Source organism: Silurus aristotelis, assembly GCF_946808225.1.
Source record: "Silurus aristotelis genome assembly, chromosome: 13".
Lineage (NCBI taxonomy): Eukaryota > Metazoa > Chordata > Actinopteri > Siluriformes > Siluridae > Silurus > Silurus aristotelis.
The window spans coordinates 9,783,960-9,856,048 of NC_139586.1; the positions used below are offsets into that span (position 1 = coordinate 9,783,960).

The 72,089-nt window shown below is 40.0% G+C and overlaps 2 protein-coding genes and 1 pseudogene across 3 annotated transcripts; all 3 read left to right on the plus strand.

The window, feature by feature from the left end:
- Positions 1-1,389: 1,389 nt before the first annotated feature.
- On the plus strand, positions 1,390-20,484 carry LOC310736182 (vitellogenin-like; the record flags this gene model as incomplete). Its single annotated transcript, XM_083559556.1, has 28 exons — positions 1,390-1,429; positions 1,540-1,560; positions 1,648-1,799; positions 1,899-2,150; positions 2,244-2,405; positions 2,502-2,650; positions 2,754-2,904; positions 3,609-3,766; positions 3,842-4,007; positions 4,094-4,219; positions 4,417-4,635; positions 4,728-4,945; positions 5,032-5,129; positions 5,223-5,347; positions 5,458-5,559; positions 5,648-5,779; positions 5,984-6,170; positions 6,267-6,369; positions 6,463-6,651; positions 6,747-7,003; positions 7,077-7,441; positions 7,755-7,778; positions 7,893-7,958; positions 8,065-8,268; positions 8,370-8,521; positions 8,606-8,744; positions 19,251-19,703; positions 19,798-20,484. The coding sequence occupies 28 exons, from the start codon at positions 1,390-1,392 to the stop codon at positions 20,482-20,484; spliced, it is 5,097 nt and encodes a 1,698-aa protein (XP_083415682.1).
- A 13,543-nt stretch (positions 20,485-34,027) lies between these two features.
- On the plus strand, positions 34,028-42,120 carry LOC310736183 (vitellogenin-like; the record flags this gene model as incomplete). Its single annotated transcript, XM_083559557.1, has 27 exons — positions 34,028-34,067; positions 34,171-34,191; positions 34,279-34,430; positions 34,901-35,152; positions 35,246-35,407; positions 35,504-35,652; positions 35,754-35,904; positions 36,611-36,768; positions 36,844-37,009; positions 37,096-37,221; positions 37,419-37,637; positions 37,775-37,992; positions 38,080-38,177; positions 38,270-38,394; positions 38,511-38,612; positions 38,701-38,832; positions 39,037-39,223; positions 39,320-39,422; positions 39,516-39,704; positions 39,802-40,058; positions 40,132-40,529; positions 40,819-40,863; positions 40,976-41,041; positions 41,149-41,352; positions 41,455-41,606; positions 41,697-41,835; positions 41,925-42,120. 27 exons carry the CDS (start codon positions 34,028-34,030, stop codon positions 42,066-42,068), a joined length of 4,155 nt encoding a protein of 1,384 aa, XP_083415683.1. The 3' UTR covers positions 42,069-42,120.
- A 17,073-nt stretch (positions 42,121-59,193) lies between these two features.
- On the plus strand, positions 59,194-67,023 carry LOC310736184 (vitellogenin-like; annotated as a pseudogene). Its single transcript, XR_014538190.1, has 27 exons — positions 59,194-59,233; positions 59,338-59,358; positions 59,446-59,597; positions 59,697-59,948; positions 60,042-60,203; positions 60,296-60,444; positions 60,552-60,702; positions 61,610-61,767; positions 61,843-62,008; positions 62,095-62,220; positions 62,419-62,637; positions 62,725-62,942; positions 63,025-63,126; positions 63,223-63,347; positions 63,464-63,565; positions 63,654-63,785; positions 64,016-64,202; positions 64,300-64,402; positions 64,496-64,684; positions 64,783-65,039; positions 65,116-65,483; positions 65,805-65,828; positions 65,928-65,993; positions 66,101-66,304; positions 66,407-66,558; positions 66,661-66,799; positions 66,880-67,023. The product of XR_014538190.1 is annotated as a vitellogenin-like (transcript).
- Positions 67,024-72,089: the final 5,066 nt, after the last annotated feature.

A 72,089-nucleotide genomic window follows, 5' to 3' on the forward strand; every position in this document is an offset into this window, starting at 1 on the left:
TAGTAGATCGTTCCTTCTGCCAATGAACTTGATTAGGCAACCATATAAACTAAACAGAGCAGTTGTAAAGGTCAGGTCACATTATACCAGTTGTGAGATTCAGGTAACATTGATGCACAATTACTTTTCCAGATTATCATGACATTTATCTGTGCAATCAGAACATATAAAACCACTGATATATCTAAAAATCTAAATAGTTTAATTATGGTATAGAAATGATGTGTATACTGCAAATTCTGTAATTACCAAAATAGTAGTTCCAAATATCAGTAAAACTAAATAAGGTGATTATAGATGAGATGATTAAAGATGTGTTAAAGCCAAATATATTAATTTAATATAATTCGTGTGTGTGTGTGTGTGTATATATATATATATATATATATATATATATATATATATATATATGTGTGTGTGTGTGTGTGTGTGTGTGTGTGTGTGTGTGTGTGTGTGTGTGTGTGTGTGTGTAAAAAGCATGTAATTATTTTAAATAATTTAGTATTAGATTATTTGAATTTAAAATGTAGTGAAATTGAGTAAAATTCTCTTGAAACGGAAATACTTGCTTTCTTAACCTGCAACCCTCTTAACCTTAACCTGTCTTTTGGGTAATTTCAATTACTTTTACTGTGCTTTACACCTATGCAGGTGACAAATAAACTTTGAATGATGAATCTTAGTTTTTATAGAAAATAACAGGAATATTCCCGATTGCATTTTTGTGAACCACATTTTTTGGTGTTTGCACTTCTTTTATTATTTCTATATTAACTTTGTTTTCATTTTCAGAAGATAGTGGAAGCAGGTGATGGATATAAATCAATTACTTTCATCAGCTTGGAGAACATGGGATATAATAAACAAAATTACAGATAGAGCCAATCGTATTTAAAACTGTCAGCCAGAAATTTTATAAAGATATGTTTCTTACATATATATATATATATATATATATATATATATATATATATATATATATATATATATATATATATATATATATATATTCATTTATTTTTTACATATATATATATATATATATATATATATATATATATATATATATATATATATATATATATATATATATATAATGTGTGTGTGTAAAAAGCATGTAATTATTTTAAAGAATTTAGTATTTAAATATTATTTAACAAAAATAGAAAATACATATAAATTGGTGACTTGTGGACAATGCTTGGGTATACATGATGGAAGGGTAAGGTAACCTGACCTGGAATGATTATTTTGTATCAACTGTGAAATCATATCTAGTCTGCGGTACAGCACAACTAGTTAATCATCTACATAGGGCAACCATTAATCAGCAAATTTTCTACAATATAAAGACATGCTTTTTGGTGAATTCATTACAAACTTCCAGCCATGAGAGCTGTTGTGCTTGCCTTGACTGTGGCCCTTGTGGGTAAGTCATAATTTGAATTTAGATATTAGGTTTTATTATTCATTTTATTCACTAACCAGTAAAACTTAGTATCTTATAATACGATTGTACCATTTTTCATTTATGTTTAGCGAGTCATCAGGTTAACCTTGGTAAGTAAAAGAAATGTTTATAAATAATTATGATAGATCACATTGTAACATTTATATTAGAAAAGTATTTATAAAATAATGAATCAGTTCCAGAGTTTGCTGCGGGTAAAACCTATGTATACAAGTATGAAGGCTTGCTCTTGGGTGGTCTGCCTCAAGTGGGTCTGGCCAAGGCTGGTGTAAAAGTCAGTAGCAAGGTTCTCATCAGTGCTGTGGCCCAGAACTCCTTCCTTCTGAAGGTAAACTTACGCATGAATGATGTTGATATGACAGGTAGATACAATAACATGAACTAAGTTGGTAAATTTAATACATATTTTTCAAAATCTTACTCATAGCTTCAAGATCCTCAGCTCTTTGAGTACACTGGAATCTGGCCCCAGGATTCTTTCGTTCCTGCTGCAAAGCTCACCTCAGCATTAAATTCTCAGCTTGTGATTCCTATTAAATTTGAGTATTCTAATGGTGTGGTCGGTAGGATATTTGCCCCTGCTGGAGTCTCTGCTACTGTTTTGAATCTGCACAGAGGCATCCTCAACATCCTTCAGCTCAACCTCAAGAACACACAGAATGTGTATGAGCTGCATGAGGTAAAAGCCTAAATATGAGTAATATTTACTACCAGTGAGATTGAAATTCTATTCTGAACTGATATCTTAACTAAAGCTATTTCGTTCTCAAAGGCTGGACCTCAGGGAATTTGCAAGACCCACTACATGATCACAGAAGATGTACAGACCCATCAGATTGCTGTAAGAAAGTCGAAAGATCTGAACAACTGCCATGATAGAGTCAGAAAGGACATTGGACTAGCTTACACTGAAACCTGTGAAGAGTGCCAGCAGGTAAATTTAGAAACTCTCAGTAATGTCTTTTTTTTGCATTTGAATTCTTTAAAACAAATTATTGAAAAAAAAAATTGAATTATGTTTTTACCACAGAGGCTTAAGAGTCTGACCGGGACTGCAACATTCAGCTACATCATGAAGCCCACAGATACTGGTGCACTTGTTTCTGAGGCTACAGTTGAAGAGGTCCATCAGTTTTCACTCTTTAATACAGCAACTGGAGCAGCTCAAATGAAAGCCAAGTATGATCTCTAATATTTAGAAAAACTTCAAAATTGACAGAATATGTTTCTGAATATCATTTTCATTTAGACATTTCAATAATATTCCAATTTTTTTTTTCAGGCAAATTTTGAACTTACAGGAGGTGAAGAATTCCCCAATTGCTCCCCATGCTGGTAAATACTCAGTTCGTGGATCACTGCAGTATGAATTTGCAACTGAGATTCATCAAACCCCAATTCAGCTTCTGAAGATCAGTAATGCACAGGCCCAGGTACCTTTTTCGGGTTATAATTAAGCAATATTGCAAGATTTCTATAGAATAAAATTATTAAATATTCAATAATTGGGGGAATTAAAGGCCATAAATTGTCTGCTTTTGGGTATAGGACCCAACAGGACACAATATAGACAAATATTTACTTTATTTTGAATAATGAATAAAGTACACAGGAATCCATGTGAAGAGAGCAAGGTGGTGTGATTGCTGCTAGGTTGCCCGTTAGAGATTTGTACATTATCTTTAAAATGCATCTGTTGATATTAAATTAGAGGGATTATGTTCATTGGTTTATCTTTATGTGACTAGCATATATATTTGAAATAAAAAATTATATTTTATTTTTTTATTTTTTTATTTTTTTAAATCCCATGTCTATTTGATGATGTTGTGAATATAGTAATGTTCCCAGTATACAATCCATTGGAACAATTGGTATTTTTGACACATTTTTCAAACACAGATAAGTAGTGGGACAGAAAAAGTGAAAAGTAGTAGTGATGTTATATTAAATATCATAAAATGTAGAACCCTGCTTTGCTATACAGATTAAATGAATGAAATAATCTTCTTCAAAATACATTCTTTCATTTTCCTGTATTCAGTGGAAAACATCCAACCTTATCAACTCTGATAGTGTTTTGACTGACAAATTTTTTTTTTATTTATTATAAAATATTTTTTTAATTCACTTACAGATTGCAGAGGTCTTGCAGCATCTTGTTGCAAATAATGCGGCTATGGTTCATGAAGATGCTCCTCTGAAGTTCATCCAGCTTGTCCAGCTCATGCGTGTTGCTACAATGGAGAATATTCAAGCCATCTGGGCTCAGTACAAGAACAAACCTGTTCACAGGTAAAGTTATATTTAATATTACCATAAAATTAGGATTTAAGATTATTTGCTTTTTTAAAATCTGTATTTTGACAGACGTTGGCTTTTGGATGCACTTCCTGTTGTGGGTACACACGTAGCCCTGAATTTCATCAAGGAGAAGTTTCTTGCTGATGAGCTTGCTGTCCATGAACTTACTCAAGCCCTTATAGTTGCTTTGCACATGGTCCATGCTAATCCAGATACCATCCAGCTTACTGCTGTAAGTGCAAAACTTTGTATGTCTCACTTAAGACAGCAGAACCTTGTATAAGTATTATAAAATATTTGAACCTCTTTCACCATCAGAATCTGGCTTCAAACCCCAAAGTCAAGAATATTCCATTGCTGCGTGAGGTGATCATGCTTGGTCAAGGTTCCATGGTTGCCAGATACTGTGCTGAAGTTCATTCATGCCAAGCTGATCTTCTTAAGGTTAAGCTTTTTGTTTTCACTAATGCACATATGTTTAAACAATTTAGCAATGTTAAATTTTTGTTCTGATAAAAAAAGTAGTAAATGTAGTTTTCTACCCTCTCTTGCTGACCACACAATTTGTGGAAGTTATGGAAGAATTTGCACTTGTGCTGTGATACAAGAGTAAAAATGTGTTTCTTGATTTTGATTACCAGCATATCCACGAGAATGCTGCTGAGGCTATTTCTAAGGCTGATATTCCTGAAATCAGACTGACTCTTAAGGCTCTGGGCAATGCTGGCCACCCTGCCAGCCTTAAAACCATCATGAAACTCCTGCCTGGATTTGGAAGTGCTGCTGCTTCCATTCCCATGAGGGTCCAGATTGATGCCCTCTTGGCTCTTAGAAACATTGCTAAAAAGGAGCCAAAGTTGGTTAGTATGGAGTGATTTATAAACAAAGTATCTGTTGTAAATGGTGGCTTAAGATTCTAATTTAGGTTATGTTATTTATTTATTTATTTCAGGTTCAGCCAGTGGCACTGCAACTTTTCATGGACAGGGCACTACATCCTGAACTACGCATGGTTGCCTGCATTGTGCTCTTTGAGACAAAGCCATCAGTTGCTCTCATGGCCACTCTTGGTGGTGCTTTGAACAAAGAGACCAATATGCATGTTGTCAGTTTTGCTTATTCCCACATCAAGTCTCTGTCCAGAAGCATGACACCTGATAATATGCATGTGTAAGAATGCTGTTAATTTTAGTACTACAATTAATTCATAGGTGTAAACCCAATCTAATGAAAATATTTTTTTTCTGTAATTGCAGGGCTGCTGCAGCAAATGTTGCCATCAGGATGTTGAGCCCAAAACTGGACAGACTGAGTGAACATTTTAGCAGAGCCAACCATTTGGATCTTTATATCTGTATGTTTGAATATGTTTTATGATTGTATTTGTATGTTTAAGACAACATTTTTTTTTTATTGTAACTACAAAAGTTTTTTTTCCTGTTTAAAGCTCCTTTCATGGTTGGTGCTGCTGGTACTGCTTACTTGATAAATGATGCGGCCACCCCTTTGCCCAGAGCTGTCATTGCTAAAGCACGAGCTTACCTGGCTGGAGCTGCTGCTGATGTTGTTGAGGTAGAAATAGCATGTCTTCAAAAGTGTTGCTGAATTTGTTAAGATTTTGGAATCATGGTTTTTTCTAGCACTGGTATTGGCACTGCTATTGATTAATTTATTTCAAACAGGTTGGTCTGAGAACTGAAGGACTCCAGGATGTTCTGCAGAAGACTAATGCTGCAGATGATAAAGCTGATCGCATCACTAAAATCACACGTACCCTTAAGACCGTAAGTTCCTTTTAGCAGTGTATAAATTGTTTGTTTTGGCTGTTTAGCAAATTTATCATGTATACATTTTCTTTGTTTGTGCTTCAAGCTGATGGACTGGAAGTCTTTGCCATCAGATCAACAGCTGGCATCTATCTATGTCAAAGTTCTTGGACAGGAAATTGCTTTTGCCAGCATTGACAAAAACTACATTGACAGAATCATTGAACAAGCAGCACAGGTAATTTTATTCAATCCTTTCTTTTAATTTCTTTCTTTAAGTAAACTTTTTGAGAGGATTTTAATGTAACAGAGTGCAAATGTTTTATTCAAATAAATATATTTATTAAGTTTAACTTGATGTATCGGTTATACACCCGGTTCTAATTTGAACAACCTTAAATTAAATGATTGTAATAAAAATTAATTCTAATGTAATGCACAGATTACCACTGGATTACATTCTCGTGAACTAATGAAGGAGGCTTTTAAGGCAATGCAGAAAGGAATTGCCTTCCAGTATGCCAAGCCCCTGCTGGCAGCTGAGGTGCGTCGCATTCTACCTACTTGCCTTGGTGTACCAATGGAGCTTGGTTACTACACTGCTGCTGTTGCTGCTGCAGAACTCAATGGTATGTCTTTTTTACTCTTATGCTAGTGTAAAGCATGTAAATATATGAATCATGTTGACCAAATGATTTCCAATTAAAAGTAATTTCTTTTAATAGTTCAGGCAACAGTTAACCCTACTTTACCTGAGCATCCAGAGACTCTCACCCTTGATCAGGTGATGAAGAGCAATCTCCAGCTGCAAGCTGAAGCCAGACCAAGGTACACTTTTAGAAAGACACATGACAGACAAAATGTTGAAGGTTCTATGAAGCTAGTGAAATTCATCTCCTTATCTATTTATTTTGCTTTCAGTGTTGCCCTTCAGACATTTGCTGTAATTGGAGTGAACACTGCCCTAATTCAAGCTGCTGTTATGGCCAGAGGAAAGGTACTCATTGCTTTGCCAGGGAAACTGGTTGTAAAGGCAGACCTTCCAAAGGGCAATGTAAAGCTGGAGGTTCTACCTGCTGCTGCTGTTCCTGATCATATTGCTACTGTCAGGTAGGAAAAAGGCAACTGATTATTTTTGATCACTTTCAAAAATATTTTCATTTAAAAAAAGAAACAACTTAAAAAAAAATGACTGGCTTCCTCAGCTTTGAGACTGTTGCAGTGGCTAGAAATATTGAGGACCTTCCCAATGAGAGAGTCATATCTCTGGCACCTCCAGTGCCATCTGATGCTGCACAGAGGTTGATACCCGCTTCAATTCAGAAGTCTGTGTGTACTGTTATTCCTCATATTCAAATCAAAGGATGCATTGAAGTTGCCTCCCAGAATGCTGGCTTTATGGAGGCAAATCCTCTGTGTGCTTTAATCGGGCGACACTCAGCTCGAATTTCAGTGGCAAGAGGTAATTTGCAAATATTTGATTGCAATTAAGTTCATTTACAGTTTAAAAAAAACAATTACTGTTTGTGTTTCAGCTGATGGTCCTGCCCTTGAAAGACTGGAGTTTGAGATACAACTTGGCTCTAAGGCAGCTGAGAAGCTTGTGAAAGATGTCAACCATGGTAATAATGAAAATACAGAAGAAAGTACCATCTTGTTGAAACTTAGGGAGATTCTGGAGTCTGGAAGAAGCAGTGATAACTCCAGTTCAAGCAGCTCCTCGTCCTCTGTAAACAATAGCAAGGGTGTGAGAGGAAGTCAGAGAGTGAGCAGCAGCAAGAGTGGCAGCAGCAGCAGCAGCAAGAGTGGCAGCAGAAGTCAGAGTGGCAGCAGCAGCAAGAGTGGCAGCAGCAGCAGCAGAAGCAGCTCTATGAAGTCTTCCAATATTCGCCTGAACAAGGTTAAAAAAAACCTGTATAATGCACAATATTTAGCCAATGAAAAAATATACAAGTGTCTACATTCTTATATTTAAAATACAATTACAATTGTATTACACCACCACCAACAACAACAACAACAACAACCACAACATTATTAATAATAATGGTTTTCATCCAATTGGTATTCCCAGTGACCCAACAACTGGTTGTCTGTTAAGTTCTAATTATAAATATATTGGACGTGTCTTTTACATGTCAGTTAACAATGTTTTTTATTGGTAAGAAAAATTGTTTTTTTGTTTTTTTTAGGATAAAAATTCATATCGTCAGTTCCGGAAATTCCATAAGAACCAGGTATCTCAAATCCTCATTAACTTTTTTTTTCTTTTATTAATATGTGTCATTTGTTTTTTTTTTATGAATTTATTTAAAAAATAAATATGTTTACTAAAAATCTTCCTTTTTTAGTATATGACATCACAAGAAACATCAAAGGCCAGCAGCTCTTCTAGCATTGAGGCAGTGCAGAGAAAGGTACAATAACATAGTTTTCATGAATTAAAAAAAAAATCTTATTAGACATCCTAACAAAATTGGCATTTTCTGTATGAATTCTCAAAGTCCATGTTTATAATTTTAGGCTAAATTACTTGGAGATGCTGCTCCACCAGCTTTTGCTATCATTGCCCGTGCCATTAGATCTGACCGCAACCTTGGATACCAGATTGCTGCTTACTCGGACAAGTCCACTTCAAGAGTACAATTTGTGTTTGCCTCTATTGCTCAGAATGACAAATGGAAGATATGTGCTGATGCTATATTCCCAAGCAAGCATAAAGTTGCAGTAAGTTGCTATGGAATCCCTTAAGAGAAGTGTTTTTAATTTATTTTTTCATTTATTATTTAATGTTGAATTGTTACACTGACCAAACACTCTTCCATTAGGCCAGAGTTGCTATTGGTGAGCAGTGCCAGGAATATTCTTTAACTGTCAAGGCTGAAACTGGTCTGCATGAGGCACATGCTGCTGCTCGTTTGCAAGTTTACTGGAACAGAGTACCAAGAATTGCAGATAATGCTATTCCCTATTTCAAGAGGTATTCTGTCAACAAGATCAGAAGGGCAGATGTATTGTAGTGTATAAAATTTTACTTTAATATTTTTACTTCTTCTACCAACAGGGCAAGGGAGTACATCTATATAGTAGCTCCCCTGGCTGGATTTGATGCTGATAGAGCTAATAATAATGAGAGACAGATCAGTGTGATTTTTGCCTTACCCACTGAAAAGTCTATGAATGTTATTATTAGAACTCCAAAGGTGAGAAGCACTGTTTATCAAGTTTTTGCATAGTTTATAACTTGAATATTTAAAAATTAATATTTAACATTTTATGCTTCCTATTTCAGATGACACTGTCAAAGCAACATGTATCTCTTCCCATTGACTTGCCTATTGAACAAGATGGAACCATTCCAGCTCTCAAGAATTTGGACATTTGGGCCATTATTGAGGAATATCTAAATTATATCAAAAACAGATGGCATATGTGATTTCAAATATGTTCATTAAGTGAATAAAGTAAAGAGCATCCAAAAGACAAAATGTTTTGTGTGTGTACCTTTTTTTATATTTAAATATCTTTGTTAACCACTTTCTAGGTTGCAATTTTTCAAATCTATGATAAAACTTCCAGCTCAAAGCAATATCAGAGCGCTCACTCATATCCAGTACTTTTTAAATAGCAAATGAGTCTTCTTCTTATTTTTTCGGCTGCTCCCATTAGGGGTCGCCACAGCGGATCATCCATCTCCATATTACTATGTCTTCTACATCTGCCTCTTCCAAACAAACTTGTTTTTTGAAATGTCTTCCCCTTACCATATCCATAAACCTCCTCCTTGGTCTTCCTCTTTTCCTCCTTCCTGGTGGCTCCATCCTCAGCATTCTCCTACCAATGTACCCCAGTCCCTCCTCTGCACATGTCTAAACCATCTCAATCAGGCTTTTCTTAGTTTGTCCTCAAAACGTCCTACATGCGCTGTGCCTCTAATAAACTCATTTCTAAAATATTAACATCTTCAGCTCTGCTACCTCCAGCTCCACCTCCTGTCTTTTAGTCAATGCCACTGTCTCTAACCATACAACATAGCAGGTCTCACCACAGTCCTATAAACCTTTCCTTTCACTCTTGCAGACACACTTCTATCACAAATCACTACTGCCACTCTTCTCCACCCTGCCCTGCTTTTCTTCACTTCTCTAACACACTCTCCATTACTTTGCACTGTTAAACCCAGGTACCTAAACTCATCCACCTTCTTCACCTCTTCTCCCTGCAACTGCACCACTCCACTGCCCTCCCTCTCATTCACACACATGTACTCTGTCTTACTCCTACTGACTTTCAATCTCCTTTTCTCCAGCATGTACCTCCACCTCTGCAGGCTCTTCTCCATCTGCTCCCTACTCTCAACACAAATCACAATATAATCCACAAACATCATAATCCATGGAGACGCCTGTCTGACCTCGTCCGTCAACCTGTCCATCACCACTGCAATCAAGAAATGGCTCAGAGCCGATTCTTGATGCAGTCCAACCTCCACCTTTAACCAGTCTGTCCTTCCTACTGCACACTTCACTGCTGTCACACTGTCCTCATACATGTCCTGCACCACCCTCACATACTTCTCTGACACACCTGACTTCCACACACAATACCACAACTCCTCTCTCGGCACTCTGTCGTATGCTTTCTCTAGATCCACAAACACAACTCACAACAAATGCAAATCTTTCTGACCTTCTCTATTATTCTCCATCAACATTCTTAAAGCAACTAATGCATTTGTAGTCCTCTTCTTGGCATGAAACCATACTGTTGCTCACAGATGGTCACCTCTTCTCTCAGCCTGGCTTCCACAACTCTTTTCCATAACTTCATGGTGTGACCTAATTCCTCTGTAGTTACAGCAGATTAAAAGGTGCAGGCTATTTGTTGATACCTCGAACAGTGAAGACTTCATCAAGGAACAGAGCTTTCTCTTACAAATCACGACACTTATGGAAGAGCCTTTCAATTATTGTTTAAACCCAGACATAATCACCTTGTTTTTTTATATATATATTTGTTTAGACAAACCTTTTGTAAATAGGTTTTACTTAGGTAAAAGAGCAGATCTGGAAGGATGGTGGTTATAGACAGATTGATTTATAAACAGTCTGCTACAATGGCTTATGACTAAAATCATCCTGAGTACTTACACTCGAGTTTTATACTCAAGTCCTATATGAAACTGAAATATGAAATGAATGTGGTCTGTGTTCACCCAGATGAGGAGGGTTCCATTTTAAGTCTGGTTCCACTTAAGGTTTCTTGCTTATACCATCTCAGGGAGCTATTTCTTGTTTATTAGGGATTTATAAATTTGTAATTTATACTTGTAATTTACTTATTTCCTTATTCACCGGTATAAGCATGGAGATGTTTAGGAGAGATGGCAGTGGAGTTTTTAAACCAGATTGTTTAACATGATTCTGGAAGGTGAGAGGATGCCTAAGATAAGATAAGATATACCTTTATTTGTCCCACAATGGGAAAATTTCTTTTTTACAGCAGCAAGAAAAAAAAAAAAAAAAAATACAAATATATATAAAAAAATAGACGAATAGACATACTATTCGAGCTGCTCAATGATGAAACGGTTTCATACAGGGGGTGAAAGGCATTCTTCAGTAATGATGATAGTTTTGCTACCATTCTCCTTTCTCCCACCTCCTGTACCCCTTCCACACACCGCTGACTTTTTTCTGCTGCAACTGATCCTCCATACTCCTCCTGTAGCATGCTTTTCCTTCCCTGATCTTCTTTTTCAGTTCTCTCTGAACAGTTTTCAGTTCTTCCTTGTTTCCCGATTTAAAAACCCTTTTCTTCTCTTTAAGGAGAGTCTTTATATCAGGGTTGATCCATGGTTTGTTGTTGGGAAAACACTGTACAGTCCTGGTGGGTACAGTATTCTCCACACAGAAGTTAATGTAGTCAATGATACAGTCTGTTAGATTGTCAATATCCTCCCTATGTGGATTGCACAATTCCTCCCACATAGTTGTTTTAAAACAGTCTTTCAGAGCCTCACTGGTCTCATCAGACCATGTCGTCACTGTGCGGGAGACAGCTGGTTGCCTGCATACAAGGGGTTTGTACACAGGTAGGAGATGAACCAGGTTGTGATCCGATCTTCCCAAGGGGGGGAGGGGTGCTGATGTATAAGCCTCCTTTGTGTTTGCATAGAATAAATCCAGTGTTTTATTTTCTCTGGTGTGGCATGAAACATACTGGGTGAACAGCTCAACGTCCTTACAGCAGATCTGCTCTTTAATAGTGATGTGACCAGGTTTACACCATCTATTATTCACAAACACTGCCAGTCCTCCTCCCTTTCTCTTACCACTCTCCATCGTTCTGTCCGCGTGCAGTAATTGAAATCCATCCAGAGCCACGGTCGTATCCGGTGTTAGCTTGGTTAGCCATGACTCCGTAAACAGCATAATGCTACATTCCCGGAATTCCCTCTGATGCCGGGTAAGAGCCGCTAGCGCGTCCATCTTGTTGGGTTAAGATCTTACATTTCCCATAACAATGGACGGGAGAGTTGGTCTGTAACGTCTCTTTTTAGTCCGACACATAGCTCCAGCACGGTTTCCACGTCATCTCCTTCTTAGCTCACGGGGAATATCCGGTCTTTCTTGTAGTAGCATCGGCGTGTTGCGGAATGCTAACAGCTGATCCCTGGTGTAAATAATAGGACCGCAGCTTTGAACAGAGTTTCCAGATGCGACTGTAAACAAAGTCCAGAAAAGCAGGAAAAGTAGCGCAAACTCTGTGACTTTGTTAATGTCCATTGTGCAGTTTCCAAATTTACACGCATACACTTAAAAAGAAAAAAAACACAAAGTGCCGGAACACTATAAAATAAATAAAAACGTACTAACTTAAAGGGAGCTGCTGCAACAGGCTGCCACTTGGGCGGTGCCTCAGAGCTGAGGAATGCTGGTACCGATCTTTAAGAAAGGGAGATGTGCAGACCTGCAGTAAATACTGGGGAATTAAGTTGATCAGTCACACCATGAAGTTATGGGAAAGAGTAGTGGAAGCCAGGCTGAGAGAAGAGGTGACCATCTGTGAGCAACAGTATGGTTTTATGCCGAGAAAGAGCACCACAGATGCCTTATTTGCTTTGAGAATGTTGATGGACAAGTATTGAGAATGTCAGAAGGAGTTGAATTGTGTATTTGTGGATTTAGAGAAAGCGTACGACAGAGTGCCAAGAGAGGAGTTGTGGTATTGTATGAGGAAGTCAGGTGTGTCAGAGAAGTGTGTGAGGGTGGTGCAGGATATGTATGAGGACAGTGCGACAGCAGTAAAGTGTGCAGTTGGAATGACAGACTGGTTCAAGGTGAAGGTTGGACTGCATCAATGATCGGCTCTAAACCCTTTCCTGTTTGCAGTGGTGATGGACAGGTTGACAGACGAGGTCAGACAGGAGTCTCCATAGACTATGATGTTTGTAGCGAATTTAGCTCGCAAAGAAAGGTAAATATTTATAGTAATTATATATATTTAAGTTAAGTTGAATTGACGGTAATGGAATTAACATTACACTTATTTGTCTGTTCGTCCTCCAAACAGACAGTATAATTTTATATTAATTCTATAAAAGAGGTATCTCCCTGGCCAAGAAAGACGTAACCCCCTTTTACTTTATACCGTAAATTAAATTAAAAGAGCATGAAGTTCAGACCGGATGTAGCAGGAACTTTGCATTTGCGAAGGTACTCAGAGACAATCACTTGTGAAAAATATGCTGTTTCATAAATGAGACAAACACACATAGAACTAGCTACATGAACAAACAAAGAAATAAAGAAAACAAAAATAAAATAAACAAAGGTTACAACTAGGAAAGGAGGAAGAGAAAGGAAAAAGAAGAAAGAGAGAACGGAAAGAGGAGGGATGGAAATACTTAAGCTTCAAAATTGAGCACACCCTAACTGGGAAATCGTCACGGGAATCTAAATTCACCTTAAGATTCACTGAGACTTAAAATACGCATCTAAATTCGTTGGTAAAGGAAACGGTTACTTGAATTGGCTTGTTGCACAAGAGTCCGGATGCGACAAAGAAATCTTTGGAGAGCTAGTTAGGGTGGGGTCAGATGTTCTTCCAGGTTCTCCTGAAGATCAGAGCAGTGGTTGTTCTTGGAAGTGAAGCTTGCCGGAAGATCTTGAAGGAAGAGGGAGTCGCTTCCAAGCTGTTTCGTACGTCTGACCAACGATTGGTGGTGTTTGTGACATTTTAAAGGTCTCGAACTCCACCCATCTTTGGGGGAACGGCCAATACTAAGGGTTGAGATTTTGGAGGGAAAAACTCCCCTTTGTTTCATGTGTTTGTGGGCATGGGTTGGACTATAGAACTTTAAAGTTTTATCTGAAGTGTATTAAGACGGTATGGTGACTTTCGTGATCCAATAAAATGTACCATTGTTTGAAAAGTAAGTTACAGATACTTTTGTGGTCATTTGGATACTAAACACGAGAGGATTGACGGCATAACGGCAGCGGTACATTACATACATAGATCAGTAGTCAAAGTGTAACTAATGTTACTACGACATTATGTTCGGATAAAAAAAATGGAAACACAAAACAAAATGCACTTTCATTAGGAAAGTGAAGAGCAGATAATTTGTATAAATTCTGACATCAGGCCTTAAAAGGACATACAGCATTAGAACAGGTATACATTAACGTGCTGGGACCAGTAATTAACGTATAACGGATGTTAGTACAATGTCGTATTCTGATCAAATGAAATGCACCCTTGTCAGGAAAGTAAAGAACAGATAATTTTAAGTCAATTAAGCCTTAATAGAAGAGACACATTAATAGAGTTACATTAATAGGATCTTTAGCGTACAACTATAAACAATAAAGGAGATACATACAAGTATAGGTTAATGTCGTGGGATGTGGAGCATCTTATTCATTTTGTTTAATTAGAAAAAGGAATGCTTTATTGTATCAGTGTGTGTGTGTGTGTGTGTGTGTGTGTGTATGTGTGGGTGTTTTATGGTCGAGGTCTCTATGCGGTCAAACAGAGAACCTGCATGGGGTTATCTCGTCTTGTGGTAGGATCCAGACCTTCTGGAGCCAGTTGTGTGTGGGTGTGTGTTTTAGGATTAGAGGATTCGTGTCTTTGAAAGGGGGAGTGGGACACTTCACGGATATATCACCCCCAATAAAAGTTTCAACTTTTGATTGAGGTAAAGATGTCATAGGTTAAAAGGAATGCCTGGGACATGAAAGCTAAATGATCTGTGCCAGACTCTACATGTTTGCAGATGATATTGTGATTTGTGGTGAAAGTAGGAAGCAGGTTGAGAAGAGCCTGGAGAGGTGGAGGTACATGCTGGAGAGAATGGGAATGAAAGTTAGTAGGAGTAAGACAGAATACATATGTGTGAATGAGAGGGATGACAGTGGAGGGGTGTGGTTGCAGGGAGAAGAGGTGGAGAGGGTGGAGGAGTTCAGTTACCTGGGGTCAACAGTGCAAAGTAATGGAGAGTGTGTTAGAGAAGTGAAGAAAAGAGTGCAGGCAAGGTGGAGTGGGTGGAGAAGAGTGACAGGAGTGATTTGTGTTAAAAAAGGTATCTGCAAGAGTGAAAGGGAAAGTTTATAGGACTGTGGTGAGACCTGCGATGTATTGATTAGACCCATTGGCATTGAGTAAAACAGGAGGTGGAGCTGGAGGTATAAGAGCTGAAGATGTTAAGGTTTTCGTTGGGAGTGACAAGGATGGACATAATTAGAAATTAGTTTATTAGAGGGACAGCACATGTAGGACGTTTTGGAGACAGGGTGAGGGAGATTGAGATAGTTTGGACATGTGCAGAGGAGGGACATGGGTTATATCGGTAGGAGAATGCTGAGGATAGAGTCACCAGGAAGGAGGAAAAGAAGAAGGCAAAGGGGGAGGTTCATGGATGTGGTGAGGGAAACATGCAGGTAGTTGGTGTGAAGGAGTCAGATGTAGAGAACAGGAGAGTATGGAGATGGATGATCCGCTCTGGTGACCCCTAATGGGAAAAGCCGAAAGAAAAAGAAGAATTTACTCATTTCCATAACATTGTTTCGGTAGAATGTCTATTGTTAAAAGTAATATACAAAATAAATTGAATTGAATTGAGTTGAGTTGAGTTGAACTTAACTGAATTAAAATGTACTGTTTTGGTAAACTGGTATGTTTGGATGCTGTCATGAAATGATATCTTTTATACATTATGTCTGTGGCAAGTGCCCTTTATAGTGCTGTGGTCTGCTGGGGAAGCAGCATCAGTGCCAGGGATGCAGGCATGCTAAATAAAATCATCTGCAAGGCCGAATACATAATTTGACACAAACTGGACAGATTCGAGACAGTAAGGAACAGGAGGTCATTGAGCGAAATCCTGTCAATCATGGAAAATCTATCCCACCCATTACATGATCCCATACACAGGCAGATAAGTTAATTCTCCAACAGACTGATTCAGCTTCACTGTCACTAAGAATGGTCAGGAAATCATTCCTACCGTATGCCATTGCACTGTACATGACTCGCCGCTATTATTCACTGTCACTTTACACACTTACCCATTCACTGACTATTAGCACATTTCACTCTTTTCTTTCTTTCTTTTTGGATTGCCTGTTGCACTCTGTTTTTTTGTAGCATCATCTGTCAATATCATATTTATTTATTTAGGTTAAAATTATTTACTTACATTATGCCTTAACCCACTATCTAATTGTAACACTTGTGTGATACAACAATACTATTAAGGTAAGTAACAGATAGTAATGTTTGACTTCACCAATTCACAGAGCCTTCAGAAGAATAAAGTGTCACAGGAGGCAGGAAAACATACACACCGATTTAGAAAAATGTGAATTTATTCAATTGTGTGGCAGAAGAATCAAATAGAATTTTCTATGAACTGGGGGAAAGAAAAAAATGAAATAAAATAGACATAAATTTCAATGTCAGTACCAATCAAGAATTATGAAACTCAATTATTACACAGATAATATGCCAAGAATTTGTAATAACTTGTTTCCCTGAATTTGTTTTATCATTTTCCCTTTTTTTTGGAGCACAGTTTGCATCAAAATCCCTGATACTTAACCCTTTCACCACGCAAAAATAACTCAAGTAAATATCATACATAAAACAAAGGTTCAATCAGTTAAATCAATCCAAATAATTAAATCCAAAACACAATTAACTGAACAATAATTACAACTGTAGATGTCCATACCCCATCAACAAAATCTCAGTCCCGGTGGAACCGAAAGGATCCGTAATCATTTCCTAAAGTCAAGTCAAGTCAAGTTAAGAGTCAAGTCAAGAGGTTTTTATTGTCAATTCTACTATACACAGTGGTATACAGTACACAGTAAAAATGAGACAACGATCCTCCGGAACCCTGGTGCTACAGTAAACAACAACATAGAGCTACAACAAAATACAAGCTACATAAAGTGCATCGAGTGCAACCTAGTGCAAACAGTGCAGACGAAAAACAGTACAGACAGACAGACAGTGCAGACAGACAACACAAGACAGGACACAAAACCCAAGATAGCGCCGACCAGTAAACCTACTGTATACTTTGATTATACAGTACTGTGCGAGGAGAACTGTAAAAACTATACCCGGAAGTGAATATAAACAGACACAATGTAGTGCAAAAAACAGCAGCAGCCAAGAGGTGCAAAAGATAGCATGTAAACAGTATAATAGTCAAAGGTTCAAAAGACAGCATGTAAACAGTATAATACAATGAAAGGTGCAAAAAACGTAGTGAACTGTCTCAAACCGAGTCTGAAACAATGCAGAAAAAGGTCAAATCTCCAAATGTGGAAAAGAAAAATGTTCTCAAAATATTATTCCTGTACAAACACCAAATCTAGCTAAGTACAGTTAAATTAACAAATTTTAATCTAGATTCTAAATCTTAATTTGATCAAATTTTCTTTCCTTATTTTTGGCTTTCTCAGAATTCTTTTTTCTTTCTCCTTTATGTTTTCTCTCAAGTTCACCCCAACTCACACTCCCCCTACTTTTTTTTACCATCACCTCTAAAATGTAGCTAATTGGTTGATCCACCTCAGCAGAGAAATGCTGTCATTTAATTGGGTAAGTTTGACTAATTATATTCAAATCAGTATAAATGTAATATTATTGTATGTCAGAAATAAGACCTATTATTTCACCAATTAAGAAAGTATATTTGGTTAACTTCCTGAAATCATGGGTGTTTTAAATACGGTAAGCCTTAATTTGGATCTGGGTTACATAATGCTTCAATACATATGTAGTATACATTGCAAAAATAGATGTTGCACATGCAGCTTACAGTCACAAAAATAAATCCTGTAATGGCAGCAAATCAGCGGAATACTTCCTGGAGACTGACTCAGCGACAAAGATGATTTGGATGAAAAGATCTGAAGTTTTTACAAGGTAAGCTATTTTCTATATTTAATAAATGATTTACACTTAAACATCAACTATTTATGATTAAATCAGTCTTGATTTAATAAATACCTTAATTTTGCTGTGACTGCAGTTATGGGCCAATTTACTATTTCCTGCCTTCTATAAAAAATAAATAAATATATAGAGTAATTTTGATCATTATATGTACAGTGGGGCAAAAAAGTATTTAGTCAGCCACCAATTGTGCAAGTTCTCCCACTCCATAATTTGCAAATAAATTCTTTAAAAATCAGACAATGTGATTTTCAGTATTTTTTTTTTCAATTTGTCTCTCATAGTTGAAGTGTACCTATGATGAGAAATACAGGCCTCTCTCATCTTTTTAAGTGGGAGAACTTGCACAATTGGTGGCTGACTAAATACTTTTTTGCCCCACTGTACTGTCAACTCGCTCTGTGCATCCTGCTTTACAGATTACAGGTTTGTCTTTTTTGAACAGCTTTGTCATCTCGATGTTAATTTTCTTTACTAGAAATATCCTTTGCAAAAATGCCAAAATGTTGGACAAACCCAATAAATCACTGTATCTAAAAGTTATCTACATTTAAAGGTTTGATTTCATGCTAAAACAAATACATGTATTTGTTTAATTATAAAAACAAAAACAAAATCTATTATCTATTTTAACTATTGTAACTATTGTAGAGACCTCATCTGTGTTACATCATTTCACATTTTTGTATTTTTAATTGTTTGGGACAATTACTAAATTACAGTTTTTTTTTTTTTTTACTTAACTTAACTTAACTTAACTTAACTTAACTGAACTTAACTTAACTTAACTTAACTCTTTTCATTTTCTTTGTAAAAAGGTTAATGTCTTTTGTTTTCTTTCTCTTTTTTTGACTTTTATACATGTGAGGTTTTGGGAGTGACATTATTCCAACATTTTTGACTCAGGAAAAAGTGCAAATTGATCACTATACCATTTGAAAATGTACAGATAATATTTAACATTGCAATGTGTCAGGGATCACCCTGCTTCTTCTCCCGTGCACACCCCGCCCGTACGGAGCACTTCACCATCATACTGATTCCACACACCTGTTCCTCATCACCCTCGCAGCATACTTAAGTGCCTCACTCGCCCCACTCCGATATCCATTATTGTTTATGTTTGGACTCTGTGTGTGTGTGTTTTCCTGGTTTCGGCTTCTCTATTTCGTGCATTAAAGACTGTTTGCTGTGCCTCGGTTTCCGCCTCGCTCACTTACGCCTGACAGAATAACGGACCGAAAGAAAAGGAAGAAGGAAACCAACGAATAGTCTGCCCCGCGCTCACCTCGCGATGGAGGATCAGGCAGTCGCCGAGCCCACGGCGATACAGGATCTCATCGCTGCGCTCGCGGTCGAAAGTGGCGTTTTTCATCTCCCTCCTCTCCGGGAGAGCGCTGGCTTGGGCACAATCACTGTGGGAAGCGGCCGGCCCGGTGACGCACTCATATGCCCGGGTCACCGAGCATTTCCTGGAAGTCTTCTGCGCCGCCTCCGGGACTCTTACCACAGCCGACCAGCTGCTCAGGTTACGTCAGGGGAACGAAAGCATCTCCGATTACAGCCTCCGTTTCCGCACTCTGGCGGCATCTAGTGGCTGGAACGAGTCAGCGCTGCTGGGTGTGTATCGGATGGGGTTAAATTCAGAGATACGGCAGGCGATGGCTATTCATGAGGATTCAGTGGGGTTAGAGAGCTTCATCCAAAAGTCGATTGGGCTCTCTCAGCGCCTAGAGGTGGACAATCCTACTCATCACCCATTCGAACGCTCTGCAGGGCACATCAGCTGCCCCAGAAGACGAGCCGATGCAGCTGGGATCGCAGAGGCTGTCTAGAAGAGAGAGGAACCGCCGTCTCGCTGCCGGCGGGTGTCTGTACTGCGGAACCCAGGGGCATTCCGTCTCACAGTGCCCCACACGCCCTGCTCGTGCTGCGGTAAGTACGGTAGAATTACCAACTGACATCTCTCCTCTATCTAAGCTCGATGTGTCTCTAATAACCCCCACTCTCTCCATCTCTGTGCGTGCCCTAGTCGATTCCGGCTCGGCGGGGAACTTCATCTCCCAGGCCTGCCTCGACCGACTACGCCTCCGCCGAGAGCGGGGCTCCCAGGACCTAGCGATCCAAACCATCCAGGGACGTCCGCTGGGTGAGGGGTGGGTGAAGTACTGCACGCCGGATATAACGCTACAAGTGGGGCTATTTCATCGAGAGGTGATCCGGTTCCTGGTCCTCGAGAAATCCACAGTCAGTGTGATCCTGGGGAGGCCCTGGCTTCAGAAACACACGCCTAGATGCTCCTGGGACCCCTGTGACATCCTGGAGTGGAGTCCCCGCTGTAAGGCACACTGCCTCTCACATCTCCCCACGCGAACCCCAGGAGCCGTGATTGGAGCCACCCAGGTGGAGGAGGCCACAACCACGACCCCTGTGGAGATCCCGAAGGAGTACAGGTCGTTTTAGAGATGTATTCAGCGCACAGGCCGCCACCCGTCTCCCCCCTCACCGACCTTGGGACTGCTGTATGGACCTGCTTCCCGGGGCAAAGCTACTTAAGGGCCGTGTATATCCCTTGTCCGTTCCTGAGCGTCAAGCCATGGAGGAGTACGTGCAACAGGCGCTTCGTCAGGGGTTCATCACGCACTCTTCACGCAGCGTCAAGCTTTTTCTTCGTGGGAAAGAAGGATGGAGGTCTGCGTCCCTGCATAGACTACCATCAGCTAAACGCGCAGATCGCACCTCTTCCATACCCCCTCCCACTCGTGCCCGCAGTGCTGGAGGACCTGAGGGAGGCGCAGGTGTTCTCCAAGCTTGACCTCCGGAGCGCCCACAACCTGGTGCGCATCAGGAAGGGGGAGTGGAAAACGGCCTTCATCACACCCTCGGGGCACTATGAGTACCGGGTCATGCCGTACGGCCTCTCCATCTCTCCCGCCGTCTTCCAGGGGTTTATGAACGAAGTACTCCGGCCTTTCCTCCAGAGGTTCGTTATGGTCTACATCGACAACTTACTAATCTATTCTCGGGATCTGGAGGAACACCGACGACACGTGCGAGCGGTGCTGAAGGTGCTTCGTTCACAACGTCTCTATCTGAACCTCTCGAAGTGCGAGTTCCACCGCCATACCATCCACTTCTTGGGCTACATCATCAGTGCGGAGGGTATCTAAATGGAGAGGAGGAAAGTAAGGGCGGTGAGGGAGTGGCCGGTCCCGGAGTCAGTCAGGGAGCTCCAACGCTTTCTGGGTTTCGCAAACTTTTATCGCCGGTTTATCCAGGGCTACAGCAAGATCACTGCCCCACTCACCTCGCTCCTCAGGGGAAAGGCCCGCACCCTGAGGTGGAACAACGAGGCTCAGGAGGCCTTCGACGAGCTTCGCCGTCGTTTCTGTTGTGCCCCGGTCCTGCGTCACCCCGATCCCCGGAGGCCTTTCGTGGTCGAAGTAGATGCCTCCTCGACCGGGGTAGGGGCCACCCTTTCTCAGAGATCAGGATCTCCCCTCCAGCTCCACCCGTGCGCTTTCTTCTCGCACAAGCTCTCCACCACCAAACAAAACTACGATATTTGGAACCGCGAGCTCCTGGGCATCAAGCTGACCATAGAGGAATGGAGACACTGGCTTGAGGGAGCCGAGCACCCATTCACGGTGGTCACCAACCACAAGAACCTCCAGTACCTACGGGAGGCTCGGAGGCTAAACCCCCGACAGGCACGCTGGGCGCTGTTCTTCACAAGGTTTCGTTTCCAGATAAACTATCGAGCCGGGACACTGAACGGCAAGGCCGACGCCCTCTCCCGGATGTACGGACCAGACAAACCAGGTGAACCTGAGCCCATCCTCCCTCCTGCACTCATCCTGGGGCCGATTGTCTGGGAGATCGACCAGGAGATTGCCTCCGCTGCCCGCCGAGAGGCTGCTCCGGCAGGGTGCCCAGCAGGGTGCACCTTCGTTCCTGCCTCTTGCCGGCACCGTCTCTTTAGGTCTGTCCACGAGGGACCGGGTACCGGCCATCCAGGGGAGAAGGGGACCATCCAGATCCTCCAGACTAGGTACTGGTGGCCCGGCATGACCAGGGAAGTAAAGCGTCTCGTGGAGGAGTGTCCCACCTGCGCGGTGTCCAAAGTTCCACGCCACCTGCCGGTGGGGAAGCTGATGCCACTCCCCGTCCCTCAGCGTCCCTGGTCGCACCTGGGGATTGACTTTGTGACGGATCTACCCAGGTCAGAAGGCCACACCTGCATTCTGGTGGTAGTAGATCGCTTTTCTAAAGCATTGTCGATTCATCCCCATGAAGGGCCTCCCCACCGCACTTGAGACTGCGGAACCTTTGTTCCATCATGTCTTCCGGAACTTCGGTCTCCCGGAGGAGGTCGTGTCGGACCGGGGCCCGCAGTTCGCGTCTCGAGTCTGGAAGGCCTTCTTTCGACTCCTGGGAATTTCGGTGAATCTCACGTCGGGATACCACCCACATTCCAACGGCCAGGCGGAGCGGAAGATCCAGGAGTTGAGCCGCTACCTGAGAACCTATTGTGGCCAGGATCAGGGGGACTGGTGTAGGTTCCTGCCGTGGGCCGAATACGGCCAGAACTCGCTATGTCAGGACTCCACGGGGCTCACCCCGTTCCAGTGCATGCTGGGTTTTCAGCCGCCCCTGTTCCCTTGGTCGGACGAGCCCAGCAGCGTGCCATCCGTCGACTACTGGTTCCGGGAGAGCAGTCGGTTCTGGGAGTCAGCGCACACCCAGCTGCATCGAGCCCTCTGCGACACCCGCCGACACGCTGACGCATGGCGGCTGGACTCCCCCCGCTACCGTCCTGGAGACCTGGTATGGCTGTCCACCAGGGACCTAAAACTCAAGCTGCCCTGCCGCAAGCTGAGCCCCCGGTTCATAGGGCCCTTCAGGATCACCGACCAAGTCAGCGCAGTGTCCTACCGGCGCGCACTGCCGCCAAGGTACCGTATTCATCCCACGTTCCACGTGTCCCTATTGAAACCGTGTGCCGGACGTCGTGTACCAGCCCGGTGTTTACGTGGTGAGAGAGGTCCTGGATTCCAGACGGCGCCGGGGTCGCCTCGAATATCTGGTGGACTGGGAGGGGTTTGGCCCGGAGGAACGGTCGTGGGTGGCTCGGCAGGACATTCTGGACCAGGCGTTGCTGGCTGAGTTCCGCCGAGTCAGGGCGTCTGGTGCCGCCCCTGGGGGAGGGGGTTGGTGTCAGGGATCACCCTGCTTCTTCTCCCGTGCGCACCCCTCCCGTACGGAGCACCTCACCATCATACTGATTCCACACACCTGTTCCTCATCACCCTCGCAGCATACTTAAGTGCCTCACTTGCCCCACTCCGATGTCCGTAATTGTTTATGTTTGGACTCTGTGTGTGTGTGTGTTTTCCTGGTTTCGGCTTCTCTATTTCGTGCATTAAAGACTGTTTGCTGTGCCTCGGTTTCCGCCTCACTCACTTACGCCTGACACAATGTTTTTGTTTTGTTACATTATGTTTAATGTTAGATTTGGTTCTTTGTTAATTGCTGTTACTTGTTGGAATAAAGGTTTCTGTACAAGGCTGTAGAATGTGAGAAAGGTCAGTGGGGTTACCAGCCCAGAGTGTTGCAAATGTCATGGAGAGATGCTGCAAAGGACTAGGCTTTAGAGGCCACTACAATTCAAATGGAGTGAGTGCTGACCCAAAAGGGTGCAGGGAGACCAGAGGACTCATAAGAGGATGAGATGTTTGCAGTGAGTCCCTTTTTATCGGAAGCGTAGCAGACAAAAAGCTGGGCCACGGAATGGTTCTTAACTGTAAGAAATTTCAAGGGCACCTTGGGCAAGGGCTTGAAGGGAGGCTTAGAGAGGGCCTCCAGAATAATGGCTAGGCCCCACACAGGCACTCTAGGCTGCACGAGAGGCCTCACCCTCCAGGTACCGCAGAGGAAATGGTCACTAACAGGTGCTTGCCCAGTGAGTGCAGCACGATAAACCGCAATAGCAGACACGTAACCTTTCAGGGTGGAAGGAGACAACCCTGTGGTGAACTGTTCCTGAAGAAATTCCGGCACTGAACCGATCGGGCAGTTAACTGTATCCAATTGGTGGCGCTCACACCACATAGTGCAGGGGTGTCAAACTCAATTGCAAAGGGGGCCAAAACTCAAAACATACTTTAGGCCGCGGGCGAACAGGAAAAACATTTATTGAACACACTAAAACTAAATGTTTTTTTTTAACATAAATATGAATGAAAAAGACAGGAATATTATTCCAGAATAAATCAACTTAAACTTTAAACAACCTAAAATATTTCTTGTCAAAATTATACAAGTTAGAAATATAAACATGCTGCAAAAAACCCTGAACAAAAAAAAAAAACTTATCTTAAACTTTAAATAAATTAAAATATTTTGCCCTTCATAAAAATATATTCTGTCAAACACCAGACGTCTCATACCTTCATCATGCAGCTCTTCAGAAACTCTCCCTTGGTAAAAAACTGGCTGATGTGCCTCTGATTTCTCCTCTGCTTTCACACCAGCTTCACTTTGTGATTTTGCTCTGGTGAAAAATGTCTGCTGAAATTTCAGATTCTTCTTTAACTCTTCTACTTTCTGTATCTTCTGCTCTGCATTCAGGTTTTTCAGCTTCTCCTGATGTTTTGTCTCGATTCAATTACTTAATTACAGCCACATTCGCTCCACAAATAAGACACACAGGCAATGTCAGTAAACATATACTATACTCTGAATCCCATCGGTTTTGAAAGGCTCTGTTTTCATTATCCGCTTTTCTCTTCACTACTGTGAGGTGCTGTTTCACAATAACTGTACAATAGGGTTAAATACATCAACAGAAGCTCGACTTGATTGACGCTGGATTGTTCCCAGGTATCCTAGCGTTTGGTAAGGCAGCTGAAGCGCTGCATTATAGGATCTGTAGTTTGTGTTATCAGCACTTCATATCGCCGGGCCATTAATAACAATAATAATAATAATAGATCTATATAAAATCATCTCGCGGGCCGGATATAATTGTACATCGGGCCGGATGTGGCCTGAGGGCCTTGAGTTTGACACATGTGACATAGTAAATAGACGTCACTTTGCGGTATACAACCTCCTCATGGAGGGAGCTCTGGATTAGAGAATGGTCCCTACTGTCGCAAATATGCCCACTTGTGCTCTGTAGAACTTCTTCCATATCTGCTTCACTATGCCTGGGCGGAGACTCCATTCCCCGGGCCTCTGCCATAGCCTTGAAATGGTGTCTGCTCCCTAGTTTACGCACCCTGGGATATATGTTGTTCTGATGGAGAGCAGCTTCACTTGGGCACAGAGGAGGATCTGGCATGCCAGCCTGTTTTTAACTCGTAAATGAATATTTACCATTTTATGCTTCCTATTCCAGATGACACTGTCAAAGCAACATGTATCTCTTCCCATTGACATGCCTATTGAACAGGATGGAACCATTCCAGCTCTCAAGAATTTGGACATTTGGGCCATTATTGAGGAATATCTAAATTATATCCAAAACAGATGGCATATGTGATGTCAAATATGTACATTAAGTGAATAAAGTAAAAAGCATCCAAAAGACAAAATGTTTTGTGTGTGTTTTTTTTATATTTAAATATCTTTGTAAACCAATTTTTAGATTGCAATTTTTCAAATTTATGATAAAACTTCCAGATCAGAGCAATGTCAGAGCACGCACTTATATCCAGTGCTTTGTAAATAATAAATTAGTCTTCTTCTTCTTCTTTCGGCTGCTCCCATTAGGGGTCGCCACAGCAGATCATTGTCTCCATACTACTCTGTCTTCTACATCTGCCTCTTTCAAACAAAGTACCTGCATGTCTTCCCCTTACCATATCCATAAACCTCCTCATTGGTCTTCCTCTTTTCCTTCTTCCTGGTGGCCCCATCCTCAGCATTCTCCTACCAATGTACCCCAGTTCCTCCTCTGAACATGTTCAAACCACCTCAATTGGGTTTTTCTCACTTTGTCCCCAAAACGTCCTACATGCGTTGTCCCTCTAATGAACTCATTTCAAATCCTGTCCTTTCTTTTATCTCCCAATGAAAATCTAAACATCTTCAGCTCTGCTACCTCCAGTTCCACCTCCTGTATTTTAGTCAGTGCCACTGTCTCTAAACCATTCAACATAGCAGGTCTCACCACAGTCCTATAAACCTTTCTTTTCACTCTTGCAGACCCCCTTCTTTTACAAATCACTCCTGCCACTCTTCTCTACCCTGCTCGCACTCTTTTCTTCACTTCTCTAACACACTCTCCATTACTTTGCACTGTTGACCCCAGGTCCCTAATCTCCTCCACCTTCTCCACCTCTTCTCCCTGCAACTGCTTCACTCCACTGCCCTCCCTCTCATTCATACACATGTACTCTGTCTTACTTCTACTGACTTTTATCCCCTTCTCTCCAGCATGTACCCCCACCTTGCCAAGCTCTTCTTAACCTGCTCCCTACTCTCACCACAAATCACAATATCATCCACAAACATTATAGTCCACTGAGATCCCTGTCTGACTTCGTTCGTCAACCTGTCCATCACCACTGCAAATAAGAAATGGCTCAGAGCCAATCCTTGATGCAGTCCAACCTCCACCTTTAACCAGACTGTCGATCCTACTGCACATTTCACTGCTGTCACACTTCTCACTTCACACTCCTCATACATGTTCTGCACCACCATCAAATAATTCTCTGACACACCTGACTTCCGCATACAATAACACAACTCCTCTCTTGGCACCCTTCATACGCTTTCTCTAGAGCCACAAACACAACTGACCTTCTCTATTATTCTCCATCAACATTCTCAAAGCAACTAATGCATCTGTAGTCCTCTTCTTGGCATGAAACCATACTGTTGCTCACAGATGGTCACCTCTTCTCTCAGCCTGCCTTCCACAACTCTTTCCCATAACTTCATAGTGTGACTGAACAACTTTATTTCCCTGTAGTTACATCAGATTAAAAGGTGCAGGCTATTTGTTGGTACCTCGAACAGTGAAGAATACATCAAGGGACTGTCTCTTACAAAACCCGACAGTTATGGAGGAGCCTTTCAGTTAGTGTTTGGAACCCAGATATAATCTCATTGTTTAAGCATATTTTGAAAATATATTTGTTTAGACAAACCTTTTGTGAATAGGTTTTTCTTAGGAAAAAGAGCAGATCTGAAAGGATCGTGGTTATAGACAGATTGATGTATAAACAGTCTTCTACAATGGCTTATGACTACAATCATCCTGAGCACTTACATCAGAGTTTTATACTCAAGTCCTATATGAAACTATAATAAATGAATTTGGTCTGTTGCTATTTCTTGTTTATTAGGGATAAACTTACAGATAGATTTATACATTTGGAATTTATACTTGTAATTTACTTATTTCCTTATTTACCGGTAGAAGCATGTTTAGGAGAGATGGAGTTTTTAACCAGATTTTTTAACACGATTCTGGAAGGTGAGTGAATGCCTGACGAATGGAAAAGGAGTGTGTTGGTACCGATCTTTAAGAGTAAGGGAGATGTGCAGGTCTGCAGTAACTACAGGGGAATTAAGTTGATCAGTCACACCATGAAGTTATGGGAAAGAGTAGTGGAAGTCAGGCTGAGAGAAAAGGTGACCATCTCTGAGCAACAGTATGGTTTCATGCCGAGGAAGAGCACTACAGACACCTTGTTTGCTTTGAGAATGTTGATGGATAAGTATAGAGAAGGTCAGAAGGAATTGCATTGTGGATTTGTGGATTTCGAGAAAGCGTACGACAGAGTGCCGAGAGAGGAGTTGCGGTATTGTATGAGGAAGTCAGGTGTGTCAGAGAAGTTTGTGAGGGTGGTGTGGTACATGTATGAGGACAGTGTGACAGCAGTGAAGTGTGCAGTTGGACAGGTTGACGGACGAGGTCAGACAGTAGTCTCCCTGGACTATGTTGTTTGCGGATGATATTGTGATTTGTGGTGAGAGTAGGGAGCAGGTTGAGAAGAGACTGGAGAGGTGGAGGTACGTGCTGGAGAGAACGGGAATGAAAGTTAATAGGAGTAAGACAGAATACATGTGTGTGAATGAGAGGGAGGGCAGTGGAGTGGTGCAGTTGCAGGGAGAAGAGATGGAAAAGGTGGAGGAGTTTAGGTACCTGGGGTCAACAGTGCAAAGTAATGGAGAGTGTGCTAGAGAAGTGAAGAAAAGAGTGCGAGCAGGGTGGAGTAGGTGAAGAAGAGTGACAGGAGTTATATGTGTTAAAAAGGTATCTACAAGAGTGAAAGGGAAAGTTTATAGGACTGTGGTGAGACCTACGATGTTGTATGGATTAGAGACATTGGCATTGAGGCGAAGCTGAAGATGTTAAGGTTTTCGTTGGTAGTGACGACGATGAAAAGGATTAGAAATTAGTTTATTAGAGGGACAGCGCATGTAGGACGTTTTGGAGACAGGGCGAGGAAGGTGAGAATAAGATGGTTTGGACATGTAACCTAGAGACGTTCCAATTTAGCTGCTTCAACAACGCTTTAAGAACGAGTGTTCAATAATGCCAGACTGACCAGTCCCTGCCTAGTGTGGACTGACACAGCTAGGTCAAAGGACGGAGGAGCCAGGAGTGACCCCAAGGTCAAGGTTGTAGAACCTGACAAAGGTCAGTGGGGTGGACCAGCCCAGAGTGTTGCAAATGTCATTAAGAGATGCTGCAGAGGACTAGGCTTTAGACAAATGAAGTTAGTGCTGATCCCAAAAGGTGCGGGGAGACCAGAGGACTCATAAGAGGATGAGATAGCATCAACAATCCCCCTGCTAAGGGTCTGCTTGTACGCAGTGAGTCCCTTTTTATAGTGACCACGGAAAGGGTCTTAACTGTAAAAAATGTCAAGGGCACATTGGGCAAGGGCTTGAAAGGAGGCTTAGACAGGGCCTCCAGAATGATAGGGCCTCCCTCCAGCGGTTTGCTCCCATTCTTTCCACCCGACAGAGCGTTGTGGGTGGGGGGTTCCGCCTCCTCTCGCAAGGTGTCATCAGCTGCAGGGCTCCGTCCCAGCTGCTCTGAGTGGATCAGAGGCCAGCCCCGAGGGGCTGGTTCCCCTGAGGGACTTTCTGGCGGCCTGGGAGGGGTTGCCAGAAATCTCCCGGTGGGTCCTGTGGACTGTAGAGAACAGTTACACGATTCAGTTCACATCTTCTCCTCCCCGGTTCAACGGGGTGTGCCCCACCCTGGTGGGGCCCGAGCAGGCTCTGGTCCTGGAACCGGAAGTGCGCACACTCCTGGGGAAAGGGGCCATCGAGGTGGTTCCCCCCTCGGTTCGAGAGTCAGGCTTCTACAGCCCGTACTTTGTCATTCCAAAGAAGGAGCGGGTTGCGTCCCATTCTAGATCTTCGCTCCTTGAACCATTTACTCAGGAGGCTCAGGTTCAGGATGCTCACCCTCAAAGAGGTCGTGACTCAGATCAGGTCTGGTTCGTCACGGTGGATCTGAAGGATGCATACTTTCACGTTTCCATCCTTCCTGCACACAGGAGGTTCCTGAGGTTTGCTTTCAGGGGCGAAGCTTACCAATATCTGGTCCTCCCGTTTGGCCTAGCACCCCCGCCCGCACCTTCAAGAAATGTGTTGACGCAGCACTGACCCTGCTGCGGCTCCAGGGCATCTGCATTTTTAACTACATTGACAACTGGTTGATACTGGCTCATTCGGAGCGCCAGGCGGTTCAGCATCGAGATGTTGTCCTCGCCTGCATGAAGGTGCTTGGGTTTTGAATGAACACATGGCGGCAGCGTTCAGCATAATCCTGCTCGGCTTCCTCTACATGAGAAACCACCAGTGGTGGCTCCGGGGCAAAGGGTTTTCCACCAGGGGAGATCCATATTGCACTATCAAGGTCTTGCGGCATGCCCTTAAAGAGACCCAACGTTTCTGTCCCAAGGCCCCGTTTTACGGACTCCTTGTCTCTCCTTCTCTCTCTCACCCAGCACCGTTATTTCTGAATGCCATGGTACTGTCGTGGCCGAGGCTATGCCTGTACGCGTTTCCCCCAATCGCGCTTTCCTGTTCTGGGTTCTGAGTCCTGGGATGGTGTCCGTCTCCTCCTGGTGGCATCTCGGTGGCCGGCCAAACCATGGTTTGCGGATCTGGTGTCCCTACTCGAGGGCCCTCCGTGGAAAATTCCTCCCAGGAGCGATCTCCTCTCACAGGCGGGCGGAACCCTAGTTCACCCCTGGCCGGAGTCGTGGAGGCTGTGGCTGTGGCCCCTGAGGGGGCACAGTTCGTAGCAGCTGGTCTCTCTACCCAGGTAGTAGAGACCCTTCTCCACTCCAGAGCTCCCTCCACGAGGAGGTTGTACTCTGCACGATGGTGACTGTTCACTTCTTGCACTATGACTTGGGCCCAGTTAACTGCCCGATCGGTTTGGTTCTGGAGTTCTTACAGGAGCAGTTTGCCACAGGGTTAACCCCTTCGACCCTGAAGGTTTACGTGTCCACCATCCCGGCAGATATTACCCCGCCTGTGGAACAGTTGCTGGGTAGGCACCCATTGGTGACACATTTACTCCACAGCACCTGGAGGCTGAGGTCCGGGACGCAACCCAGAGTGCCTGTCTGGGACCTGGCTGTTGCACTGGCAGCTCTATCGGAGCCCCCCTTCGAACCCTTGGCCAAGGTGGCCCTTAGGTTTCTGTCTGTTAAGACCACCTTCCTCCTGGCAATTTCCTTCCTTCAGAGGATCAGGGTTCTGCAGGCTCTGTCCGTGGCCCTGTCCCGCCTGGAGTTTGCCCCTGGCATGGCCAGCGTGTTTCTCTATCCGAAACCTGAGTACATACCTAAGGTGCCTTCGGCTCCCACATGGCCTGTCGTGTTACAGGCATTCTGCCCTCCTCCGTTCACAGCCCCCGACCAGGAGCGACAGAACCGACTGTGCGAGCACTGGAACACTGCAGGAGCATTGGTCAGGCTAAATGGCATATAATATATACTACACCACAATAGGGGCTGCATATCGTTCCATACCCAGACTTGCTTTAAGAATCTCTGATCAATGCCTGGCTCATCTTTTTACAACATAAAGGCAAAAGACATTAATCTTATAAGCTTGTAGTAAAGAATATAAAGAGATGGACCAACGAAACAAAGCATGCATTGCAAGCCTGTTTTGACTGCATTGATTTGAGTGGTCTGATCTGGATGAGCTCACAGATTCTGCATTAATACTCTCACCACTGCTCTTCTCCTTATACACCAATGACAGTACCACCACAGATCCTTCTGTCAAGCTCCTGAAGCTTTTGGCCTCAAAGACATAGATGAGTCTGTACACAGAAGTGAGGTTGAGCAGCTGGCAGCCTGGTGCAGTCATAACAACATGGAGTCAACACACAGTTAAAACAGTGGAGATGATTGTGGATATCAGGAGAAACCCCTCATGCACTCCTTTCAACAGAGGTTGTACTTCCTATGCCAGCTGAGAATGTTCAGCCTGTGACAGGTCTAATTGGTGGATTGCTGTGTGCTTGACCATTAAGTTTTATGTAAAATGTAATATATCAACTTGTAAAAACATTAAGTTTTATGTAAAAATGTAAGATATTTGAATTTAAAATGTAGTAAAAGTAAAGTAAAATTGTCCCGAAACAGAAATACTAATACAAACAAATGTACAAAAAAGCTACTTAAGTACCAAATTGCATTTACTACAGCTTATATTGTCTATATAGTGTATTTATCTTACTTAAACTGCAACCCTCTTAACCTTAACCTGTCTTTTGGGTAATTTCAATTAATTTTACTGTGCTTTACACCTATGCAGGTGAAAAATAAACTTGAATCTTAGTTTTTATAAAAAAAAATAGCAGGAAAATTTCTATTTGCACTTTTTGTGAGCCACATTTATGTGTTTGCACTTCTTATATTATCTTTATAATACCGTTTTTTTCATTTTCAGAAGATGGTGAAAGCAGCTGATGGATAAAGATCAATTAATTTCATCAGCTTGTAGGACATGGGATATAATAAACAAAATTGCAGATGAAGCCAATCTTAATTAAAACTGTCAGCAGGAACTTTTATAAAGAAATGTTTTCTCATATCTTCCCTTTTTGATAAGATTTTTTTAAAAACTTAGTCATAATCATTTTAACTGAGATATTTGGTAGGAAAATAAATTAAATAAATAAAAATGAGTGTAGTAGTTATGTGTGTTCTGATGGCAAATGTACAATAGTAGATCGTTCCTTCTGCCAATGAACTTGATTAGGCAACCATATAAACTAAACAGAGCAGTTGTAAAGGTCAGGTCACATTATACCAGTAGTAAGATTCAGGTTACATTGCTGCACAATTACTTTTCCAGATTATCATGACATTTATCTGTGCAATCAGAACATATAAAACCACTGATATATCTAAAAATCTAAATAGTTTAATTATGGTATAGAAATGATGTGTATACTGCAAATTCTGTAATTACCAAAATAGTAGTAGTTCCAAATATCAGTAAAACTAAATAAGGTGATTATAGATGAGAATTGAACGAATGTAAACTAAATATGCTCACTAAAGATGTGTTAAAGCCAAATAAATTATGTGTGTGTATATATATATATATATATATATATATATATATATATATATATATATATATATATATATATATATATATATATATGTGTGTGTGTGTGTGTGTGTGTGTGTGTGTGTGTGTGTGTGTGTGTGTGTGTGTGTGTGTGTGTGTGTGTGTAAAGAGCATGTAATTATTCTAAATAATTTATTATTAGTTTATTTGAATTTAAAATGTAGTGAAATTAAGTAAAATTCTCTTGAAACGGAAATACTTGCTTTCTTAACCTGCAACCCTCTTAACCTTAACCTGTCTTTTGGGTAATTTCAATTAATTTTACTGTGCTTTACACCTATGCAGGTGACAAATAAACTTTGAATGATGAATCTTAGTTTTTATAGAAAATAACAGGAATATTCTTGTTTGCATTTTTGTGAACCACATTTTTTAGTGTTTGCACTGCTTTTATTATTTCTATATTAACTTTGTTTTCATTTTCAGAAGATAGTGGAAGCAGGTGATGGATATAAATCAATTGCTTTCATCAGCTTGTAGAACATATAATAAACAAAATTGCAGATAGAGCCAATCGTATTTAAAACTGTCAGCAAGAAATTTTATAAAGAAATGTTTTCTTACATCTTCTCTTTTTATAGGATTTCTTTTAAAAGCTTGGTCATTGTCATTTTAACATATATATTTGGTAGGAAAAATAAATAAATAAAAATAAGAGTAGTAGTTCTGTGTTCTGATGGCAAATGTACAATAGATAGATTTTTTCTTCTGCCAAAATAACTTGATTAGGCAACTACATAAACTGAACAGAGCAGTTGTAAAGATCAGGTCACATTATACCAGTGAGATTCAGGTAACATTGCTGCACAATTACTTTTCCAGATTATCATGACATTTATCTGTGCAATCAGAACATATAAAACCATTGATATATCAAAACATATATAAATATATGAATGAATATATATATATATATATATATATATATATATATATATATATATATATATATATATATATATATATATATATATATAAATACACACATATATATATATATATATATATATATATATATATATATATATATATATATATATATATATATATATATATATATATATATATATATAATGTGTGTGTGTAAAAAGCATGTAATAATTTTAAAGAATTTAGTATTTAAATATTATTTAACAAAAATAGAAAATACATATAAATTGGTGACTTGTGGACAATGCTTGGATATACATGATGGAAGGGTAAGGTAACCTGACCTGAAATGATTATTTTGTATCAACTGTGAAATCATATCTAGTCTACGGTACAGCACAACTAGTTAATCATCTACATAGGGCAACCATTAATCAGCAAATTTTCTACAATATAAAGACATGCTTTTTGGTGAATTCATTACAAACTTCCAGCCATGAGAGCTGTTGTGCTTGCCTTGACTGTGGCCCTTGTGGGTAAGTCATAATTTGAATTTAGATATTAGGTTTTATTATTCATTTTATTCAGTAAAACTTAGTATCTTATAATACGATTGTACCATTTTTCATTTATGTTTAGCGAGTCATCAGGTTACCCTTGGTAAGTAAAAGAAATGTTTATAAATAATTATGATAAATCACATTGTAACATTTATATTAGAAAAGTATTTATAAAATAATTAATCAGTTCCAGAGTTTGCTGCGGGTAAAACCTATGTATACAAGTATGAAGGCTTGCTCTTGGGTGGTCTGCCTCAAGAGGGTCTGGCCAAGGCTGGTGTAAAAGTCAGTAGCAAGGTTCTCATCAGTGCTGTGGCCCAGAACTCCTTCCTTCTGAAGGTAAACTTGCGCATGAATGATGTTGATATGACAGGTAGATACAATAACATGAACTAAGTTGGTAAATTTAAATAAGAGTAGTAGTTCTGTGTTCTAATGGCAAATGTACAATAGATAGATTTTTTCTTCTGCCAAAATATCTTGATTAGGCAACTACATAAACTGAACAGAGCAGTTGTAAAGATCAGGTCACATTATACCAGTGAGATTCAGGTAACATTGCTGCACAATTACTTTTCCAGATTATCATGACATTTATCTGTGCAATCAGAACATATAAAACCATTGATATATCAAAACATATATAAATATATGAATGAATATATATATATATATATATATATATATATATATATATATATATATATATATATATATATATATATATATATATATATTGTATATATAGATACAATAACATGAACTAAGTTGGTAAATTTAATACATATTTTTCAAAATCTTACTCATAGCTTCAAGATCCTCAGCTCTTTGAGTACACTGGAATCTGGCCCCAGGATTCTTTCGTTCCTGCTGCAAAACTCACCTCAGCATTAAATTCTCAGCTTGTGATTCCCATTAAATTTGAGTATTCTAATGGTGTGGTCGGTAAGATATTTGCCCCTGCTGGAGTCTCTGCTACTGTTTTGAATCTGCACAGAGGCATCCTCAACATCCTTCAGCTCAACCTCAAGAACACACAGAATGTGTATGAGCTGCATGAGGTAAAAGCCTAAATATGAGTAATATTTACTAACAGTGAGATTATAATTCTATTCTGAACTGATATCTTAACTAAAGCTATTTTGTTCTCAAAGGCTGGACCTCAGGGAATTTGCAAGACCCACTACATGATCACAGAAGATGTACAGACCCATCAGATTGCTGTAAAAAAGTCGAAAGATCTGAACAACTGCCATGATAGAGTCAGAAAGGACATTGGACTAGCTTACACTGAAACCTGTGATGAGTGCCAGCAGGTAAATTTAGAAACTCTCAGTAATGTCTGTCTTTGCATTTGAATTCTTTAAAACAAATTATTGAAAAAAAAATATTGAATTATGTTTTTACCACAGAGGCTTAAGAGTCTGACCGGGACTGCAACATTCAGCTACATCATGAAGCCCACAGATACTGGTGCACTTGTTTCTGAGGCTACAGTTGAAGAGGTCCATCAGTTTTCACTCTTTAATACAGCAACTGGAGCAGCTCAAATGAAAGCCAAGTATGATCTCTAATATTTGGAAAAACTTCAAAATTGACAGAATATGTTTCTGAATATCATTTTCATTTAGACATTTTAATAATATTCAAATTTTTTTTCAGGCAAATTTTGAACTTACAGGAGGTGAAGAATTCCCCAATTGCTCCCCATGCTGGTAAATACTCAGTTCGTGGATCTCTGCAGTATGAATTTGCAACTGAGATTCATCAAACCCCAATTCAGCTTCTGAAGATCAGTAATGCACAGGCCCAGGTACCTTTTTCAGGTTATATTTAAGCAATATTGCAAGATTTCTATAGAATAAAATTATTAAATATTCATTAATTGGGGGAATTAAAGGCCATAAATTGTCTGCTTTTGGGTATAGGACCCAACAGGACACAATATAGACAAATATTTACTTTATTTTGAATAATGAATAAAGTACACAGGAATCCATGTGAAGAGAGCAAGGTGGTGTGATTGCTGCTAGGTTGCCCGTCAGAGATTTGTACATTATCTTTAAAATGCATCTGTTGATATTATATTAGAGGGATTATGTTCATTGGTTTATCTTTATGTGACTAGCATATATATTTGAAATCAAAAATTATATATTTTTTTTATTTATTTTTTTATTTTTTTAAATCCCATGTCTATTTGATGATGTTGTGAATATAGTAATGTTCCCAGTATACAATCCATTGGAACAATTGGAATTTTTGACACATTTTTCAAACACAGATAAGTAGTGGGACAGAAAAAGTGAAACGTAGTAGTGATGTTATATTAAATATCATAAAATTTAGAACCCTGCTTTGCTATACAGATTAAATGAATGAAATAATCTTCTTCAAAATATATTCTTTCATTTTCCTGTATTTAGTGGAAAACATCCAACCTTATCAACTCTGATAGTGTTTTGACTGACAAATTTTTTTTTTATTTATTATAAAATATTTTTTTAATTCACTTACAGATTGCAGAGGTCTTGCAGCATCTTGTTGCAAATAATGCGGCTATGGTTCATGAAGATGCTCCTCTGAAGTTCATCCAGCTTGTCCAGCTCATGCGTGTTGCTACAATGGAGAATATTCAAGCCATCTGGGCTCAGTACAAGAACAAACCTGTTCACAGGTAAAGTTATATTTAATATTACCATAAAATTAGGATTTAAGATTATTTGCTTTTTTAAAATCTGTATTTTGACAGACGTTGGCTTTTGGATGCACTTCCTGTTGTGGGTACACACGTAGCCCTGAATTTCATCAAGGAGAAGTTTCTTGCTGATGAGCTTGCTGTCCATGAACTTACTCAAGCCCTTATAGTTGCTTTGCACATGGTCCATGCTAATCCAGATACCATCCAGCTTACTGCTGTAAGTGCAAAACTTTGTATGTCTCACTTAAGACAGCAGAACCTTGTATAAGTATTAGAAAATATTTGAACCTCTTTCACCATTAGAATCTGGCTTCAAACCCCAAAGTCAAGAATATTCCATTGCTGCGTGAGGTGATCATGCTTGGTCAAGGTTCCATGGTTGCCAGATACTGTGCTGAAGTTCATTCATGCCAAGCTGATCTTCTTAAGGTAAAGCTTTTTGTTTTCACTAATGCACATATGTTTAAACAATTTAGCAATGTTAAATTTTTGTTCTGATAAAAAAAGTAGTAAATGTAGTTTTCTACCCTCTCTTGCTGACCACACAATTTGTGGAAGTTATGGAAGAATTTGCACTTGTGCTGTGATACAAGAGTAAAAATGTGTTTCTTGATTTTGATTACCAGCATATCCACGAGAATGCTGCTGAGGCTATTTCTAAGGCTGATATTCCTGAAATCAGACTGACTCTTAAGGCTCTGGGCAATGCTGGCCACCCTGCCAGCCTTAAAACCATCATGAAACTCCTGCCTGGATTTGGAAGTGCTGCTGCTTCCATTCCCATGAGGGTCCAGATTGATGCCCTCTTGGCTCTTAGAAACATTGCTAAAAAGGAGCCAAAGTTGGTTAGTATGGAGTGATTTATAAACAAAGTATCTGTTGTAAATGGTGGCTTAAGATTCTAATTTAGGTTATGTTATGTTATTTATTTATTTATTTATTTATTTATTTATTTATTTATTTATTTATTTATTTATTTCAGGTTCAGCCAGTGGCACTGCAACTTTTCATGGACAGGGCACTACATCCTGAACTACGCATGGTTGCCTGCATTGTGCTCTTTGAGACAAAGCCATCAGTTGCTCTCATGGCCACTCTTGTTGGTGCTTTGGAGAAAGAGACCAATATGCATGTTGTCAGTTTTGCTTATTCCCACATCAAGTCTCTGTCCAGAAGCATGACACCTGATAATATGCATGTGTAAGAATGCTGTTAATTTTAGTACTACAATTAATTCATAGGTGTAAACCCAATCTAATGAAAATATTTTTTTTTCTGTAATTGCAGGGCTGCTGCAGCAAATGTTGCCATCAGGATGTTGAGCCCAAAACTGGAGAGACTGAGTGAACATTTTAGCAGAGCCAACCATTTGGATCTTTATATCTGTATGTTTGAATATGTTTTATGATTGTATTTGTATGTTTAAGACAAAAAAATTTTTTATTGTAACTACAATAGTTTTTTTTCTTGGTCCAAGCTCCTTTCATGGTTGGTGCTGCTGGTACTGCTTACTTGATCAATGATGCTGCTACCGCTTTGCCCAGAGCTGTCATTGCTAAAGCACGAGCTTACCTGGCTGGAGCTGCTGCTGATGTTGTTGAGGTAGAAATAGCATGTCTTCAAAAGTGTTGCTGATTTTGTTAAGATTCTGGAATCATGGTTTTGTCTAGCACTGGCACTGGCATTGGCACTGCTATTGATTAGTTTATTTTAACCAGGTTGGTCTGAGAACTGAAGGACTCCAGGATGTTCTGCAGAAGACTAATGCTGCAGATGAAAAAGCTGATCGCATCACTAAAATCACACGTACCCTTAAGACCGTAAGTTCCTTTTAGCAGTGTATAAATTGTTTGTTTTGGCTGTTTAGCAAATTTATCATGTATACATTTTCTTTGTTTGTGCTCCAAGCTGATGGACTGGAAGTCTTTGCCATCAGATCAACAGCTGGCATCTATCTATGTCAAAGTTCTTGGACAGGAAATTGCTTTTGCCAGCATTGACAAAATCTACATTGACAGAATCATTGAACAAGCAGCACAGGTCATTTTATTCAATCCTTTCTTTTAATTTCTTTCTTTAAGTAAACTTTTTGAGAGGATTTTAATGTAACAGAGTGCAAATGTTTTATTCAAATAAATATATTTATTAAGTTTGACTTGATGTACCGGTTATACACCCGGTTCTAATTTGAATAACCTTAAATTAAATGATTGTAATAAAAATGAATTCTAATGTAATGCACAGATTACCACTGGATTACATTCTCGTGAACTAATGAAGAAGGCTTTTGAGGCAATGCAGAAAGGAATTGCCTTCCAGTATGCCAAGCCCCTGCTGGCAGCTGAGGTGCGTCGCATTCTACCTACTTGTCTTGGTGTACCAATGGAGCTTGGTTACTACACTGCTGCTGTTGCTGCTGCAGAACTCAATGGTATGTCTTTTTTACTCTTATACTAGTGTAAAGCATGTAAATATATGAATCATTTTGACCAAATGATTTCCAATTAAAAGTAATTTCTTTTAATAGTTCAGGCAACAGTTAACCCTACTTTACCTGAGCATCCAGAGACTCTCACCCTTGATCAGGTGATGAAGAGAAATCTCCAGCTGCAAGCTGAAGCCAGACCAAGGTACACTTTTAGAAAGACACATGACAGACAAAATGTTGAATGTTCTATAAAGCCAGTGAAATTCATCTCCTTATCTATTTATTTTGCTTTCAGTGTTGCCCTTCAGACATTTGCTGTAATTGGAGTGAACACTGCCCTAATTCAGGCTGCTGTTATGGCCAGAGGAAAGGTACACGTTGCTTTGCCAGGGAAACTGGTTGTAAAGGCAGACCTTCCAAAGGGCAATGTAAAGCTGGAGGTTCTACCTGCTGCTGCTGTTCCTGATCATATTGCTACTGTCAGGTAGGAAAAAGGCAACTGATTATTTTTGATCACTTTCAAAAATATTTTCATTTAAAAAAAGAAACAACTTAAGAAAAAATGATTCTGGTTTCCTCAGCTTTGAGACTGTTGCGGTGGCTAGAAATATTGAGGACCTTCCCAATGAGAGAGTCATATCTCTGGCACCTCCAGTGCCATCTGATGCTGCACAGAGGTTGATACCTGCTTCAATTCAGAAGTCTGTGTGTACTGTTATTCCTTATATTCAAATCAAAGGATGCATTGAAGTTGCCTCCCAGAATGCTGGCTTTATGGAGGCAAATCCTCTGTGTGCTTTAATCGGGCGACACTCAGCTCGAATTTCAGTGGCAAGAGGTAATTTGCAAATATTTGATTGCAATTAAGTTCATATACAGTTTAAAAAAAACAATTACTGTTTGTGTTTCAGCTGATGGTCCTGCCCTTGAAAGACTGGAGTTTGAGATACAACTTGGCTCTAAGGCAGCTGAGAAGCTTGTGAAAGATGTCAACCATGGTAATAATGAAAATACAGAAGAAAGTACCATCTTGTTGAAACTTAGGGAGATTCTGGAGTCTGGAAGAAGGAGTGATAACTCCAGTTCAAGCAGCTCCTCGTCCTCTGTAAACAATAGCAAGGGTGTGAGAGGCAGTCAGAGAGTGAGCAGCAGCAAGAGTGGCAGCAGCAGCAAGAGTGGCAGCAGAAGTAAGAGTGGCAGCAGCAGCAAGAGTGGCAGCAGCAGCAGCAGGAATGGCAGCAGCAGCAAGAGTGGCAGCAGCAGTAGCAGTAGCAGCTCTATGAAGTCTTCCAATATTCGCCTGAACAAGGTAAAACAAACCTGTATAATGCACAAAATATTTAGCCAATGAAAAAATATACAAGTGTCTACATTCTTATATTTAAAATACAATTACAATTGTATTACACCACCACCACCAACAACAACAACCACAACATTATTAATAATAATGGTTTTCATCCAATTGGTATTCCCAGTGACCCAACAACTGGTTGTCTGTTAAGTTCTAATTATAAATATATTGGATGTGTCTTTTACATGTCAGTTAACAATGTTTTCTATTGGTAAGAAGAATAATTTTTTTTTGTTTTTTTTAGGATAAAAATTCATATCGTCAGTTCCGGAAATTCCATAAGAACCAGGTATCTCAAATCCTCCTTAACTTTTTTTTCCTTTTATTAATATGTCATTTTTTTTTTTTTTATGAATTTATTTAAAAAATAAATATGTTTACTAAAAATCTTCCTTTTTTAGTATATGACATCACAAGAAACATCAAAGGCCAGCAGCTCTTCTAGCATTGAGGCAGTGCAGAGAAAGGTACAATAACATAGTTTTCATGAATTAAAAAAAAAAATCTTATTAGACATCCTAACAAAATTAGCATTTTCTGTATAAATTCTCAAAGTCAATGTTTATAATTTTAGGCTAAATTACTTGGAGATGCTGCTCCACCAGCTTTTGCTATCATTGCCCGTGCCATTAGATCTGACCGCAACCTTGGATACCAGATTGCTGCTTACTCGGACAAGTCCACTTCAAGAGTACAATTTGTGTTTGCCTCTATTGCTCAGAATGACAAATGGAAGATATGTGCTGATGCTATATTCCCAAGCAAGCATAAAGTTGCAGTAAGTTGCTATGGAATCCCTTAAGAGAAGTGTTTTTAATTGATTTTTTTTTATTATTATTTAATGTTGAATTGTTACACTGACCAAACACTCTTTCATTAGGCCAGAGTTGCTATTGGTGAGCAGTGCCAGGAATATTCTTTAACTGTCAAGGCTGAAACTGGTCTGCATGAGGCACATGCTGCTGCTCGTTTGAAAGTTGACTGGAACAGAGTACCAAGAATTGCAGATAATGCTATTCCCTATTTCAAGAGGTATTCTGTCAACAAGATCAGAAGGGCAGATGTATTGTAGTGTATAACATTTTACTTTAATATTTTTCTGTCTTTTTCTTCTACCAACAGGGCAAGGGAGTACATCTATATAGTAGCTCCCCTGGCTGGATTTGATGCTGATAGAGCTAATAATAATGAGAGACAGATCAGTGTGATTTTTGCCTTACCCACTGAAAAGTCTATGAACGTTATTATTAGAACTCCAAAGGTGAGAAGCACTGTTTATCAAGTTTTTGCATAGTTTATAACTTGAATATTTAAAAATTAATATTTAACATTTTATGCTTCCTATTTCAGATGACACTGTCAAAGCAAGATGTATCTCTTCCCATTGACTTGCCTATTGAACAAGATGGAACCATTCCAGCTCTCAAGAATTTGGACATTTGGGCCATTATTGAGGAATATCTAAATTATATCAAAAACAGATGGCATATGTGATTTCAAATATGTACATTAAGTGAATAAAGTAAAGAGCATCCAAAAGACAAAATGTTTTGTGTGTGTACCTTTTTTATATTTAAATATCTTTGTTAACCACTTTCTAGGTTGCAATTTTTCAAATCTATGATACAACTTCCAGCTCAAATCAATATCAGAGCCCTCACTTGAATCCAGTACTTTTTAAATAGCAAATGAGTCTTCTTCTTATTTTTTCGGCTGCTCCCATTAGGGGTCGCCACAGCGGATCATCCATCTCCATATTACTCTGTCTTCTACATCTGCCTCTTCCAAACAAACTTGTTTTTTGAAATGTCTTCCCCTTACCATATCCATAAACCTCCTCCTTGGTCTTCCTCTTTTCCTTCTTCCTGGTGGCTCCATCCTCAGCATTCTCCTACCAATGTACCCCAGTCCCTCCTCTGAACATGTCCAAACCATCTCAATCAGGCTTTTCTTAGTTTGTCCTCAAAACGTCCTACATGCGCTGTGCCTCTAATAAACTCATTTCTAAAATATTAACATCTTCAGCTCTGCTACCTCCAGCTCCACCTCCTGTCTTTTAGTCAATGCCACTGTCTCTAACCATACAACATAGCAGGTCTCACCACAGTCCTATAAGCCTTTCCTTTTACTCTTGCAGACACCCTTCTATCACAAATCACTACTGCCACTCTTCTCCACCCTGCCCACACGCTTTTCTTCACTTCTCTTACACACTCTTCATTACTTTGCACTGTTAAACCCAGGTACCTAAACTCATCCACCTTCTCCACCTCTTCTCCCTGCAACTGCACCACTCCACTGCCCTCCCTCTCATTCACACACATGTACTCTGTCTTACTCCTACTGACTTTCAATCCCCTTCTCTCCAGCATGTACCTCCACCTCTGCAGGCTCTTCTCCATCTGCTCCCTACTCTCAACACAAATCACAATATAATCCACAAACATCATAATCCATGGAGACGCCTGTCTGACCTCGTCCATCACCACTGCAATCAAGAAATGGCTCAGAGCCGATCCTTGATGCAGTCCAACCTCCACCTTTAACCAGTCTGTCCTTCCTACTGCACACTTCACTGCTGTCACACTGTCCTCATACATGTCCTGCACCACCCTCACATACTTCTCTGACACACCTGACTTTCACACACAATACCACAACTCCTCTCTCGGCACTCTGTCGTATGCTTTCTCTAGATCCACAAACACAACTCACAACAAATGCAAATCTTTCTGGCCTTCTCTATTATTCTTCATCAACATTCTCAAAGCAACTAATGCATCTGTAGTCCTCTTCTTGGCATGAAACCATACTGTTGCTCACAGATGGTCACCTCTTCTCTCAGCCTGGCTTCCACAACTCTTTTCCATAACTTCATGGTGTGACCTAATTCCTCTGTAGTTACAGCAGATTAAAAGGTGCAGGCTATTTGTTGATACCTCGAACAGTGAAGACTACATCAAGGAACAGAGCTTTCTCTTACAAATCACGACACTTATGGAAGAGCCTTTCAATTAGCGTTTAAACCCAGACATAATTACCTTGTTTAAGCCTTTTTTTTTATATATATTTGTTTAGACAAACCTTTTGTAAATAGGTTTTACTTAGGTAAAAGAGCAGATCTGGAAGGATCGTGGTTATAGACAGATTGATTTATAAACAGTCTGCTACAATGGCTTATGACTAAAATCATCCTGAGTACTTACACTCGAGTTTTATACTCAAGTCCTATATGAAACTGAAATATGAAATGAATGTGGTCTGTGTTCACCCAGATGAGGAGGGTTCCATTTTAAGTCTGGTTCCACTTAAGGTTTCTTGCTTATACCATCTCAGGGAGCTATTTCTTGTTTATTAGGGATTTATAAATTTGTAATTTATACTTGTTTCCTTATTCACCGGTATAAGCATGGAGATGTTTAGGAGAGATGGCAGTGGAGTTTTTAAACCAGATTGTTTAACATGATTCTGGAAGGTGAGAGGATGCCTAAGATAAGATAAGATATACCTTTATTTGTCCCACAATGGGAAAATTTCTTTTTTACAGCAGCAAGAAAAAAATATAAAATAAATACAAATATATATAAAAAAATAGACGAATAGACATACTATTCGAGCTGCTCAATGATGAAACGGTTTCATACAGGGGGTGAAAGGCATTCTCCAGTAATGATGATAGTTTTGCTACCATCCTCCTTTCTCCCACCTCCTGTACCCCTTCCACACACCGCTGACTTTTTTCTGCTGCAACTGATCCTTCATACTCCTCCTGTAGCATGCTTTTCCTTCCCTGATCTTCTTTCTCAGTTCTCTCTGAACAGTTTTCAGTTCTTCCTTGTTTCCCGATTTAAAAACCCTTTTCTTCTCTTTAAGGAGAGTCTTTATATCAGGGTTGATCTATGGTTTGTTGTTGGGAAAACACTGTACAGTCCTGGTGGGTACAGTATTCTCCACACAGAAGTTAATGTAGTCAATGATACAGTCTGTTAGATTGTCAATATCCTCCCTATGTGGATTGCACAATTCCTCCCACATAGTTGTCTCAAAACAGTCTTTCAGAGCCTCACTGGTCTCATCATGACTATGTCGTCACTGTGCGGGAGACAGCTGGTTGCCTGCATACAAGGGGTTTGTACACAGGTAGGAGATGAACCAGGTTGTGATCCGATCTTCCCAAGGGGGGGAGGGGTGCTGATGTATAAGCCTCCTTTGTGTTTGCATAGAATAAATCCAGTGTTTTATTTTCTCTGGTGTGGCATGAAACATACTGGGTGAACAGCTCAATGTCCTTACAGCAGATCTGCTCTTTATTAGTGATGTGACCAGGTTTACACCATCTATTATTCACAAACACTGCCAGTCCTCCTCCCTTTCTCTTACCACTCTCCATCGTTCTGTCCGCGTGCAGTAATTCAAATCCATCCAGAGCCACGGTCGTATCCAGTGTTAGCTTGGTTAGCCATGACTCCGTAAACAGCATGATGCTACATTCCCGGAATTCCCTCTGATGCCGGGTAAGAGCCGCTAGCTCGTCCATCTTGTTGGGTTAAAATCTTACATTTCCAGTGGTTGTTCTTGGAAGTGAAGCTTGCCGGAAGATCTTAAAGGAAGAGGGAGTCGCTTCCAAGCTGTTTCGTACGTCTGACCAACGATTGGTGGTGTTTGTGACATTTTTAAGGTCTCGAACTCCACCCATCTTTGGGGGAACGGCCAATACTAAGGGTTGAGATTTTGGAGGGAAAAACTCCCCTTTGTTTCATGTGTTTGTGGGCATGGTTTGGACTATAGAACTTTAAAGTTTTATCTGAAGTGTATTAAGACGGTATGGTGACTTTCGTGATCCAATAAAATGTACTATTGTTTGAAAAGTAAGTTACAGATAATTTTGTGGTCATTTGGATACTAAACACGAGAGGATTGACGGCATAACGGCAGCGGTACATTACATACATAGATCAGTAGTCAAAGTGTAACTAATGTTACTACGACATTATGTTCTGATAAAAAAATGAAAACACAAAACAAAATGCACTTTTATTAGGAAAGTGAAGAGCAGATAATTTGTATAAATTCTGACATCAGGCCTTAAAAGGACATACAGCATTAGAACAGGTATACATTAACGTGCTGGGACCAGTAATTAACGTATAACGGATGTTAGTACAATGTCGTATTCTGATCAAATGAAATGCACCCTTGTCAGGAAAGTAAAGAACAGATAATTTTAAGTCAATTAAGCCTTAATAGAAGAGACACATTAATAGAGTTACATTAATAGGCTCTTTAGCGTACAACTATAAACAATAAAGGAGATACATACAAGTATAGGTTAATGTCGTGGGATGTGGAGCATCTTATTCATTTTGTTTAATTAGAAAAAGGAATGCTTTATTGTATCAGTGTGTGTGTGTGTGTGTGTGTGTGTGTGTGTGTGTGTGTGTGTGTGTGTGTGTGTGTGTGTGTGTGTGTGTGTGTGTGTGTGTGTGTTTTATGGTCGAGGTCTCTATGCGGTCAAACAGAGAACCTGCATGGGGTTATCTCGTCTTGTGGTAGGATCCAGACCTTCTGGAGCCAGTTGTGTGTGGGTGTGTGTTTTAGGATTAGAGGATTTGTGTCTTTGGAAGGGGGAGTGGGACACTTTACGGATATATCACCCCCAATAAAAGTTTCAACTTTTGATTGAGGTGAAGATGTCATAGGTTAAAAGGAATGCCTGGGACATGAAATCTAAATGATCTGTGCCAGACTCTACATGTTTGCAGATGATATTGTGATTTGTGGTGAAAGTAGGAAGCAGGTTAAGAAGACCCTGGAGAGGTGGAGGTACATGCTGGAGAGAAGGGGAATGAAAGTTAGTAGGAGTAAGACAGAATACATGTGTGTGAATGAGAGGGATGACAGTGGAGGGGTGTGGTTGCAGGGAGAAGAGGTGGAGAGGGTGGAGGAGTTCAGTTACCTACGGTCAACGGTGCAAAGTAATGGAGAGTGTGTTAGAGAAGTGAAGAAAAGAGTGCAGGCAAGGTGGAGTGGGTGGAGAAGAGTGACAGGAGTGATTTGTGTTAAAAAAGGTATCTGCAAGAGTGAAAGGGAAAGTTTATAGGACTGTGGTGAGACCTGCGATGTATTGATTAGACCCATTGACATTGAGTAAAAGACAGGAGGTGGAGCTGGAGGTATCAGAGCTGAAGATGTTAAGGTTTTCGTTGGGAGTGACAAGGATGGACAGGATTAGAAATTAGTTTATTAGAGGGACAGCGCATGTAGGACGTTTTGGAGACAGGGTGAGGGAGATTGAGATAGTTTGGACATGTGCAGAGGAGGGACATGGGTTATATCGGTAGGAGAATGCTGAGGATGGAGCCACCAGGAAGGAGGAAAAGAAGAAGGCAAAGGGGGAGGTTCATGGATGTGGTGAGGGAAACATGCAGGTAGTTGGTGTGAAGGAGTCAGATGTAGAGAACAGGGGGTATGGAGATGGATGATCCGCTCTGGTGACCCCTAATGGGAAAAGTCGAAAGAAAAAGAAGAATTTACTCATTTCCATAACATTGTTTCGGTAGAATGTCTATAAATTGAATTGAATTGAGTTGAGTTGAGTTGAGTTGAGTTGAACTTAACTGAATTAAAATGTACTGTTTTGGTAAACTGGTATGTTTGGATGCTGTCATGAAATGATATCTTTTATACATTATGTCTGTGGCAAGTGCCCTTTATAGTGCTGTGGTCTGCTGGGGAAGCAGCATCAGTGCCAGGGATGCAGGCATGCTAAATAAAATCATCTGCAAGGCCGAATACATAATTTGACACAAACTGGACAGATTCGAGACAGTAAGGAACAAGAGGTCATTGAGCGAAATCCTGTCAATCATGGAAAATCTATCCCACCCATTACATGATCCTATACACAGGCAGATAAGTTAATTCTCCAACAGACTGATTCAGCTTCACTGTCACTAAGAATGGTCAGGAAATCATTCCTACCGTATGCCATTGCACTGTACATGACTCGCCGCCATTATTCACTGTCACTTTACACACTTACCCATTCACTGACTATTAGCACATTTCACTCTTTTCTTTCTTTCTTTTTGGATTGCCTGTTGCACTCTGTTTTTATGTAGCATCATCTGTCAATATCATATTTATTTATTTAGGTTAAAATTATTTACTTACATTATGCCTTAACCCACTATCTAATTGTAACACTTGTGTGATACAACAATACTATTAAGGTAAGTAACAGATAGTAATGTTTGACTTCACCAATTCACAGAGCCTTCAGAAGAATAAGGTGTCACAGGAGGCAGAGCCTTCAGAAGAATAAGGTGTCACAGGAGGCAGGAAAACATACACACCGATTTAGAAAAATGTGAATTTATGCAATTGTGTGGCAGAAGAATCAAATAGGATTTTCTATGTACTGGGGGAAAGAAAAAAATAAAATAAAATAGACATCAATTTCAATGTCAGTACCAATCAAGAATTATGAAACTCAATTAGTACACAGATAATATACCAAGAATTTGTAATAACTTGTTTCCCTGAATTTGTTTTATCATTTTCCCTTTTTTTTGGAGAACAGTTTGCATCAAAATCCCTGATATTTAACCCTTTCACCACGCAAAAATAACTCAGGTAAATATCATACATAAAACAAAGGTTCAATCAGTTAAATCAATCCAAATAATTAAATCCAAAACACAATTAACTGAACTATAATTACAACTGTAGATGTCCATACCCCATCAACAAAATCTCAGTCCCGGTGGAACCGAAAGGATCCGTAATCATTTCCTAAAGTCAAGTCAAGTTAAGTTAAGAGTCAAGTCAAGAGGTTTTTATTGTCAATTCTACTATACACAGTGGTATACAGTACACAGTAAAAACGAGACAACGATCCTCCGGAACCCTGGTGCTACAGTAAACAACAACATAGAGCTACAACACAATACAAGCTACATAAAGTGCATCGAGTGCAACCTAGTGCAAACAGTGCAGACGAAAAACAGTACAGACAAACAGACAGTGCAGACAGACAACACAAGACAGGACACAAAACCCAAGATAGCGCCGACCAGTAAACCTACTGTATACTTTGATTATACGGTACTGTGCGAGGAGAACTGTAAAAACTATACCCGGAAGTGAATATAAACAGACACAATGTAGTGCAAAAAAACAGCAGCAGCCAAGAGTTGCAAAAGATAGCATGTAAACAGTGTAATAGTCAAAGGTTCAAAAGACAGCATGTAAACAGTGTAATACAATGAAAGGTGCAAAAAACAGCAGGTAAACTGTGTAGTACGGTAAGGTATAAATAATAATAAATAAACGTGGGAGAATGGATTGAGATGAGTAATGAGTATATGTTAAGTCCAGGTTGTACAGTTCAGTAACACACATTGAGTGTGTGTGTGTGTGTGTGTGTGTGTGTGTGTGTGTGTGTGTGTGTGTGTGTGTGTGTGTGTGTGTGTGTGTGTGTGTGTGTATGTGTGTGTTCTCTTTCAGTTCTGTGTATTGAGGAGCCTGATGGTTTGCAGGAAAAAACTGTTGCACAGTCTTGATGTGGCGGCCCAAATGCTTCGGAACCGTTTTCCTGATGGCAGGAGAGTGAAAAGTGTGTGTGACGGGTGTATGTGGTCGTCTACAATGCTGTTTGCTTTGTGGATGCAGTGTGTGGTGTAAATGTGCATAATAAAGGGGAGAGAGACTCTGATGATCTTCTCACAGCTGTCCTCACTATCCTCTGTAGGGTTTTGCGATCCGAGACGGTGCAGTTTCCAAACCAGGCAGTGATGCAGCTACTCAAGATGCAGCTGCATCACTGGATTAAGCTCTCAATCCGAACAATGAGCAACTGCTCCAATGCGCCGTTCACTTAATTATGAAGTGAAGTATTTGCAAAAAACAAAAAAAAAAAAGGTATATCCAATGTAAATCCAAAGAAACTTCAGTCCGATCCGTTCTGTGGGTGGCTTGCCATCTGTTTAGTCCCACGTAGTGAACTGTCTCAAACCGAGTCTGAAACAATGCAGAAAAAGGTCAAATCTCCAAATGTGGAAAAAAATTTTTTTTTCAAAATATTATTCCTGTACAAACACCAAATCTAGCTAAGTACAGTTAAATTAACAAATTTTAATCTAGATTCTAAATTAATTTGATCAAATTTTCTTTCCTTATTTTTGGCTTTCTCAGAATTCTTTTTTTTTTCTCCTTTATTTTTTTTCTCAAGTTCACCCCAACTCGCACTCCCCCTACTTTTTTTTTTACCATCACCTCTAAAATGTAGCTAATTGGTTGATCCACCTCAGCAGAGAAATGCTGTCATTTAATTGGGTAAGTTTGACTATTTATATTCAAATCAGTATAAATGTAATATTATTGTATGTCAGAAATAAGACCTATTATTTCACCAATTAAGAAAGTATATTTGGTTAACTTCCTGAAATCATGGGTGTTTTAAATACGGTAAGCCTTAATTTGGATCTGGGTTACATAATGCTTCAATACATATGTAGTATACATTGCAAAAATAGATGTTGCACATGCACCTTACAGTCACAAAAATAAATACTTTAATGGCAGCAAATCAGCGGAATACTTCCTGGAGACTGACTCAGCGACAAAGATGATTTGAATGAGAAGATCTGAAGTTTTTACAAGGTAAGCTATTTTCTATATTTAATAAATGATTTACACTTAAACATCAACTATTTATGATTAAATCAGTCTTGATTTAATGAATACCTTAATTTTGCTGTGACTGCAGTTATGGGCCAATTTACTATTTCCTGCCTTCTATAAAAAATAAATAAATATATAGAGTAATTTTGATCATTATATGTACAGTGGGGCTTTCAAAATCAGACAATGTGATTTTCAGTATTTTTTTTCTCAATTTGTCTCTCATAGTTGAAGTGTACCTATGATGAGAAATACAGGCCTCTCTCATCTTTTTAAGTGGGAGAACTTGCACAATTGGTGGCTGACTAAATACTTTTTTGCCCCACTGTACTGTCAACTCGCTCTGTGCATCCTGCTTTACAGATTACAGGTTTGCCTTTTTTGAACAGCTGTGTCATCTCGATGTTAATTTTCTTTACTAGAAATATCCTTTGCAAAAATGCCAAAATGTTGGACAAACCCAATAAATCACTGTATCTAAAAGTTATCTACATTTAAAGGTTTGATTTCATGCTAAAACAAATACATGTATTTGTTTTATTATAAAAACAAAAACAAAATCTATTATCTATTTTAACTATTGTAACTATTGTAGAGACCTCATCTGTGTTACATCATTTCACATTTTTGCATTTTTAATGGTTTGGGACAATTACTAAATTAGTTTTTTTTTTTTACTTAACTGAACTTAACTTAACTTAACTTAACTTAACTTAACTTAACTTAACTTAACTTAACTTAACTCTTGTCATTTTTTTTGTAAAAAGGTTGATGTCTTTTGTTTTCTTTCTCTTTTTTTGACTTTTATATATGTGAGGTTTTGGGAGTGACATTATTCCAACATTTTTGACTCAAAGTGCAAATTGATTACTATACCATTTGAAAATGTACAGATAATATTTAACATTGCAATGTTTTTGTTTTGTTACATTATGTTTAATGTTAGATTTGGTTCTTTGTTAATTGCTGTTACTTGTTGGAACAAAGGTTTCAAACAATTGTTTTAATATAAGTACTACATGACGTCCTGCTGCTTGCTATTTTTCTTTTTTCTATTTACTCCAGAAGCATTTTGGAACAACAAATGTTTGAAAATGAAAAGTTTTTGACCATTTATTTAATAGAATTAAGGAAATGTAAGGTAGTTATATAAAGAAAATAATAATAAGTTAAATACATGTTACTATTATAAAAACAGTAATTTTCTCCCCCAGCCAACACTTTTCCACTTCCGTGTGTCCACACTTTCAATCATGTGTGTAATCTGTCCAACGGAAAAGGCGCAATGTCATTGGGTGATGTCACGAAAAGGAAGATATAAAAAACACATGCAATGGAGACGGTGCTACCTTCTGCAATGGAAGAAAGCACTACAGGGATGCAGGGAGTGTGGCCTGGAGACACAGCATCTTGTTCCCTCAGGTAACCAGGGTTTCATACGTAACCTAGAGCTGTTACCTTTCAGAAACTCGAGCTGCTTCAACAACGCTTTAGGAACGAGTGTTCAATACCGCCAGACTGACCGCTAATACCTGCCTAGTGTGGATTGGCACAGCTAGGTCGAGGAGCCAGGAGTGACCCCAAGGTCAAGGCTGTAGAATGTGACAAAGGTCAGTGGGGTTACCAGGTTGCAAATGTCATGGAGAGATGCTGCAAAGGACTAGGCTTTAGAGGCCACTACAACTCAAATGGAGTGAGTGCTGACCCAAAAGGGTGCAGGGAGACCAGAGGACTCATAAGAGGATGAGATGTTTGCAGTGAGTCCCTTTTTATCGGAAGTGTAGCAGACAAAAAGCTGGGCCACGGAATGGTTCTTAACTGTAAGAAATTTCAAGGGCACCTTGGGCAAGGGCTTGAAGGGAGGCTTAGACAGGGCCTCCAAAATAATGGCTAGGCCCCACACAGGCACTCTAGGCTGCACCAGAGGCCTCTCCCTCCAGGTACCGCAGAGGAAATGGTCACTAACAGGTGCTTGCCCAGTGAGTGCAGCACGATAAACCGCAATAGCAGACACGTAACCTTTCAGGGTGGAAGGAGACAACCCTGTGGTGAACTGTTCCTGAAGGAATTCCGGCACTGAACCGATCGGGCAGTTAACTGTATCCAATTGGTGGCGCTCACACCACATAGTGCAGGGGTGTCAAACTCAATTGCACAGGGGGCCAAAACTCAAAACACACTTTAGGCCGCGGGCAAACAGGAAAAACATTTATTGAACACACTAAAACTAAATGTTTTTTTTAACATAAATATGAATGAAAAAGACAGGAATATTATTCCAGAATAAATCAACTTAAACTTTAAACAACCTAAAATATTTCTTGTCTAAATTATACAAGTTAGAAATATAAACATGCTGCAAAAAACCCTGAACAAAGGTCTTGTAATTCGTGATCGCCTGGATGCCCTGCCACATGCGCCGGGTGTCTCCACTGTCCTGGTAGTGGTTGTGGATTTTCTTCGTGTGTGCGCGCTTCACCTCTCTGATGGCACGAGACAGTTTGGCCCTTGCTGTTTTTAGGGCCGCCTTGTCCCCTGATCTGAAGGCAGAGTCTCTTTGTTTCAGCAGCGCACGCACATTTGCAGTCATCCACGGTTTCTGGTTGGAGCATGTAGTGATGGTCTTGGAGATGGTCACATCATCAACGCACTTGCTGATGTAGCTGGTCACTGATGATGTGTACTCCTCCAAGTTGATAGAATCGCCGTAGGTTGCAGCCTCTCTAAACATGTCCCAGTCAGTGCACTCAAAACAGTCCTGAAGAGCAGAAGTGGCTCCTTCTGGCCAGGTTTTTACCTGTTTCAGAACCGGTTTAGAGCGTCTGATGAGCGGTCTGTATGCTGGAATTAACATAACAGAGCTGTGGTCTGAGTATCCGAGATGGGGGCGGGGCTCCGCACGATACGCGCCGGGGATGTTTGTGTAAACAAGATCCAGCATGTTCGCTCCTCTCGTTGCAAAGTCCACATGCTGATGGAGTTTAGGAAGCACAGTCTTGAGATTCGCATGGTTGAAATCTCCGGCGATAATAAACAATCCGTCGGGGTGAGCATTCTGCAGGTCGCTAATAGCGCCGTAGAGTTCACTCAGTGCCTCCTTAGCATTAGCACTGGGTGGAATGTACACTCCGACGATGTAAACTGTGGTGAATTCCCGTGGTAAATAAAAAGGTCTGCATCTAACAGTCACAAACTCCACTAGCGATGAGCAGTAGCGTGAAACAAGCACAGAGTTCTTACACCATTCCGTGTTGATATAAACACACACGCTGCCACCGCGAGTCTTACCGCACAGAGCTGCATTTCTGTCGGCTCGAAACACGGTTAGCCCATCTAGCTGGATGGCGGCTTCCGGAACTCTGTCGCTGAGCCATGTCTCCGTGAAAACAAAGACGCAACAGTCTCTAAACTCTCGCCGTGTGGTTTGCTGGAGTCGGATGTAGTCCAGTTTATTATCCAGGGAGCAGACGTTGGAAAGAAAAATGGACGGGATAGCCGGCCGGCTAGGGTTAGCATTTAGCCTAGCACGGACACCCGCCCGCTTGCCGCGCTTCTGCTTTAGGTCATGCCCTTGCTTGTTTGATTTATGCACAAGACAACACACTGCATGACACCACACATGGTTGCTGCTCCGAGGTCATTCACTCCACTAGTATATGCCCAGATTTGTTTTCCACTCCTTTAGAAAGCGGCGAGTCACTTTTTGTGGACGGCTCATGTTCAAAGCCGTATGATGGTAAATTTCTGTGTGGTTACTCTGTCTGGTCCTTACCTGATGTCACTGTTGAAGCATATTCTTTGACTTTTTCTCCTGCGCAGGCCGCTGAACTCTTCGCCCTGACTCGTGCGTGTGCCCTTTCTGAAGAATAAAAAATTTCACGATTTACGGCCTTTGGTATTGCGCATGATTTTGGCTGCATCTGGCAATCCTGTGGTTTCTGCTCAGCTGAAGGGAAACCCATTTCTCATTCGTTCTTAGTTCAGGACCTTATCACTGCTTGCTATCTTCCTCTCACCCTGGCCATTGTCAAAACAAAAGCCCATTCTTACGAAGACAATGTAGAAGCCATCGGCAATTCCTTGGATGACTGAGTGAAAAAAAGTGCCGCACAAACTCAGGTATTTTTCCCAAATTTCAGCGCTCCTATTAACACCTGTTTCCTCTCCTCCACTTTCATTCCTGATTTACACTTGCCGTCTGTCCAATCCTGTAGCCACCCCGAAAGATTCGGCCTTTTGGCAATCACACAATGCCTACGTGGCCTCCGATTGCCTTTGGTACAGTCTCCTATGCCTTCCATCTCACTGCGTTCCTTTCCTTGTGCGCGAGTTCCACAGTGTTACACATCTCGCACGAAGGGGGGTGAAGGAAGATATGAACTTAAACTGCATGATTGACTTGATTTTATCTAGGTGTCTGATCTGTGCCCAGAATAACATTACTAAGAGCTCAGCGAAACACGAAAGCCTCCCCCTACCTGCGGTCCTTGCCAAAATGAGAATGACCCCACCAGTGTTGGGCAGTAACGCTTTACCGGTAACGCGTTACTTTTGACAGTAACTAATACTGTAACGCGTTACTTTTAAAAATAAAGTAACTTCGTTACCGTTACCATTTGGTGCGTTACCCATTTAAATGAACCTTTTTTAAATGAATTAATTTCGGCTGAAGTGTAGACTACAGCCTAACTTGCTTACAGCACCGTCGCATTGTAGGATTGGTGGATAAACCACTGTAAACACGAAGAAGACGCATTGTAGGATTGGTGGATTACCCTCTGTAAACACGAAGAAGACGCACTGTGGGCGTGTCTCCGTTTATTCAGGTCTGTGTAGCAGAGTTTCTCAAAGTGGAAATATGCTCATTATTTGTGCTGGTCTGACTTTAATAAAATAGTGTTTAAAAATTACTCTGTGTTTAAGTCAGTTTTGTGTTTGTAGACCATAACACATAAAAGGGCATTAATGAGATCATTAAAGAAGGTTCTTTAAAAAAGTAACTAAAACGTTACTTTTAACAGTAACGCATTACTTTTTGATGTAAGTAATCAACAAAGTAATTGAGTTACTTTTTGAATGAAGTAACGAGTAACTGTAACTAGTTACTATTTTTTAATAACGAGCAAACACTGGACCCCACGAAAAGATGTCCACCTATCACCACACAAAATTATTTTTGGGGGTCCATTCTTAACTCCTAGGAGAAAAGGTAAACCGGCTATAGGTACAACCGTCCTGGATGTGCACATCGCAGAGTATTCTGCTGCCCTGATTGACACACTGTCAAAACATTATGAACAGATCTCTAAATCTATACCTGTCATTTCTGTAACACCAACCCATTCCTTCCGGGTGGGAGATGCTGTTCTGGTTAAATCTATAAAACTCTGACGATTGGGTGAATGCAAATATGAGGGGCCAACACACGCACAGGTGTGTTAACTGACCTTTTTCCACAGTGGATCCATGCTACCAGAATCAAGAAATGTCCCACTGGAAGTGATCCCTCTTAATTGTGTGTATATGTACCCTGCGTATCACTATTTTTCTTTATGTTACAGAAGCATAGCCTTTTAACATCCCCATGAGTTCTCTAGGAGACGTGTATCGGTTCTTGTTCCCCTCTGTCATCATCTATCAAGGTCCAGTCACAACTCCTCAGACTCTTCTGTGCCGAATCTTCGGACATCCTCACAACTGCAGGACGTGTCAAATTAAGCTGTGGGGAACAGAAAACCAACTTGTCATCAATCCAGGGAAGTGACACAACCAGTGACCAGTATGGTTGTCATTCTTCTCCTCGCCGTCAGCCTTGGGGCAGGGATACCCGCCCAGGCTCACCCACACAACAACACCTTCTGGCAATATGCCAACTGGATGGCTCGTCAGTACACAGCAGGTCCATGCTATGTGTGTCAACAGCTACCTGCTGCGGTGGGAGCCGCGGCTCTAATGCCCAACTCCCTAAACGAAACTGAAATCCCAGATTCTGGTTTGCTCAATTTGACGCATCGTTATCTCACCCGTATGCTTTCCGGTTATCAACCTGTCCCTCGAGTTTCTAAATATTATCCTATTCCTATGTGACATGTCTGATTGTTTAAGTTGTGATTTATCCATTCTTGTTTATCTTGGATAAAAGGGGGGGATTGTGAGATATCCTTGATCACTAGTCATAATAACCTTGTCCTAGATTAGGTTGACCAAGTTCTTGTCTTATCTTCTCTTCATATGCAGTGAGAAAACCCAAACTGTCACCTTTTGGTATGGCTAATCTGAGTTTTTATGCTTCTCCTAAACGAATAACATGACCAGATGTGGAGTTATTGTCATCAACCATTTTTCTGTTCTCACACACAGTGACCTTGTTTTAATCTTTTTAAAATCTTTGGTATATATTCATGTGTGACACAATAAAGCTTTGGAACTTCTCTCTGAAAGGCTGACTCGTGTGTTTCATTGAGACATCCCTGTGCGCACGTAGGAGAGCAGAGATCGAGGGGAAAGGCTGAATTCGAAGGAATCTTGTCCACGCGACAGAAGGCAAATCCTGTCCACACGACAGAGGGCAAAACAATTCCTTACACTAACCCAGCTCTCTGTTCCTAGCTCTATCTGTCAGTTGATCACCAACTTTCTGACAGATAGGCCAAAGCTAGTGAGACTAGGGAAATTCATGTCAACCCACCACACAATCAGCATCCTCCCAGGGATGTGTTCTCTCCCCACTGCTCTTCTCCCTATACACCAATGACTGCACCACCACAGACCTTTTTGTCAAGCTCCTGAAGATTGTGGCCTCAAAGACATAGATGAGTCTGTACACAGAATTGAGGTTGAGCAGCTGGCAGCTTGGTGCAGTCATAACAACATGGAGTCAACACAGTCAAAACAGTGGAGATGATTGTGGATATCTGGAGAAGCCCCTCATGCACTCCTCCCAACAGAGGTTGTACTTCCTATGCCAGCTGAGAATGTTTAACCTGCAACAGGTCTAATTAGTGCCTTGCTGTGTGCTTGACAATTAAGTTTTATGTAAAATGTAATATATCAACTTGTAAAAACATTACATTTTATGTAAAATTTAACATATTTGAATTTAAAATGTAGTAAAATTAAAATAAATGTCTCCTGAAACAGAAATACTTAAGTAAAGTACAGATACAAAAAAAAGCTACTTAAGTATAGTAACAAATTGCATTTACTACAGCTTATATTGTTTATGTAGTGTATTTATTTTTCTTAAACTGCAACCCTCTTAACCTTAAACTGTCTTTTGGGGAATTTCAATTAATTTTACTGTGCTTTACACTTATGCAGGTGACAAATAAACTTTAAATGATGAATCTTAGTTTTTATAGAAAATAGCAGGAAAATTCTTGTTTAAATTTTTGTGAGCCACATTTTTAAGTGTTTGCACTTCTTTTATTATCTTTATAATAACTTTTTTTTAATTTTCAGAAGATGGTGAAACCAGGTGATGGATATAGATCAATTAATTTTATCAGCTGGTAGGACATATAGTAGAAGATATAATAAACACAATTGCAAATGGAGCCAATTCTAATTAAAACTGTCAGCAAAATTTTTTATAAAGAAATGTTTTCTCATATCTTCCCTTTTTGATAAGATCTTTTTTTTTTTTTTTTTAAACTTGGTCATTATCATTTTTAACTGAGATATTTGGTAGGAAAAAAATATTAACAAATAAAAATGAGAGCAGTAGCTCTGCGGTTCTGATGGCAAATGTACAATAGATATATCATTCCTTTTGCTAATGAACTTGATTAGGCAACTATATAAACTGAACAGAGCAGTTGTAAAGGTCAGGTCACATTATACCAGTGAGATTCAGGTAACATTGCTGCACAATTACTCTTCCAGATTATCATGACATTTATCTGTGCCCTCAGAACATATAAAACCATTGATTGACCATTGAGTTTAATTATGGTATAGAAATGATGTGTATACTGCAGATTCTGTAATTACCAAAATGGTAGTAGTTTCAAATATCAGTAAAACTAAATAAGGTGTTTACAGATAAGAATTTAACAAATGTAAACCAAATATGCTCAATAAGGATTGTATTAAAGAATAAGAAATTAATTTTATATAATTCATATAATATACAGTACAGACCAAACGTTTGGACACACCTTCTCATTCAAAGAGTTTTCTTTATTTTCATGACTATGAAAATTGTAGAGTCACACTGAAGGCATCAAGGGCTATTTGACCAAGAAGGAGAGTGATGGGGTGCTGCGCCAGATGACCTGGCCTCCACAGTCACTGGACCTGAACCCAATCGAGATGGTTTAGGGGTGAGCTGGGCCGCAGAGTGGCCAACAAGTGCCAAGCATCTCTCGGGGAACTCCTTCAAGACTGTTGGAAGACCATTTCAGGTGACTACCTCTTGAAGCTCATCAAGAGAATGTCAAGAGTGTGCAAAGCAGTAATCAAAGCAAAAGGTGGCTACTTTGAAGAACCTAGAATATGACATTTTTCAGTTGTTTCACACTTTTTTGTTATGTATATAATTCCATATATAATTCCACATGTGTTAATTCATAGTTTTGATGCCTTCAGTGTGAATCTACAATTTTCATAGTCATGAAAATAAAGAAAACTCTTTGAATGAGAAGGTGTGTAAAAAAGCATTGTAATTATTTTCAATAATTTAGTATTTAAATAATATTTAACAAACATAAAAAAAATACATAGAAATTGGTGACTTGTGGACAATGCTTGGGTATATATGATGGAAGGGTAAGGTAACCTGACCTGAAATGATTATTTTGTATCAACTGTGAAATAATATCTAGTCTACGGTACAGCACAACTAGTTAATAATCTACATAGGGCAACCATTAATCAGCAAATTTTCTACAATATAAAGACAGGCTTTTGGTGAATTCATTACAAACCTCCAGCCATGAGAGCTGTTGTGCTTGCCTTGACTGTGGCTCTTGTGGGTAAGTCATAATTTGAATTTAGTTATTAGGTTTTATTATTTATTTTATTCACTAACCACGTAGTAGCTTATAATACAATTGTATCATTTTTCATTTATGTTTAGCGAGTCATCAGGTTAACCTTGGTAAGTAAAAGAAATTTTTATAAATAATTATAATAGATCACATTGTAACATTTATGCTAGAAAAGTATTTATAAAATAATTAATCAGTTCCAGAGTTTGCTGCGGGTAAAACCTATGTATACAAGTATGAAGGCTTGCTCTTGGGTGGTCTGCCTCAAGAGGGTCTGGCCAAGGCTGGTGTAAAAGTCAGTAGCAAGGTTCTCATCAGTGCTGTGGCCCAGAATTCCTTCCTTCTGAAGGTAAACTTATGCATGAATGATGTTGATATGACAGGTAGATACAATAACATGAACTAAGTTGATATATTTAATACATATTTTTCAAAATCTTACTCATAGCTCCAAGATCCTCAGCTCTTTGAGTACACTGGAATCTGGCCCCAGGATTCTTTCGTTCCTGCTGCAAAACTCACCTCAGCATTAAATGCTCAGCTTGTGATTCCCATTAAATTTGAGTATTCTAATGGTGTGGTGGGTAAGATATTTGCCCCTGCTGGAGTCTCTGCTACTGTTTTGAATCTGCACAGAGGCATCCTCAACATCCTTCAGCTCAACCTCAAGAACACACAGAATGTGTATGAGCTGCATGAGGTAAAAGCCTAAATATGAGTAATATTTACTAACAGTGAGATTATAATTCTATTCTGAACTGACATCTTAACTAAAGCTATTTTGTTCTCAAAGGCTGGACCTCAGGGAATTTGCAAGACCCACTACATGATCACAGAAGATGTACAGACCCATCAGATTGCTGTAAGAAAGTCGAAAGATCTGAACAACTGCCATGATAGAGTCAGAAAGGACATTGGTCTAGCTTACACTGAAACCTGTGATGAGTGCCAGCAGGTAATTTGAGAAACTCTTAGTAATTTCTGTCTTTGCATTTGATTTCTTTAAAACAAATGATATTAAATTATTAATATATGTTTTCACCACAGAGGCTTAAGAGTCTGACCGGGACTGCAACATTCAGCTACATCATGAAGCCCACAGATACTGGTGCACTTGTTTCTGAGGCTACAGTTGAAGAGATCCATCAGTTTTCACTCTTTAATACAGCAACTGGAGCAGCTCAAATGAAAGCCAAGTATGATCTCTAATATTTAAAAAAAAAAACTTTATAATTGACAGAATATGTTTCTGAATATCATTTTCATTTAGGCATTTGAATAATATTTGGATTTTTTTTTTCAGGCAAATTTTGAACTTACAGGAGGTTAAGAATTCCCCAATTGCTCCCCATGCTGGTAAATACTCAGTTCGTGGATCACTGCAGTATGAATTTGCAACTGAGATTCATCAAACCCCAATTCAGCTTCTGAAGATCAGTAATGCACAGGCCCAGGTACCTTTATCAGGTTATATTTTAGCAATATTGCAAGAATACTATAGAATAAAATTGTTTGAATATTGTCTGATTGATGATCTAATGGCCTTAAAATGTATGCTTAATATGGCCCAACAGGACACAATAAAGTCTAATATTTAGTTTATTTTTCATTAAAAATAAAATAAATAACGGCTAATGTTAAAAGCCGAAATTGGCCAATGAATACAATACAAAGGAATCCATATGAAGAGAGCAAGGTGGTATGATTGCTGCTAGAAGATTTGTACATTATCTTTAAAATGCATCTGTTGATATTCATCAGAGGGATTATTTTCATTGGTTTATTTTTGTGATTAGCATTTATATTTGAAATCAAAATTTATATTTTCATTCATGGCATTTGGCAGATGCCAATGACTTTTTGAGAATTTGAGACTTTTTAATTAACAATCATGTCATTTATACAAGTGAGCAGATGAGTTTAAAATCCTTGATCAAGGGCCCTGCAGTGGCACGTTGGTGGAGCTGAGATTCACTCACAACCTTTTAATCAAAAGCCAAATGTCTTCACCACCCATATTCATAAAAAAATCAAATGTCTATTTGATGATGTTGTGAATATAGTAATGTTCCCAGTATACAATCCATTGGAACAATTGGAATTTTTGACACATTTTTCAAACACAGATAAGTAGTGGGACAGAAAAAGTGAAACGTAGTAGTGATGTTATATTAAATATCATAAAATTTAGAACCCTGCTTTGCTATACAGATTAAATGAATGAAATAATCTTCTTCAAAATAGATTCTTTCATTTTCCTGTATTCAGTGAAAAACATCCAACCTTATCAACTCTGATAGTGTTTTGACTGACAAAAATGTATTTATTTATTTTTAAAATATTTTTTTAATTCACTTACAGATTGCAGAGGTCTTGCAGCATCTTGTTGCAAATAATGCGGCTATGGTTCATGAAGATGCTCCTCTGAAGTTCATCCAGCTTGTCCAGTTCATGCGTGTTGCTACAATGGAGAATATTGAAGCCATCTGGGCTCAGTACAAGAACAAACCTGTTCACAGGTAAAGTTATATTTAATATTACCATAAAATTAGGATTCAAGATTATTTGCTTTTTTAATATCTGTATTTTGACAGACGTTGGCTTTTGGATGCACTTCCTGTTGTGGGTACACACGTAGACCTGAATTTCATCAAGGAGAAGTTTCATGCTAATGAGCTTGCTGTCCCTGAACTTACTCAAGCCCTTATAGTTGCTTTGCACATGGTCCATGCTAATCCAGATACCATCCAGCTTACTGCTGTGAGTGCAAAACTTAGTATGTTTCACTTAAGACAGGAGAACCTTGTATAAGTATTATATAACATTTGAACCTCTTTCACCATCAGAATCTGGCTTCAAACCCCAAAGTCAAGAATATTCCAGTGCTGCGTGAGGTGATCATGCTTGGTCAAGGTTCTATGGTTGCCAGATACTGTGCTGAAGTTCATTCATGTCATGCTGATCTTCTTAAGGTAAAGCTTTTGTTCACTAATGCACATATGTTTAAAACAATTTAGCAATCTTACATTTCTGTACTTATTAGAAAAAAAGAAGTAAATGTAGTTTTCTGCCCTCTCTACCCTGACCACACAATATCTACAGTTATGAAAGAATTTTCACTTGTGCTGTGATACAAGAGTAAAGATGTGTTTCTTGATTTTGATTACCAGCATATCCATGAGAATGCTGCTGAGGCTATTTCTAAGGCTGATATTCCTGAAATCAGACTGGCTCTTAAGGCTCTGGGCAATGCTGGCCACCCTGCCAGCCTTAAAACCATCATGAAACTCCTGCCTGGATTTGGAAGTGCTGCTGCTTCCATTCCCATGAGGGTCCAGATTGATGCCCTCTTGGCTCTTAGGAACATTGCTAAAAAGGAGCCAAAGTTGGTTAGTATGGAGTGATGTATAAACACAGTAGCTGTTGTGGATGGTGGCTTAAGTTTCTTAATTATGTTATTTATTTATTTATTTCAGGTTCAGCCAGTGGCACTGCAACTTTTCATGGACAGGGCACTACATCCTGAACTACGCATGGTTGCCTGCATTGTGCTCTTTGAGACAAAGCCATCAGTTGCTCTCATGGCCACTCTTGGTGGTGCTTTGGAGAAAGAGACCAATATGCATGTTGTCAGTTTTGCTTATTCCCACATCAAGTCTCTGTCCAGAAGCATGACACCTGATAATATGCATGTGTAAGAATGCTGTTAATTTTAGTACTAAGTTAATTCATACGTGTAAACTAAATCTAATAAAAATATTTTTCTGTAATTGCAGGGCTGCTGCAGCAAATGTTGCCATCAGGATGTTGAGCCCAAAACTGGAGAGACCATTTGAGTGAACATTTTAGCAGAGCCAACCATTTGGATCTCTATATCTGTATGTTTGAATATGTTTTTATGATTTATTTGTATGTTTAAAACAAAAATGTTTTCTTGTAACTACAATTGTTTTTGGTTTTTTTCTTGGTCCAAGCTCCTTTCATGGTTGGTGCTGCTGGTACTGCTTACTTGATCAATGATGCGGCCACCGCTTTGCCCAGAGCTGTCATCGCTAAAGCACGAGCTTACCTGGCTGGAGCTGCTGCTGATGTTGTTGAGGTAGAAATAGCATGTCTTCAAAGGTGTTGCTGAATTTGTTAAGATTCTGGAATCATGGTTTTGTCTAGCACTGGCACTGGCATTGGCACTGCTATTGATTAGTTTATTTCAACCAGGTTGGTCTGAGAACTGAAGGACTCCAGGATGTTCTACAGAAGACTCATGCTGCAGATGATAAATCTGATCGCATCACTAAAATCACACGTACCCTTAAGGCTGTAAGTTCCCTTTAGCAGTGTATACATTTTTTGCTTTGGCTGTATAGCAAATTTATCATGTATACATTTTCTTTGTTTGTGCTCCAAGCTGATGGAATGGAAGTCTTTGCCATCAGATCAACAGCTGGCATCTATCTATGTCAAAGTTCTTGGACAGGAAATTGCTTTTGCCAGCATTGACAAAAACTACATTGACAGAATCATTGAACAAGCAGCACAGGTCATTTTATTCAATCCTTTCTTTTAGGCAAAAGTAAACTTTTCGAGAGGATTTCAATGTAACAGAGTGCAAATGTTTTATACAAATGAATATTCTTTTTTTAATGTTTACTCAATTTCTTTTAATATTTATTAAGTTTGACTTGATGTACTGGTTATACACCCGGTTCTAATTTGAATAACCTTAAAATAAATCATTGTAATAAAGATTTATTCTAATGTAATGCACAGATTACCACTGGATTACATTCTCGTGAACTGATGAAGGAGGCTTTTAAGGCATTGCAGAAAGGAATTGCCTTCCAGTATGCCAAGCCCCTGCTGGCAGCTGAGGTGCGTCGCATTCTACCTACTTGTCTTGGTGTACCAATGGAGCTTGGTTTCTACACTGCTGCTGTTGCTGCTGCAGCACTCAATGGTATGACTTTTTTTACTCTTATACTAGTGTAAAGCATGTAAATATATGAATCAGTTCGACCAAATGATTTCCATTTAAAAGTAATTTCTGTTAACAGTTCAGGCAACAGTTAACCCAACTTTACCTGAGCATCCAGAGACTCTCACCCTTGATCAGGTGATGAAGAGCAATCTCCAGCTGCAAGCTGAAGCCAGACCAAGGTACACTTTAAGAAAGACACATGACAGACAAAATGTTGAAGGTTTTTTAAAGCTAGTGAAATTCATTTTCTTATCTATTTATTTTGCTTTCAGTGTTGCCCTTCAGACATTTGCTGTAATTGGAGTGAACACTGCCCTAGTTCAGGCTGCTGTTATGGCCAGAGGAAAGGTACACACTGCATTGCCAGGGAAACTGGTTATAAAGGCAGACCTTCCAAAGGGCAATGTAAAGCTGGAGGTTCTACCTGCTGCTGCTGTTCCTGATAATATTGCTACTATCAGGTAGGAAAAAGGCAACTGATTACTTTTATCTCTATAAGGAAAATACGATTCATTTAAAAAACTAAACAACTTAAGAAAAATGATTCTGGTTTCCTCAGCTTTGAGACTGTTGCAGTGGCTAGAAATATTGAGGACCTTCCCAATGAGAGAGTCATATCTCTGGCACCTCCAGTGCCATCTGATGCTGCACAAAGGTTGATACCTGCTTCAATTCAGAAGTCTGTGTGTACTGTTATTCCTCATATTCAAATCAAAGGATGCATTGAAGTTGCCTCCCAGAATGCTGGCTTTATGGAAGCAAATCCTCTGTGTTCTTTTATTGGAAGACACTCAGCTCGAATTTCAGTGGCAAGAGGTAATTTGCAAAGATTTAATTGCATATAAGTTCATATTCAGTTTAAAACATCAAATAATTACTGTTTGTGTTTCAGCTGAGGGTCCTGCCCTTGAAAGACTGGAGTTTGAGATACAACTTGGCTCTAAGGCAGCTGAGAAGCTTGTGAAAGATGTCAACCATGGTAATAATGAAAATACAGAAGAAAGTACCATCTTGTTAAAACTGAGGGAGATTCTGGAGTCTGGAAGGAGGAGTGATAACTCCAGTTCAAGCAGCTCCTCGTCCTCTGTAAACAATAGCAAGGGTGTGAGAGGCAGTCAGAGAGTGAGCAGCAGCAAGAGTGGCAGCAGCAGTAAGAGTGGCAGCAGCAGCAAGAGTGGCAGCAGCAGGAATGGCAGCAGCAGTAAGAGCAGCAGCAGCAGAAGCAGCTCTATGAATTCTTCCAATATTCGCCTGAACAAGGTAAAACAAACCTGTATAATGCACAATATTTAGCCAATGAAAAAATATACAAATGTCTACATTCTTATATATATTAAATACAATTACAATTGTATTACACCACCACCAACAACAACAACAACAACAACAACAACCACAACATTATTAATAATAATGGTTTTTATCAAATTTGTATTCCCAGTGACCCAACAACTGGTTGTCTGCTAAATTCTAATTATTAATATATTGTACATGTCTTTTACATGTCAAATAACAATGTTTTCTATTGGTAAGAATAATAGTTTTTTTTGTTTTTTTTAGGATAAAAATTCATATCGTCAGTTCCGGAAATTCCATAAGAACCAGGTATCTCAAATCCTCCTTAACTTTATTAATATATGTGTCATTTGTTTTTTTATTAATTTATTTAAAAATAGATGTTTACTAAAAATCTTCCATTTTTAGTATATGACATCACAAGAAACATCAAAGGCCAGCAGCTCTTCTAGCATTGAGGCAATGCAGAGAAAGGTACAATAACATTGTTTCATGAATAAAAAAAAATCTTATTAGACATCCTAACATCTAAAATTGGCATTTTCTGTATGAATTCTCAAAATCCATGTTTATAATTTTAGGCTAAATTACTTGGAGATGCGGCTCCGCCTGCTTTTGCCATCATTGCTCGTGCCATTAGATCTGACCGCAAGTTGGGATACCAGATTGCTGCTTACTCGGACAAGTCCACTTCAAGAGTACAATTTGTGTTTGCCTCAATAGCTCAGAATGACAAATGGAAGATATGTGCTGATGCTATATTCCCAAGCAAGCATAAAGTTGCAGTAAGTTGCTATGGAAGCTCTTAAGAAAAGTGTTTTCGATTTCTTTTTTCAATGTTTTATTTAATGTTGAATTGTTACACTGATCAAATACTTTTCCATTAGGCCAGAGTTGCTATTGGTGAGCAGTGCCAGGAATATTCTTTAACTGTCAAGGCTGAAACTGGTCTGCATGAGGCACATGCTGCTGCTCGTTTGCAAGTTTACTGGAACAGAGTACCAAGAATTGCAGATAATGCTATTCCCTATTTCAAGAGGTATTCTGTCAACAAGATCAGAAGGGCAAATATATTGTAGTGTATAAAATTTTACTTTAATAGTTTTCTGTCTTCTTCTCTTTCTTCTTCTTCTACTAACAGGGCAAGGGAGTACATCTACATAGTAGCTCCCCTGGCTGGATTTGATGCTGATAGAGCTAATAATAATGAGAAACAGATCAATGTGATTTTTGCCTTACCCACTCAAAAGTCTATGAATGTTATTATTAGGACTCCAAAGGTGAGAATCACTGTTTATCAAGTTTTTGCATAGTTTATAACTTGTAAATAAATATTTAACATTTATGCTTTCTATTCCAGATGACACTGTCAAAGCAAGATGTATCTCTTCCCATTGACCTGCCTACTGAACAGGATGGAACCATTCCAGCTCTCAAGAATTTGGATATATGGGCCATTATCGAGGAATATCTAAATGGTATCCAAAACAGATGGCATATGTGATTTCAAATATGTACATTAAGTGAATGAAGTAAAGAGCATCCAAAAGACAGAATGTTTTGTGTGTGTACCTTTTTTTATATTTAAATATCTTTGTAAACCAATTTCTAAATTGCAATTTTTCAAATCTATGATAAAACTTTTCAGATCAGAGCAATGTCAGAGCACTCCCTTGTATCCAGTACTTTGCAAATATTAAATGAGTCTTCTTCCTCTTTTGGCTGTTCCCATTAGGGGTTGCCACAGCGGATCATCCTTCTCCATACTACTCTGTCTTCTACATCTGCCTCTTTCAAACAAACTACCTGCATGTCTTCCCTCACCACATCCATAAACCTCCTCCTTGGTCTTCCTCTTTTCCTTCTTCCTGGTGGTTTCATCATCAGCATTCTCCTAATGATGTTCCCAAGTCTCCCATGTCCAAACCATTTAAATCGAGCTTCTCTCACTTTGTCTCCAAAACGTCCTACATATGCTGTCCCTCTAATAAACTATTTTTTAATCCTGTCCTTCCAAGTCAGTCTCAATGAAAATCTTAACATCTTCAGCTCTGCTACCTCCAGTTCGACCTCCTGTCTTTTAGTCAATGCCACTGTCTCTAAACCATAAACCATAGCAGGTCTCACCACAGTCCTATAAACCTTTCCTTTCACTCTTGCAGACTCTCTTCTATCACAAATCACTTTCATTCCCCTTCTCTCCAGCATGTACCTTCGCCTCTCCATGCTCTTCTCCACCTGCTCTCTACTCTCACCACAAATCACAATATCATCCACAAACATCATAGTCCACGGAGACGCCTGTCTGACCTCATCCGCCAGCCTGTCCATCACCACTGCAAACAGGAAAGGGCTCAGAGCCAACCTCCACCGTAAACCAGTTTGTCGTTCTTACTGCAAACCTCACTGCTGTCACACTGTCCTCATACATGTCCTGCACCACCACCCTATACTTCACTGACACACCTGAGTTCCGCATACAATACCACAACTCCTCCCTCGGCACCATGTTGTACGCTTTCTCTAAATCCACAAACACAACTCACAACAAATGCAACTCCTTCTGACCTTCACTTTAATTGTCCATCAATATTCTCAAAGCAAATAATGCATATGTAGTGCTCTTCTTGGCATGAATGCATACTGTTACTCACAGATGGTCTCTCTCTCAGCCTGGTTTCCACAACTCTTATATAACTTCATGGTGTGACTGTATAACTTTATTCCCCTGTAGTTACTGCAGGTCTGCACATCTCCCTTAATCTTACAAATTGGTACCAGCACACTCCTTCCTCAGGCATCCCTTCATCATCCAAAACTTGTTGGTTAACAACCTGGTTAAGAATTCCACTGCAATCTCTCCTAAACATCTCCATGGTTCTACTGGTGTTATCTGGTCCAACTGACTTTCCACTATTCATCCTCTTAATCGCTGCTCTCACTTCCTCCTTACTAATCCTAACCACTTCCTGCTTTACCACCTCTTTTCCCTTTACCTACTTGGCCATTGAAGTCTGCTCCAATCACCAATTGTTCTTTCCTAGGTACACCTTCTACTACTTCATCTAACTCCAGAATTCTTTCTTCTCCTCCATCTCACAACCCAATTGTAGAGCATAGACACTTAATTACATTTATCATCACCCCTTCAACTTCCAGCTTCACATTCATAACCCTATCAGAAACTCTTTTCACATCCACTACACTCTTACTGTACTCTTTCTTCAGGATCACCCCTACACCATAAATATTAAATGAGTAGTACAGAATATAGAACATTAAACTTCAGACAGGCCTGTTTATGTGCATTCTTGAGCAGAGAGACCTTGGTGTGTTACCAATGATTTTTGTTGGTGACTGTGGTTTTAGCTCCATTTAGATCATTAACAAGCTCCTCCTATGAAATTTTAGGCTGATCCCTTACCTTACCAGGAAGCTATAAAAAGCACATAGAGTGAAGCCGAATGCGGGCAGTGTGGCAGGGGGACGCAGCATCTCAATCCCTCAGGGATCTAGGGTTACATACTTGTAGCGAATTTAGCTAGCAAAAAGGGAATTATTTGTAAGTAATTATAATGGATTATAATCACTCCTAAATATTTAAATTACATTGTTGAATTAACGTTACAATTATTTGGTCTGTTCTACATCAAACAGACAGTATAACCTTTTATTAATTCCAAAAAGGGTATCTCCCTGGCCAAGAAAGACGCGACCCCCCTTTACTTTATTCCGTACAAATAATAGAGCATGTTAATTAAATCAAAATATTGCAGGGACTTTGAAATGTGAGCGGCACTCAGAGACAATCACTTATGACAAATACAGCATTTAAGGAATGAGACAAACACAACACAGAACTAGCTACACAAATATACAAAAAATAAATAAAAGAAAATATAAAAAATTTAAGAATTGGTAAAAGAAGGAAGAAAAGGAAAAAGAAGAAAGAGAGAGAAAGGAAGAAAAGTAATGGCAAGGTTAACTTCAAAAATAACCACAACCTAAACGAGAATCATCAAGAAATTCAAATTCACCTTAAAAATAAGGGGCTCAAGCTTAATCATTGGTAAAACGCTGATTACTTGCATTAGCTTTGTGCTGAACAAGAGTTCAGATGCGGTAGACAAAGGAAATTCTTGAAGAGCCTATAAGGAGGGAGTTAGATGTTCTTCCAGGTTCTTCTGAAGATCAGAGTAGGAGAAGTTCTTGAAGATAAAGCTTGCTGGAAGACCTGCCTCAAAGGGTTTGAGTCCCGTCTCGAAGAAAAGTAGAGAGTGAATGGTTTTATGGTTTGAGGGTTCCTGTAAAGTCAACCAGAGAAGCCAGGGGGGTTATCTGGCTTTGCGTTATCATTTGAATGCTCCTTTGAAGTCAGCTAGAGAGGTCAGGGATTATCCTGTTTTGTATCTTTGGTGTGGGGGTACGACATTGTGGTATGAAAACCCACCAACAGAGGTGCAAACCGTGGTGCTTGTCCTTTGAGTGAACTGCAAAGGTTAAAGGTTAAAAGGCATACCTGGGACATGAAATCTAAAAGACACTAGCCAGACCCAACATACATAACCTAGAGACATTCCCTTTCGGGTTTTGGAGGAACACTCCAGAGGACCAGGCCTTAGAGGCTGCCACACTCCGGGTTGAGTGCGCTTTGACACTGAACGAAGTGGAAAGACCAGAGGACGCAATAGGTGTAATGGCAAAAAGACTTTGAGGGTGGATGGAGCCAACCCTTTTGTGAACTGTTCCTGCAGGAAATGCAGCACTGAACCAACCAGGCAGTGGACTAGGTCGAATTGGTGATGAGCGCACCACACAGTGAAAAGATGCCTCAGGGGCCACAGCCACAGCCTCCATAGCTCTGGGCGTGGGTGAACTATTGCACCCCCTTGCTTGAAAGAGGAGATCCCTTTTCAGAGGTAAATGACAAAACACCCCTAGCGGGACTCACAAACCGAGCGGCACCCCCAGCAAGGAGAGACGGCTGGGCGATGCCCCCAGTGGAACTTGGAGGCCGGGCGATGTACTTCATGGGGCTTGGAGACAGGAACTTGGGTCGGCGCCTCTTGGTGTCAGTAACTCGGTCTGGGCCTTCCCAGAACCGTGGGGGCTGAAGTTGAGGTCCGCCGTTGTCATCCCGAACATCTCTGTCAAATGCCTGATGAAATTGCATGACTTTGTAGATCCGACCACAAGTGAGGTGGAAACTTTAACTTATAAAGGGGCATGGGAATGAGGAACAGATGTAGGTGAATAACGCTGGGCGTGGCAGAGAGAGGCAGCTTGAGAGCCTCCGAGGGGGGCATGGCAGGTGGATCCCTGACAATAATCTCAGTGTTTAAGACTTTTTTGAAAATATATTTGTTTAGACAAGCCTTTTGTGAATAGGTTTTTTTAAGGTAAAGGAGTAGATCTGGAAGGATCATTGTTATAGACAAATGTATATATAAACAGTCTGCTATAATATCTTATGACTACAATCCCCCTGAGCACTTACTCTCAAGTTTTATACTCAAGTCCTATATGTAACTATAAAGAAAAAATTTTGTCTTGTATCACCCAGATGAGGATGGTTCCATTTTGAGTCTGGTTCCACTCAAGGTTTCTTCCTCATACCATCTGTCACGATCAGGACCATGCGGAGAACGCGTGAGTAAATCAGTTATCTCTTTATTAGCTTTTGAACATATACAAGGGTCGAGGAGAAGCACGAACCATAATGCAGGTATAATCCGTAACACGGGTATAATCCGTAATGTGGGTATATTCCGAAATGCAGGTATCAACCGTAATGCGGGTATTATCCTTAACGCGGGTCTAATCCGTAAAGCGGGTCTAATCCTTAACGCAGGAGAGTCCGCGATGATCACCTCTGTGAGCCGATGTAGGCAAACCCATCTAGCGTGCTTCCTTAGAAGCGGTAGCAGGAGCATGGTCCAACTGGAAATACTGGCGGTAAAGAGTCGGGTAGATCACTGTACGCAACTTAGTAGATGCGAGTGAGGTGGAAAGGGACCCTTTAAAGGGGAAAGGTAATGTTGAACAGGTGCAGGCGATTAGAGCAGGGCGAGGCCAAGTGAGAGCCTTGGAGGGAGGCGTGGCAGCTGGCTACCTGACAACAGCTCAGGAAGCTTTTTCTTTTTATTAGGGATAAACTTACAGACAGATTTATAAATTTTGAATTTATACACGTAATCTACTTATTTTCGTAACATTGTTTTGATACATTGTCTATTTTTAAAAGTAGTATACAAATTAAATTAAATTGAATTAAATTGAATTGAACTGAATTGAATGGAGTGTTTTGGTGAACTGGTATGTTTGGATGCTGTCATCTGCCTACTATGGCATGCCATATATTATCCCTTATGTCTGTGTTCTTTCCAGCTATCCCTTTTAGTTAGTTTTAGTTTTAGTAGATGTCATAGCAAACTTTCACCCTAATTATACTGCACACTGTGGACAACTAAAAATATTTGGGTGTATACACACTGACGCTGTGTATAAGGGGTTGAGCAGACTTTATTTCCTGAGGAAGCTCAGATTCTTCAGTGTATGCAGCAGGATGCT